At 45.5% G+C, this 62066-nt stretch overlaps 2 non-coding genes across 2 annotated transcripts; one reads left to right on the forward strand and one right to left on the reverse strand.

Moving 5' to 3' along the window:
- Positions 1 to 26397: 26397 nt before the first annotated feature.
- trnas-gcu (transfer RNA serine (anticodon GCU)) lies at positions 26398 to 26478 on the reverse strand. Its single transcript has one exon. It is a non-coding gene; the product is annotated as a tRNA-Ser (tRNA).
- Positions 26479 to 27184: 706 nt separating this feature from the next.
- Positions 27185 to 27276, forward strand: trnar-ucg (transfer RNA arginine (anticodon UCG)). Its single transcript is given in 2 exon segments — positions 27185 to 27221; positions 27241 to 27276. It is a non-coding gene; the product is annotated as a tRNA-Arg (tRNA).
- The last annotated feature ends 34790 nt before the right edge of the window (positions 27277 to 62066 follow it).

Genomic DNA, 62066 nt, shown 5'->3' on the forward strand with positions numbered 1-62066 from the left:
AACACTTGCTGGGTGTGGTGTGGTAATTCACTTGAAGACGATACCCCTTGTGACAAGTCACTTTCCATGATAATTCGTATGTGGATTTGGAATGATGACGGAGAAAATATACAGCAACCGTTGTCTCGTTTTACCGCCATGAAACCTGTGCAATTCGACATAATTGCCTTCTCTCAACATTTACCCTGGATTACAAATATCTCTCTCTCATCACCTATTCTGTGGTTGAACTGAACTTTCATTCTTTGCCATCTCAAGACGCCAACCCTCGTTTCTCCCGAAATCAATATTCTGGGAGTTATATTTACACACATATATACACATAACACATTTGTTTATCTTGTTTAAGTTACTATATTACAAGTAGATGCTAATAAAGATGGTTTTAACATTAAAAACAGACTCCAGATGTAGCCTATTGCTGGTGTTCGTTTCTAACGCGTTACAATTCATAACAAAATTTGGGCCTGCGTCTGGGATATGAACTGATTTGGGGGCGTAGTCATTAATGATCGATTTCATTGGGGAAATTCCTTTTGATTTATTTGTGTGTGGAAAATCAGCAGCAATGGATGTTGATAGATGTCAGGAAGCGCCAACCTCAGAGGCATTAGAGCACATCAGAAGGGTTGAGTTGTTATGTATTGCTAAAAGGTTAAAACTTGCTAAGGGGAAATCGACAATGAGGAGGGCACAGATGCGGAGTGTAATAGCCGAACATTATGTATCCGAGGGTGTGTTTAAAGTGGAGGAATTGGAGGCGTTTCCTGAAAGTTAACCTAGTGAGCTTGAGCTCCAGTACAAGTGAGAAAAATTAAATGCGGAGGCTGCGGAAAGGCAGAGGCAGTTCGAGCTGGAAAAGATAGAGAGATTGTAGCAAAGGGGTCGAGTGTTAGACTCTGGTGATAAGTTTAAGGCCAGTCGGGAAGTTAAATTGGTACCTCCATTTGACGAGGTAGAGGTTGATAAATACTTTCAGCATTTTGGGAAGGTTGCTCAGAGTTTAAAGTGGCCAACAGAGGGTTGGCTTATTCTCTTACAAAGTATAATTAAGGGGACGGCTCAGCAAGCCTATTCTGCTTTGACAGTTGATGAAGCAGCTGATGATGACATTGTGAAACAGGCTGTGCTCAAAGCTTACGAGTTTTTCCCAGAATCATACAGGCAAAAGTTTAGAAATTTGAGGAAGTCTGTGAACAAATCTTATATGGATCTTGCTTATGATAAGTTTATGTGTTTTGACCGCTGGTGCACATATAAAAATATAAATGATGATTTTAACAGCTTGCAAGAGTTGGTTTTAATTGAAGAATTCAGACGGTGCGTGCCTGATGACATAAAAAGATATTTAGATGAAAAGGATGCTGCCACTTTGCAGGAGTCTGCTGGATTAGCAGATGAGTTTGCTTTAACTCATAAGGTTAAGTTTATCCCGAATAAGAGCTTCCAAAAGAGTAGCAGGGATCACCAGTGTAATCCAGAAATTAAAGCTGGGACTAATGACAAGAGTAGGGATGAAGGGAAGCATTTGAAGGAGGAATATTCTGGTCTTGCTTGTTACTATTGTGAGAAAGCTGTTCATATGATGGCTAATTTTTGCCCCCTGGGGAAGAAAAAGGAAAAGGAGGCAGTCCCGAATGCCTGTGATCAGTCTGTTGAAGCACCAGTAAACCCACAGGGTTCTGAACATTCTGTTTGAGGCTCAGATAGGAAAAAGGAAAAGGAGGCAGTCCCGAATGCCTGTGTTCAGTCTGTTGAAGCACCAGTAAACCCACAGGGTTCTGAACATTCTGTTTGAGGCTCAGATAGGAAAAAGGAAAAGGAGGCAGTCCCGAATGCCTGTGATCAGTCTGTTGAAGCACCTGTAAACCCACAGGGTTCTGAACATTCTGTTTGAGGCTCAGATAGGAAAAAGGAAAAGGAGGCAGTCCCGAATGCCTGTGATCAGTCTGTTTAAGCACCTGTAAACCCACAGGGTTCTGAACATTCTGTTTGAGGCTCAGATAGGAAAAAGGAAAAGGAGGCAGTCCCGAATGCCTGTGATCAGTCTGTTGAAGCACCTGTAAACCCACCGGGTTCTGAACATTCTGTTTGAGGCTCAGATAGGAAAAAGGAAAAGGAGGCCGTCCCGAATGCCTGTGATCAGTCTGTTGAAGCACCAGTAAACCCACAGGGTCCTGAACATTCTGTTTGAGGCTCAGATAGGAAAAAGGAAAAGGAGGCAGTCCCGAATGCCTGTGTTTAGTCTGTTGAAGCACCAGTAAACCCACAGGGTTCTGAACATTCTGTTTGAGGCTCATATAAGGAAAAAGGAAAAGGAGGCAGTCCCAAATGCCTGTGTTCAGTCTGTTGAAGCACCAGTAAACCCACAGGGTTCTGAACATTCTGTTTGAGGCTCAGATAGGAAAAAGGAAAAGGAGGCAGTCCCGAATGCCTGTGATCAGTCTGTTGAAGCACCTGTAAACCCACAGGGTTCTGAACATTCTGTTTGAGGCTCAGATAATGAAAAAGGAAAAGGAGGCAGTCCCGAATGCCTGTGATCAGTCTGTTGAAGCACCTGTAAACCCACAGGGTTCTGAACATTCTGTTGAGGCTCAGATAAGGATTTGAGAGGTCTGACCCCATTAAGAAGATATTCGATCATTTTATGTCAGATGGGATTATATTATTAAAGGAAGGGTCAACCCCGGTACCACTGAAAATTGTTTGAGATAAAGGGGCTTCTCAGTCACTTATATGAGACAGCATTCCAAAGTTTGGTGATGAGACTGAAACAGGTGAGGTAAATCTTATTAAAGGCATTGGGGGAGGCGTGGTTTCTGTTCCATTGTAGAAGGTAACTTTACTGTCAGGGTTGGTTTCGGGACTTGTTAAAATCGGATTATGCTCCAGTTTAGCGGTGGAAGATGTTACTTTGCTGTTAGGGAATGACCTGGCAGATGTTAAAGTAGTTCCTGCAGTGTAGTTGACAACTAACCCAACCACTGACGACCACAGATGGATTTTAACATTTATCCTTCCTGCGCAGTAACTCGAAGTATGTTTTTTTTTAAAAAAATTTAAAACTTTTTTATTGTTTTCAAATAGTTACAGAATAAATGTGTATGAAAAAAAGTGTTACCCAGCCCCCCTCCCCTTAACCCCTCCCCCTAACATCCCTATTAACAAAATAAGAAAGAAAAAAAAAAGGGAATGCCTGGATGTTGGAAGATCCCCACATGCTCCACGGAGTTCTCATTTTTTTAATATATGTTAAAATTCTTTTTCTTTTTACTGGCCCATTAAGCCCATTAACATTAAAACTTAAAAAATTTAGTAGATTAGTCATTATTTTTTTATTATATTACTCCAATCTATAATAATACCTAATCTTTCCACTTTCGTGGTATCCTGGGAAATCTTTATAAAAATCTCCATGTTGCTATGTGTGTCCCCACCAATCATCCAGGCAAAAAGATAGAAAAAAAAATAAAATATAAAGAAAAAAAACCAAAATACCCCCTACTAATGTTGTGGAAAAAAAACACAACATTACCCCCCTCTGCTGTACGGGTCATGACAACCGCCATGATTACACACGTGAATCCCGCAGTAACCGATCCACAGCCTCCCAGCCCCCCCGCAACATAAAAAAGTATATGTATAAGAAGAGAAAAAAAATACTATTCTCATTTAGTATTTCTAAAATTTTGCTTTTCTCTTCTATAATATCCATAAATGTCCATCACTTCTGTTCCTTGGGTCTATCTTCATCTTTAATCCATTACGTTTGGAAGCCTCTATGTGTAATTAGCGAATAGATGGAAGTTCTTGTACAAACTCCTCCGCTTTTCGATAATCAGAAAAAAAAATTTCCCTCCTCCAAAAAAATTATCAGAGTTGCTGGATGACGCATTGTAAATTTATAACCCTTTTCCCGTAAGGCTTTTTTCACTGGGTTAAATTCATTCTTTCTCTTCAACAGGTTGTACCTTATATCCGGATAAAAAAGAACTGGTTTCCCTGCTATCATCAGTGGCCCGTTTCTATTTTTGGCACTTTGGGCAGCGGCCTTCCGGATCTTTTCTTTGTCTTGGTATCGTAAGCATTTTATCAAAATTGATCGTGGGTTTTGATCAGCTCGAGGTCTTGACCTTAAAGATCTATGCGCCCTTTCAATCTCAATTGGAGTTCCTCTTTCCATTTTCAATTTTTTAGGGATCCATTTTTGAAAAAAAATTATTGGATCTTCTCCTTCTATATCTTCTTTAAGTCCAACAATTTTAATATTATTTCGTCTACTGAGATTTTCAAGCTTATCAATTTTTTCCATAAATTGTTTTCTTTCTGATGTCCAAGCAGTATTTTCCTTTTCCATTTTGTCCATTCTTTCAACCATGTCCTCCGTTGTAGTTTCCAAGTCCGTAATTTTTTTTTTCCATTTTTTCCTGTCTCTTTGTCATTTTATCAAGCATAGTCTCCATATTGGTCATTTTTTCCCGAGTATTTTTTGATTATTTTTAATTACTTTTAACGTGTCTAATTTACGCATTATTTGCCTCAAAGTCTTTTCTGTATTTCTAGAAGGACTTTTATCTCCATCTTCAGCTGATCCTTCCGAGAGATTTGACTCTCCCTCCGATTCGCTTCACTTTCAGTTGCAGTGGTAGCTGGGCTTTGTAGTTCATGTTGCTCCCGTTTGCGCATGCTCCATCCTTCGCGTTTGCGCAGCTCACGATGGTCTTTTCCTGTGGCCAATGTTGCCACAGTCTCCTGTCCGTATCGCCGGTGATATAATGTACCTGAGACCGCGGTTCCTCGGTAGACGTGGGCCTAGTTCTTGTTCCAACTTGCGTAGTCTTCCCGGTATTAGTTTTCTTCATCTTCCTTCCTTGAGGCATAGCTTGACACAGTCCGTAGTCGTTTATAAGTAACTTTTAGAAAGTATTGACTAACTTTTCTTCATTTAAAAGTTAATTTATTAACTTTTTACGGGAGAGCTGGGTCCCTGCGTCTCGATCCTACGACATCACGTGATGTCCCCCGAAGTATGGTTAAAAAGTCTGCCGACGCAGACGGATCTGTGCAGCATGATTCTGATACCCATGATAGCCAAAATCGGGATGCAGGTTATGATGAATCTCACGGACTTTTCTGCCTTCATTTTTTCAACAGGATTCAGGTGGCAAGTTTGATGAGAAAGATTTATCCCTATGTAGGAAGGAGTTTATAGCAGAACAGAACCGAGACCGTGAGACTGAAGCTTTAAAAGAAACAGATCTCTCAGATGATGAGATTAAGAAAGTGCCAGTAGGGTATTATCTCAAGGATGGAGTGATAATGAGGAAGTGGAGGCCACCTGCTATACCAGAGAGTGAGGATTGGGCAATTGTTCACCAAGTTGTAGTTCCTAAAGTTTATAGGACTTAAATTTGAACTTTGGCCCACAGTATGCCCTTAGGTGGCCATTTTCGAGTGAATATAACTGTAAACAGGTTTATGAAATAATTTTACTGGCTTAATTTCAGGAAAGATGTGACCTTTTGCAAACCTGTCACACTTGTCATTTGTGGGTAAACCCCACCAGGTCACACCAGTGGCCCCACTGTAGTCTATACCTGCATTCGGTGAACCCTTTTCTAAAGTTTTAGTGGATTGTGTTGACCCATTGCCGAAGCCTAAACCTGGCCATCAGTAACTACAAAGTATTATGTATACTGCATCCAGATTCCCAGAGGCAATACCTCTCAGAAATATTAAAGCTAAAACTGTAGCGAAAGTTCTTACCAAGTTTTTTTTAATACATTTTCTGGATTGCCTGAAGAAATCCAGTCTGATCAAGAAAGTAATTTTACACCTGGATTATTTCAGTAGGTATTTTATGAACTAGGAGCTGAACAAATAACATCATCTGCGTACCATCTGGAATCACAAGGGCTGTAGAAAGTTTTCATTCTACACTCAAAACAATGATTAAGACATACAGTGTTGAAAATGGAAAAACTGCGATGAAGGAATATATATATATTTATTTTTGTTCTCAGTAAGAGAGTCAGTACAGGATCACTGTGCTTTTGTTCACTTGAACTACTTGGTTGTAGACTGAGGGGACCTTTGACTTTGTTAAAGGAACAGTGGATTGATGGGGATGTACATGTTAACTTGTTAGACTATGTTTTGAAGTTCAAAAACAAACTACACCAAGCGTGTAGTCCAGTGAGACAAAACGTAAAGATTTCTTAAAACAAAATGAAGTGTTGGTTTGATAAGCGGGCTTGCGAAAGAAAATACCAGGTGGGGGATATCTTATCTTATCTTATTTTATCTGCAATGTTGACGAATCCACTCCAGGTGAAACTCAATGGACCGTATAAAATAGGCTCTCAAATTAATATTGTGGATTATGTTATTAAAACACCTGACTGACGTAAACTAACACAGGTTGTACACATAAATATGATAAAGCCTTATTTTGACAAGCAGGCACCATCTGTGAGTGTTGTTGTCAAAACATATGAATCTGGTAACCCTCAGAATGAAACAATTGACTCGTCTGAGACTTTTCACAAGCCAGACGTGGTCCCAATTAGGCTAATGAACTCGGTTGTTCTGGAAAACATTGATAACAAGTTGGAACATCAGCAGCCAGAGCAACAACAACACCTGAAGGAATTACTTCTGAAGTCTAAAGATTTATTTCCTGATGTTCCCAAGGAAACCACGGTCGTAGTACATGATGTAGATATTGGTCAAGCTAAACCTATTAAACAACACCAATATCGTATGAAAGTAAAAAAAGTGTAAATTGGCTGAGCAAGAATTTGAAAATATGCTGGAAAATGGTATTATTAGTCCTTCAGCATCAGATTGGAGTCACCCCCCGTTATGATGCCCAGACCTGATGGCAGTATTAGATTTTGCACTGATTATAGGAAGGTAAATGCAGTAACAAAAACAGATGCCTATCCTATCCCTAGGGTGGATGATTGCATCGATAAAGTTGGAAAAGCTAATTTTCCAACAAAGATTGATCCATTCAAAGAGTATTGGTGTGTTCCATTGATGGACAGAGGTAGAGAAATGTCTGCGTTTGTGACACCTTCTGGGTTGTATGAATACAGTGTTTTGCCGTTTGGAATGAAAAATGGTCCAGGATCATTCCAGAGAACGTTTGATTCTGTAATTCGAGGGTTAGAACACACAGATGCCTATATTGATGACTTAGTCACAGGGAGTGACACTTGGGAAGAACATATCTCTGCAGTAGAGAAGCTGTTTGAGAGGCTTCCCCAGGCCAGCCTTACATTTAGCTAAGAGTGAATTTTGCCATGCCACTGTGACCTATCTTGGCTATGTTGTAGCTCAAGGCAAGTGGGCTTCTTTTCAGGCAAAAGTCCAGGCAATTTCTCAAGTTCCTATTCTGACTGGTAAGAAGGCTCTTAGAAGGTTTCTGGGAATGGTTGGATATTATCGTAAGTTCTGTAAGAACTTTGCTTATATCGCTCTTCCTCTGACTAATCTCCTGAAGAAGGGTGAAAAGTTTCTTCGTACCGAACCTCGTCAGTGGGCATTTAATCGATTGAAAGCCATTTTTATGTTGTTCATCTCTGCTCTGACTTTACAAAGCCGTTTTCTATAGCTGTGGATGCCAGTGATGAAGCTGACGGGGCAGTGTTATTACAGAAAGATGATGATGATGTTGAACATCCTGTAGCTTATTTTTCGAGAAAATTCAATGAGCATCAAAGAAACTATTCCACGTTAGCGGGCTCACTTTTGACATTTAAGAAAAACTTGGACAGATATATGGATGAGAGGGGCTTGGAGGGATAAGGCCCAGGTGCAGGTCCGTGGCACTAGCCAAGAAGGGCCAAAAGGCCTGTTTCTGTGCTGTAATGCCCTATGGTTATTAGAGAAAGAGTTGTTGTCACTCATCTTGGCCTTGCGGCATTTTGATGTCGATGTTTGTCCTGAGAAGAAACCTCTTGTAGTTTATACTGATCATAATCTGTTGGTGTTTTTGATTAAGGTAAAGGGCAAAACCAGATGATTGTTAAACTAGAGTCTGATTTTGCAAGAATAAGGTATTGAGATAACGCATATGAAAAGTAAGGGCAATATAATTGCGATTGTCTTTCCAGATGCTAAGCTTACAGTTTTAATAGTGAAGCAGAATCTGGTATTTATATACGATTCTGCAATGTGTTACATGATAACCATACACGCATTATTTTACATACTGTAGCTTGCAGTTAATCTTTTTCTCTTTTAGAGCAAAAATAATTTTTTTGGGGTAGGGGATGTGTTATGAATCCCTAGGTTTCGTTTGCTGTGGACTGTCACTTTAAGAGAGTGCCTGAGCCTGAGTGAGGTGGGGACTAACAATGACGTCAGCCGCTGACTTTCTCAGCTCATTTTTGATTTTTACAGAGAGCGAGAGAGAGCTCAGAAAGGCGGGACTCTCTGACTTGCAGCTTGTTTACATTACTCGCAGTCTGTTTCGTTTTAAGCGAGGACACAGACACTCACAGACAGAAGGACGCAAAGAAAGAGAACAAAAGGATTTGGACAAGGAAGCTAGTGGCCAAGGGTCACTGTTTGGAACTCTCCTGTGCCCACAAGGATGGTTTGATTATCGATCCAGTGCACATCGAATGTGTGTCTGTCACCCCGAATAATCCACAGGAGTGGATTTTGTTTGGGGAATCCTGTGGAGACCACTTACATGTTAACCCTTGCCTGGGTATGTGGTGTGGCGATTCACTTGAAGACGATATCCCTAAATGCAAACACGAAGAAATCTGAAGTTCAAACAACAACACACACAAAATGCTGGTGGAACACAGCAGGCCAGGCAGCATCTATAGGAAGAAACGTTTCGGGCCGAGACCCTTCGTCAGGACTAACCGAAAGTAAGATTATAAGAGATTTGAAAGTAGTGGGGGCAGAGGAAATGCTAAATGATAGGATAAGACCGGAGGGGGTGGGATGAAGATGAGAGCTGGAAAGGTGATTGGTGAAAGTGATACAGAGCTGGAGAAGAGAAAGGATCATTGGACGGGAAGCCTCGGGAGAAAGAAAGGGGGGGGGGGGGAGAGATGGAGAACAGGTAAACAACTAAATATGTCAGGGATGGGGTAAGAAGTGGAGGAGAGGCATTAACGGAAGTTAGACATTTTAATTACACGTCACATTCCCATTCTGATATGTCTATCTATGGCCTTCTCTATTGTCAAAATGAATCCAAACTCAGGTTGGAGGAACAACACCTTATATACCGGCTGGGTAGCCTCCAACCTGATGGCATGAACATTGACTTCTCTAACTTACTACAATTCTTATAGTAAGAATTATAAAGCTCAATTGTTTAATCACACATTGTGTATCATCTGTTATTTTGGGGTACAGTACTGATTTGTAACAGGGGACACATCACGCAGCATCCACCCAAATGAGATTTCTTAAGTTTGGCCGGGTGGGGAGGGACTATCACCTCCTATTTTAAGCTGCCAGCCGAAGCGAGAGTTACATAAGGTTAGATGAATAAGTGAATCGCTTCCCACATTCACAGTAGGTGAACAGCCTCTCCCCAGTGTAAAGTCAGTGATGCACATTTGGTTAATTTGGCTGAGAGAATCTCTTCCCAAAGTCCGAGCAGGTGATCAGACTCTACCCAGTGTGAATTCGCTGGTGTCTCTGTAGTTGAGATGACCGAGTGAATCCCGTCCCACAGTCTGAGCAGGTGAACGGCTGCTCCCCGGTGTGAACTCACTGGTGTGCCAGTAGGTAGGATGACCGAGTGAATCACTTCCCACCAGTCTCAGCAGGTGAACGGCCTCTCCCTGGTGTGAAATCTCTGATGTACCTTTTTTGGGATGAGCAAGTGAATCCCTTCCCACAGTCTGAGTAGGTGAATGGCCTCTCTCCAGTGTGAACTCTCTGATGTACCTTCAGTTGGGATGAGCAAGTGAATCCCTTCTCACATTCCGAGCATGTGAATGGCTGCTTCCCGGTGTGACCTGACGTGTACCAGTAGGTGCGATGACCGAGTGAATCCCTCCCCACAGTCTGAGCAGGAATGATGATCAAGTGAATCCCTTGTTCCACTTCTTATATATCTGGACAGAGACAACAAAACTGGTGTGTTGTGTTCACGATTCCCTCAAATCCCTTGTCATTTGTAATCTGTAAAGAGATTTACAAAATCCATCAATGGGTGTAGGACAACATTTCAGATGAGATCACTTGAGATGTCAAGGTGTGATCTGGTATCACACTGTTACAGTGAAGTTCGACACAAGTTGGAGAGAGAAATCATCATCTAACTGGGCACAGTGCTGGTATCTGAAATGACCATCAAACTCTCTGATGCTCTTCCTGTCTCTATAAGAATGGGGCATTTCTGCCGTCTCCAATCTGTGACCTGGCTCAGTTTGACTCTCTCCATTGGTATTATTCCCTGTTCCCACTGAGCTGCATGGGTTCCTGGACCCACAGTAACTGAAACACTCTCACACAAATAGCCGGCAGTGCATTCCATGCACCCACCACTCTCTGTGTAAAAAAAATTACCCCTGACATCCCCACAGTATCTATTTCAAATCACCTTAAACTATGCCCCCTCATTTACAAAATATAAAGGTATAGATAGGGTAAATATAATTGCAAGCAGCTTTTTCCACAGAGGTTGTGTGGGATGACAAGCAGAGGTCATGGGTAAGTGGGGAAGGTGAAAATTTAACGGGAACATTTGGAAAAGCTCTTTACTGAAATGGCTGTGAGAGTGTGGAATGAGATGCCAGCCCAAGTCGTGGATATGAGTTTGGTTTCACCATTTAAAAGAATTTTTATGGGAGCCTGGATGGCAGGGGTACGGAGGGTGATGGTCCCAGTGCAGGTATTTGCATTAGACAGCTTAAATGTTTTTGCTGCATCGACTAGATGGGCCAAATAGCCTTTTTCTGTACTGATCTTCTCCATGATTCTGTGACAGACAAGCTGGCCAAACTTGTTTGGAAGGGAAAAGGTATGAGTGACAACGGAGTGCAACAACTGGAGTTTCTGGGAGAATTCAGAAGCTGAGTGATCGATACATCCCAAAGAAGTGGAAGGATTGGAAAGGCAGCAAGACACAACTGTGGCTGACATGAGGACCAAAGCCAACATAAAAGCCAAAGTGAGGGTAAAGAAAAGAGAAGAAACTATTGGGAAGCTGGAAACCAACAGAAGACAACTAAAAAAAAAGTCAGATGAGCTCAGGACGTGGAATGATGATTAATGAGTCTTGGTAGCACCTCAAAGTCTGAGGCATTTAGAGGAACAAAATACCCGGGGCCTCAATATCTCCTGAAAGCCAGAATATATCTTTGTATTCTGCACTGCAACGCTCCGGGGAGAGAGCGAAGGGCATCTCAAAGCACAGATGAACTCATGGTTCTTCACTGGAACCAAGGAAGATGTCAGTTTGTGCCACTGGACACGGACTCCTGAGGAGTGGAACTGTCCCAATGCAAAAGGTTTTGTAGTTCAGAAACTCTCCCCCACATGTTTCATGGACAAATCTACTGTATCATGATGATATGAAAATTGGCCATGAAACACTTGAAAAGGAACAGAAAGGCCGAGGGCAAAGAATAATAATGTTCTTCTCTCTCTCTCTCTCTCTCTCTCTCTCTCTCTCTCTCTCTCTCTCTCTCTCTCTCTCTCTCTCTCTCTCTCTCTCTCTCTCTCTGTCTCTCTCTCTCTCCCTCTCTCTGTCAGTCTCTGTCTATCGCTCTGACTGTCTCTCTCTCTCTCCCCTTCTCTCTCTGTCAGTCTCTTTCTGTCTCTCGCTCTGACTGTCTCTCTCTCAGTCTCTCTCCTCTCTCTCCTCTCCCTCTCTCTGTCAGTCCCCCTCTCTCTCTCCTCCCCCCGTCTCTCTCGCTTCTCTCCCTCTCTCGCTCTCACTCTCTCTCACTTTAAGCCAAATACTGTGTACGAATTACTGTGTTCAGTTCTGGTCGCCTCACTATAGGAAGGATGTGGAAGCATTGGAAAGGGTACAGAGGAGATTTACCAGGATGATACCTGGCTTAGAGAGTATGGATTATGATCAGCGATTAAGGGAACTAGGGCTTTACTCTTTGGAGAGAAGGAGGATGAGGGGAGACATGAGAGAGGTGTACAAGATATTAAGACGAATAGACAGAGTGACAGCCGGCTCCTCTTCCCCAGGGCACCGCTGCTCAGTACAAGAGGACATAGTTTTAAGGTAAGGGGAGGGAAGTTCAAGGGGGATATTAGAGGAAGGTTTTTTTACTCAGAGAGTGGTTGGTGTGTGGAATGCACTGCCTGAGTTAGTGGTGGAGGCGGACACACTAGTGAAGTTTAAGAGACTACTAGATAAGTATATGGAGGAATTTAAGTTGGGGGTTATATGTGAGGTAGTGTTGGAGGGTCAGCACAACATTGTGGGCCGAAAGGCCTGTAATGTGCTGTACTATTCTATGTTCTATGTACTCATGCCACCCTGCTGTTCAATCACAATATTCAAAAGTAAGCTTTTGAAACATATATCGCTTTTCTTTAAATGAGCTTAATGATAGAATCTGCACGTTTTATTCTAACCTTATCTTCGAATTTTACTCTCAGTTTTTTGCGAAATCGAGTGAATATTTTATAAATAAATTATGAACATATAGAACTTCATACATCGATATTATTTGACACATCCCCACACCTGCTAGTCAGCTGCTACGCCAAAAGGGTTAACTGCATGTGTCATTTCATTAAATGCCGATATCGTCATTTCCACGGAGGGTTTCAGCGTCACAAGGGAGTTTCCCTCTCCTATTAATAAGCATCTGAATCACTGAGCTCTCACTGAACAGCCGCTCCGGCACTCACAGTGACTCGCCGATCCACACAGCGGGACAGAGAGAGCACGCTGCAGAAGGAAGGTTTGCTGGTTCCGGAATGGATCAGAGTCCGGGAACAGCAGCGTGGAGTGTGGCAGAAATTCCGAAGAATGCCTTCTGGGCTGCTCAGTTTGTCTTTGCGAATTATGAATGGATGACCTTGGATCTTCGAATCGCACACGCATTAAAAGTCATTCAAGTGATTTACTTCCCCGTCCTCGCTGTCATTGCTCTTCCTGGTAAGTCTCTCTCCAAAGCTTAACTATGCAACAATATTTATCTGTTTTCTAATGTTTATCGCCCATTTGAAATCATTGCTGCTGTCGCCCACTCCGTATAAGACATTTTGGTAATTCTGCAGCGATGCTGTTCACTGTAACACTCGGTTTTGCGCAGGTCAGTGATGTAACCGGTAAATTCTGTCCAGACGCTGCACACATCACGTCATGACCGTGGCTTTGATATAAATATAATTTAAATCCGCAATATTCTCGCAGCCAACCACCCTGTCGACTGAGCGCCAGACAAAAAATCTACACACTAGCCACAAATCGGATAAATTCTTAACAGAAAACGCTTCCTGATGTGTGTCACTTGATTATTATATATTTTTTTCTGCTCCTCGCAGTGAATCTGGTGACCGTTTTAATCCTGTCCAGAGGAAAGTGCGGTCTCTCCAGAGTTGTCACTCGCTACCTGGTTGCCATGGCAGCGGCGGATCTTATGGTCGTTATCCTGGACCTGATATTCAGCAAGATTCCGAATACTTACGCGCCAATGAAACTTCTCATCTGGGCTTGGGATACACCAGTGTGTAAAATCCACGCCGTCCTGCTTTACGCCACCACCGATTGTTCGATCTGGTTCACCGTCACTTTCACCTTTGATCGGTTTGTGGCCATTTGTTGCCAGAAGCTGAAAACAAAATATTGCACCGGGAAAACTGCGTCTGTGATTCTGGGAACAGTGACAGTGATCAGCTGCTTAAGGAACATTTACTGGTATTTTCGGCTCTCGGGGTATTATGCAATGCTGATCGCTCCATTTATTTGTATGATAACTGCATATTATTTGCCTTTATCTGTCGCAATGCCAATAGACTTATTTCATTACCTTCTCACCCCTGTAATCCCATTCCTATTGGTTCTCCTGACGAATGCATTAACCGTCCGGCATGTTTTAGTCACCAGCAGAGGGCGCAGGAGACTCCGGTGTGCTGACAAGGGACAGGGGTGCCGGGGACCCGGAGATGGAGAGCCGCAGGAAATCCCTCGTTTTACTGCTGATCATCTCTGGTAATTTCGTCCTGCTGTGGGGACCGTTCACTGTGTATTCTTTGTGGAACCGACTGTCTGCTTCCTCTGTGGCGAATCTTCCTCCTGATTCTCTGCGAGAACTGGGCTCGATGCTGCAGCTTCTGAGCTGCTGCACAAACACGGCTCTTTACGCCGTCACCCAGACCAAGTTCAGGGAGCAACTGAAGGACGCGATAAAATATCCCCTGGCTCTCATTGCTGGAAGGATGTCATGAATTAATGATGCTTCCCTGCCTGGCCCAACTAATTCACCACTCATTGCAGGCAAACTCTGCACCAAAGGGGACCCGTGTAAATACGAGTTCGTCTCATTCCGCACTCGCTTTACTATCGCGTATGATTCCTCACTCCAGCTCAACTGACGACCCTTTGAATCGTTTTTTTTCTGCATTCACCAGTGTATATTCCCCTCTCTTCCCGAGTGGAACGTCCTACGTTTGTCAGTGTAGATCAGCGCCGCCCTGGTGACCCACAGTTCTGTCTTGCAAGTCCCACCGTCCACCTGGTTCGGATGCACTGCCCCACTCCAGCGTGCGATTCTGTGTTCCCGAAACCTCTCCTGTTTAGCGGTCCAGTTCCCCCAGTTCGCAGTTCGAGACTGGAGATCGTGTCCCGGGTATCGCTGACCGAGATCAAGGATTCCGGAAACTTCTTGCAATCTCAGTGTTAACGGAAGCTTGAAAAGTCGATGCTAGTTTTGTGGAAATGCGAATGTCAGTCCACAATGTGGGGTGCAATTGCTGTAGTTTTTTATAAAGCCTCAGTTTGGTCGAGGGGGGAAGGCGAGGACAGACACGTCGCCGGATTCCAATGTGAAAGAAACACGGGGGAAATACAGCGCACATACTTTGGTGTTTTACCTAGAGGGATCGAGAGACTGAAAACTCTGGAACTGTGTGTTCCTTCAGACTTAGCGCAGACCTAATGCCATTGGCGTGTGTTCCAAACTCACCGGACTTTCCCAAATCCATCAAAGTCATTCAGAGTCATTGGAGCAGCCGGTAAAACGGGCTGAGAAGTGGTCGATGTAATTTCATTTTGGGAACTGCGAGCTGTTGCATTAGGAGGATTCACACGTTGAATGTTGGGGCAGCGATGAGTGCAGTGGAACAGGGGGATCTGAGAATGGAGATCCATAATCTCCTCGAAAGCGGCATCAAAGTTCGACAGGGCTGTAAAGAGGGTATTTGGTACATTGACCTTCATAAGTTATGGTATTGGGTATCGGTGATGAGATGTTATGTTGAAGTTTTATGACGTCGGTGAGGCCGAATTAGGAGTATTGTATGCAGATCTGGTCACCTTTCTGAAGGAGCGATATCAATAAGATTGAATGAGTTCAGAGAGATTTTAGGAGACTGTTGCGGGGTGTTGAGGTATAAGGATAGCTTGAACAGGTTATCGCTTTATTCACTGAATCAGAGGAGAAAAGCGAGTGATCTGACCTGTCACTTCAACGTGGAGTAAACAGAGCGATCACGACTGCTGGTGGCGCATCACTGACGCTCTGGTATTGTCACTGTGTATTCAGACCGGTCACTGACCACAGGGACAAGGCTTCTCCCTCAATATCGGCAATCGTGTTAGAAATGTTTCTATCAGGTCCATGAATATCCGCACAGATCATCTCATTGCTCATTCAGAACTTCCTTCACTAAACTAACACTGCCGTTACATTTCCTGTCCCAACTCGGGCACAGCAGTGACGTTCATATTTAAACTCGTCAATAATAATACCCCATAATCATCGACCACGGACTGTGACTGAATATCCAAGCACAATATTACATTTAATTCTAAATACCCAACCCTTATTCTGCATATTAAATTGTGAATTTTCCATCAAGAGCCGAAGTGTACAATCACGGGATGAATCAATCACAGTTGTGCATTTGCGAAAAATCAAATATAGACAAGTTATTAAACGATCTCCAATTAAAACACAAATCCCTATGTTATTCCAATCTGAGGATACGATAGAAATCACCGGTTCAAAGTGAGTCTATCATCAAAATCCGTATATGTTACCATATCCTATCTCAAGATCTTTTTCTTTTCTGGATGTTACAGGAGGGTGTAGAAGAAAAGTAAACTATTTTCCCCCAACTGCTACACATAAGCAGATAGCCGCTGCCAAACAACTGAGAAGGTGCGTTTTAAAGATTTGTGAATGTGAGTCTGTATGCAGCAGGGAATCAAATCGAGGCAGATCTGCAGACGGAGAAGGACGTGAATCATTCCTATTGGCTCAGCACAAACTCTCCACTCGGCATACTGACCGCGTGTCTGTGACGTCCTGGAGAGACACCGCCAGGACTGAAGGGGTCAGCAGACCCTGAACACAAACTGAATGGAGTGCCAATATGTTAGAGTAATCAAAGCCGTAATTTGGACCTTCAAAAAAGACACCAGTTCAATAAACAGAACCCTGTGTTTTTATAGACACCTCAGCGCTGCTGTGGGGAATAATGGGGACACGATTTTTTTCTTTCATCCCGCCCCTACCCCACCTTATTAGCTTTATCTTTCGCCTTCTATCTTTTATAACCTCCAGCTTCATATTCTAGCTCGATCCCCCATCTTTCCCAGTGTGATTAGACCATTATATACAGGAGCAGGAGTAGTCCACTCGGCCGATCGAGTCTTCTCTCCCATTCTATCATGGCTCATTTATAACTACTCTTCACCCCATTCTCCCGCCTTCTCCCCGTGACGTGGCATCCAGACTAACCAGGAACCAACCAATCCACGCTTTAGTATACTCAGTGTTTTGGCGTCTACAGCCGTCGATGACAATGAATTACACAGGTTCAACACCATCTGGCTGAGCGAATTCCTTCTCATCTCTGCTCTAAATGGTCGTCCTTCTGTACTGACGCTGTGCCCTCTGGTCCTGTTTCCACAGTTACTCCATCTAGTCCTTTGGGTATTCGATAGATTTCCATAAATCCACCCTCCTTGTTCTGAACTCAGGAGAGTACAGGTTCAGAACCTTCAAACTCTCCTCCTACGCTCAGCCGTGCATTCCCGGAATCATTCTCGTGAACCTCCTCTGGACCGTTCCCAATAGCAGCACTACCTTTCTTACTGAGGTGTCCCAGACCGATCACAATTCTCCGTGCCGGCTGATGAACGCGGAGAAATACCCGCAGAAACGGTTATCTACATTCTTTAAACCATAGAGCGACCAGTTGGTTTCTGCAGTAGAATTAAGTCAAACGCCATGTTTCCTCCATAAGCTATCCACCTGCCGATATGTGGAATCACGGTTAACAACTGAGCTCTCAGAAATGCGCATGCGTTTAGTGGTGATATAGTTCACTCGCCGTCTACCCTGTAGAGATGAAATGTGCCCGTCATCAGATATGTAATATGTAAGGATCAGTTCAGCTCTTCACCCGGATGGACGCTCTGTAGAACGTGGGAACTGTTGGGGACGGGTCACTCGTGTCCCGCCGGTTCTTTCTTTTTTTGTTAATTTTCATTCTCTCCGTTCGGTCTCATTCTTCTATCTGATTATGTTCCCGGTGTTTTACTCCGGGCTGGTCCAGTCAGAGTGGATCAGCTCCCTTTTCTCCATCCTCCTCGCTGTTTCTCATTTTCCTATTTAGTGATGTTCCCGGTGTTTTACTCCGGGCTGGTCCAGACAGAGTGGATCAGCTCCCTTTTCTCCATCCTCCTCGCTGTTTCTCATTTTTCCTATTTAGTGATGTTCACGGTGTTTTACTCCGGGCTGGTCCAATCAGAGTGGATCAGCTCCCTTTTCTCCATCCTCCTCGCTGTTTCTCATTCTCCTATTTAGTGATGTTCACGGTGTTTTACTCCGGGCTGGTCCAGTCAGAGTGGATCAGCTCCCTTTTCTCCATCCTCCCCGCTGTTTCTCATTCTCCTATTTAGTGATGTTCACGGTGTTTTACTCCGGGCTGGTCCAATCAGAGTGGATCAGCTCCCTTTTCTCCATCCTCCTCGCTGTTTCTCATTCTCCTATTTAGTGATGTTCACGGTGTTTTACTCCGGGCTGGTCCAGTCAGAGTGGATCAGCTCCCTTTTCTCCATCCTCCCCGCTGTTTCTCATTCTCCTATTTAGTGATGTTCACGGTGTTTTACTCCGGGCTGGTCCAGTCAGAGTGGATCAGCTCCCTTTTCTCCATCCTCCTCGCTGTTTCTCATTTTCCTATTTAGTGATGTTCACGGTGTTTTACTCCGGGCTGGTCCAGTCAGAGTGGATCAGCTCCCTTTTCTCCATCCTCCTCGCTGTTTCTCATTTTCCTATTTAGTGATGATCACGGTGTTTTGCTTCCGATTTCACTCCCGATCCCCTCGATTCCTCCGGAAACTTCCCCGCTTATGTCTCCTCCCTCTCCGGTATACAAAATTAGATTGGTGTGTTGCAGCATGAGGAATCATTATTGGACCTTCACACAGCGGAGTCGTGTGTTTTGTTTTCTTTCTCAACAATCTCTCCATCTCCTGACTGCTCCCTCTTTGTTCTTTCATATCTCTGTCTTTATCTCTGTTCACCTCCCAAGGCTCCGTTACAATTTGCTTCTTTACTTCTCCCTCTGCTCTCTGTTTCTCTCCGACCACACGTCCGGTCCCCTCCTGAGCAAAGTACATCTCATTGTAGCATTTCGGAACATATATTCACACTGATCATAAATGTACGTAGCACTTTAAAGAGCTTACAAAGCCACCGGAAAAAAAACGTCTGATCTTTTTCCGTCTCCCCCCCCCCCCCCTCTCTCTCTCTCTCTCTCTCTCTCTCTGCAACTAACTGGACATTATCTTGCAATATAATCGATTTTTGAAAAGAAAAAGGAAATATGATACTGGAAATCCGAATTAAAACAGAAATTGTAGAAAACACTCAGCTGATAATGTGGGTTCTTTTTAAAATAATAATTGATATTTGAGATCTCTAGTTACTGTTCACCAGAAGGAGAAACACCACAGTACCTCGTGTCTGTGGATTCGAACACGGTATCTTCTTCCATTCATCATCTGATGGGTCTTCCACCCGATCGGAGTTTCACTACAAGGAGAAACACCACAGTACCTCGTGTCTGTGGATTCGAACACGGTATCTTCTTCCATTCATCATCTGATGGGTCTTCCACCCGATCGGAGTTTTACAACACCATTGAAGTAGGAGTTGGGACGACGGGTAACTTCCGAGCGCGAAGCGATTCATACCACCACTTTGTCCATTCTCTGCATCAGTCTCTGTCCTCCTGCACCCGCCCTCCTTAAAACAACACTTGCCGCTCCTCCACCTGTCTACGCATAGTCCGCAGTCTTCGCTACAGGGCCATCAATTTCATCATCGTTAAAAAAGCGGTCCTAACACACCCTTGTGGAACACTCCTAGTCACCGGTAGGCAACCCGAAACCCATCCCTTCACTGTTGTCAACCAGCCAATGCTCGACGTATGCTACTGCCTTTCATGTAATCCACTGGGCAGATTGGTGTGCAGAATCTTGTCAAAGACCTTCTGAAAATCGAAGTGCACAACATCCACCGATTCTCATTTGTCCATCCTGCTTGTTACTTCCTCAAATAATTCCAGCGAGTTTGCCAGGTTCCCTTAAGGAAAACTATTTTGTCACGTGCCTTCGATTATTCTGAAGCCGCTTCCTTAACAATCTACTCCAAAATTTTCCTAACCACTTAGGTCTAATTATAGAGCTAACTACCCTACAATTTCCTTTCTGAAGCTTCCCTCCCTGCCTGAAGACTGAAGTGTCATTTGGTATTCTCAGTCCTCTGCAACTATGCCAGAGTATATTAATATTTGAAAGATGATTACTAAAGCACCCACAATGCCGTTAGTCGCCACTTTTAAAACTCTGGGGAGTCTTCCCGTCATTTCAAGGTGACCGATCTACCTTCAGACTGATTAGTTTCTCAAGCAGCTTTTCCTTAGTCAAAGCAACCGCCCTCACTTCTGCCCCGGACACCCTCGAACTCTCAGCACACTGTCAGGGTCTTCGACAGTAAAGACTGGTGCAAGGTACTTGTTCAGTTCGTCCGCCATTCCCTTGAATCCAGTTATTATCTCTACAGCGCTATTTCCCAGCAATGTTTACACTCCCATGTTTTTTTCTATATATATAACCGAAAAAACTGGATGATTGTTGATATTATTGGCGTGATACCCTTCATATTTAATCACTCCATCCCTCTCCTCTTATGACCATCTCCAAAGTAATCCCACCACCATGCATATCTTCAATTCACGTCCCCCCCCCCCCCCTCCCCAGCCACTTCCTGTTTTCGGCGGGGATCGCTCCCCACGCGACTCCTTTGTCCATTCATCCCTCCCCACAGATCGCTCTCCTGGAGCTTATGCTTACCAGCGGAGCAAGTACTACACCTGCCCCTACACCTCCTCCCTCAGGGCCTTAAACAGTCCTTCCAGGTGAGGTGGGATGTACCTCACAGAAACTTCGCGCATTGTAACTGTTCATCCATGCTCTTGTGCTAATTATAATAATAAATTCAACTTCAGCTTTGTCCCTTATATCGATATTTAAAACATCGCCCATGTACCGACCGAAGCGCCTCTTCAATGATCCCAGTGAAGCTGCCTCAACCACGTTCCCTGGCCTCATTCCTGATGCTCAGCGCCTTCTAAATCTTTGCCCACTCAGCCTGAACCTGCGCCACTCATTTTGGACACACCCACGCAACAGAAAAGTCTGTCAGCGACCGCCTTATATGTAACTGTAAACATTCCAATAGCTTTCATTCCCATTCATCTACGTTCAAAGGAGTAAACACTCAGCCTGGCCAAATTCATCCCATAATTCTGTCCCTCTAGACCAAGTAACATCCTTATAAAACCCTTCTACAATACGACCAGTCTAATCATTTTATTCCAACAACAGAGTGAGCAAAACTCTCTTGTTTCAGTTACTGAGGAAGATTGTGAGAAAAAGAGAGGCCTGATGATGATGGGCCATTGTACGGGTGGAAATTGTCGTGGGTGAGAGCACATCACACACTGGGTTCAACATTACAGTATGGGGTTTGATCCTGCGTATGTATGCCCGCGCTCCCTCAATATCTATTATATTCCTGTATGCACATCCCAGAGTCCAACATGGGCACTCTGCTGATGTGGGGGAGTTTGTCCTGTGCACGGTCATTTTCCACAGGGAATGTTGCCATTATATTCCTAGGAACTCAGCTGGTATCTGCAGCTGTCGTGGGCCTTCTTTACACCTGGAGATAGTTCCTCAAAATTCAGCTCAATACTTATTCAAAGGGTGGCTGCATAATTCCATAAGGAGAGATGGGAAGAGATAATATGACGGCCACTTGAAAGGGGCGTGGGTAAAGGAGCTGGTGCAGATCACAAACATAGGCTGGTTCTGCTTTGCTTGAATGGGCTGTACTTGCGTGATTACATTAATTCAAATTGATTATAAATTCCTTCCCCAGGACGCAGCCCATTGCCACAGTTGATCCACTTAAGATCTTTCTTCATGCATTTTGAATTTCTTGCTGCCTATTGTACAGTGTAGCTTTCACAGGTCATTTCCCAATCAGAATCAGATATATTGTCACTGACCTGTCTGTGGTGAAAGTATTTGCGGCTGCAGTACTTACCGATGTGGTGTTTGTTACAGGAAGTTGTCAGACTGAGAAAGATGGTGTCAGCATGGGAAAGACAGAGACAACATCTGGTGACAAGTCACAAGAACACTGAGCATCATCGAGACATGAGACACTCCAGATACGGAAACCTGGATCAAACATAACTTCTGATGCAATATGTCAGCATGTCAGGCAACTACTGTGTGCGGGGGAATGGACGGTGAATATTTTGTGTCCAGCCTCTTCCCCAAGCCTTTGAACAACCAATATAAATGAGACTGAGGTGAAAGAGTGACGATGGGCTGGGGAAGACGTGAATTCCCTCTTGGATATTGCTGCTGCCCAGCCCTGTTCAATTTATCATCCTGAAGGTAAATCCCCCAACCCTTCCCTCCAAGTCCCTGTGTTCCGAGTTTATCACCCGGGATCTCTCTTTCACTTTAGACAGGAACATAATAAAACAGGTGCAGCAGTCGGCGATTCAGCCCCTCAAGACAGTCCTAACAGTCGATTACTATCCATGGATCTTTACCATCTCTCAACTTCTCTCCTGTACCAGGCCCCCATTGTTCTAAATTCCCAGTCTTTGAAAATGTATCCCCTTCCTTATTAAGTACAGCCAGTGATCCAATCTCAGCGAACCTCTAAGGGAGAGAATTCAGATATTCACTCCTTTTCCACGAGAGGAAATTGCGATATACCTCAGTTGTCAATCGGCCTCATTATGTCCGCTTGTTGAAAGCTCTATTTGCAAGTGGATACATATCCCTTGGGTGGGTTAAGTGGAGATTACAACGGAATCCTCGTGTTCACAGATAGTTAACTCGGATATTCCAGTTTCCTCCAACATCCCAAATATATGTGTGATTTCGGTTTGTTTTATGTGTCGCTTTAAATGCAGGTGAGCGGTAGACTGTGCATGAGAACAAATGGGAATGTAAGGGGAATATGAAGGGCTGGGCATATTTAGTTTTAAAATAGACTTTGATGGCTGGAAAGGAGTTAATAGGTTGAAGAGCCTATTTTCGTGCTGTGTGTTTCTTTACCTCCCTCTCAACATCTAACCGGCTGTGTCCTCTCAGGTTCTGTCTGGTTCAAAAAGGTCACCCCTCACTCTGTAATCTTTAGCTTTTCGTGATAAGAGCACACCTTTGATCCAGGAATTCGCTGAGGTGATATGTTCTGGGCAGTCAACGTGAACGTATTCTCCCTTAAATAGGGAATTTAGAACCGTATATAGTAGTCGAGGGTGTGTCTGTGTTAATACTCTGCACAGTTGTATTTCTAAACTCCAGCCCTGTTGTAATAAATATCACAGTGTTATTTGCTGCGTTAACAGTTTTGATGCACCATCCTACTAACTTTTCTATATCTCACACGCAAGGACATCTCAATCCCTTTGAATTTCACTTCCGTGCAATATTCTCCACTTGATGCTTCTTCCCTCACATTTTCAATCACTGACCTGCATGTGCAGAATTTTCATTTACTCTTTCTATCTATCAGTACGCAAGTCCAAATTTCCGCATTGCAACCGGCCGTCTCACCTTCTTTCAGGTTATCAGCAAACTCTCTTAAGTCATGCTTACAAGTGGAAATACAGACGATGTCCGTGTCGGGTACTGACTAACCGAAGTGACGAAACCCGAGCGCGAGGCCGTGTCGAAGTAACAGAGAGCGAGAAATGACCCAAGGTTTTGTCCATTTAAGAAACTGGACAGATCGAAGTGGTCCGTTGTCGGAGTCCGCAGGCGAGGGACTGTTCGGCTCTGCTCGCTTCTCCGCGGGGTTTGCTCGTTTCTGTGCTGGCCTGAGGCTGTGGCCTGCAACTGGTGGATTCTTGTCCGGCAGCAGTGATGCCTGACTTTGTGACCTTTAGTTGTGAATACTGTTTTCGTGCTTTTATTTTTGAACGATCTCTCTCTCTCTCTCTCTCTCTCTCTCTCTCTCTCTCTCTCTCTCTCTCTCTCTCTCTCTCTCTCTCTCTCTCTCTCTCTCTCATCTCTCTCTCTCTCTCTCTCTCTCTCTCTCATCTCTCTCTCTCTCTCTCTCTCTCCCCTCTCTCTCTCTCTCTCTCTCTACCCTCTCATCTCTCTCTATCTCTCTCTCTCCTCTCTCTCTCTCTCTCTCTCTCTCTCTCTCTCTCTCTCTCTCTCTCTCTCTCTCCCTCTCTCTCACTCTCCTCTCTCTACCTCTCTCTCTCTCTCTCTCTCTCTCTCTCTCTCTCTCTCTCTCTCTCTCTCTCTCTCTCGCTCTCCACACTGGGTGTTTGACTGTCCTCTTTTGTTTTAATGAGTTTCATTAGGTTTTTTTTCCGCCTGTACGGAGACGAATTCCAAGGCTGTATAAAGTCTGCCCACTCTGATAATAAATTAAAGGACAGACGCAGAGAGATCGAAAAAGCGAAAATATTCGCCATCGCATGTTTTGTCGACATTTACGCCAACCCTCTTGCCCCCAAGATACTGTGGAGGCACTTGTAGTGGTCCTTCGAGAATCACAATATTTTCGAATAGTATCGGAAGCGTATTTCACTCTTTAAGAAGGGAAGGAAGCAAAAGGGAGAACATCAGCCTGACCTCAGTGTTTGGGGCGATGTTGCAGTTCTTTATTAACGATGAAGTTTTGCGGCACTTCGAGGCACACAATAAAATAGGCCAATCTCAGCACGATTTCTCAAGGAGCAATCTAGCCTGACAAATTGTTTGGAATTCATTGAGAAAATAACAGGCAGAATAAACAAAGGAAAGACACTAAATTTTGCTTACTGGAAATTCAGTACACGTTGACAAAGCGCAGCGCACACGTCTGATAAACAAAAGATAAACGCCCCTCATAATACAGCAGAGATACAGCCATAGATAGACGAATGGCTGTCTGGGTGGAGGCAAACAGTGAGAATAAAGAGGACTTGGCTATCGGTTACTAGTCGGTATTAGGGCTGCACCTTTTCACAGTATATGTCCAGTAATCGGGATGACGTAATTGGTGGTTTTGCGGCAAACTCTGAGGAAAATCCAAATATCGGTTGAAAGGTCGGTGGTCTTGGGAAAGCAGAAAGTGTGCGGAAGACCTTGGGCAGATGACGAGACGGGCAATGAAGTGACAGATGGGCTATACCGCAGGGAATTGTATGGAAATGCACTGAGCGCGAAGTAATCAAGGCGAAGACTACTTTCTAATCGGGACAAATCAGCAAAGAAGAGATGTGACATGAGTTCGGAGACCCAGTGCGGATTCTCTAAAGTTTCATTGCCAGTTTGAGACAGCAGTGAGGAAGGTAAATGCAATGTCGGCATTTATTTCAGAGAAATAGAAATAAAAAACAAATGTGTAATGCTGAACCTTTGTTAGGTTTCGGTGAGACCGCAGTTGGAATATGGTGAACAGTTGGGTCCCTTATCTAAACCGGATGTGCCGGCAAAGGTCGGAGTCCAGAGGGCGGTCACGTGATTGATGCCAGGAAGGGAAGAGTTATATATGAAGATTATTTTAGGACGCTGGGCCTTGGTCGCTGGAATGGTGGAAGAATGAGACCGGGATCTCATTGAAATCAATCGAATATTATCAGGCTGAATTAGAATGACATGGAGAGGATTTTCATGTAGTGCTAGACGCGATGGCCAGCAGGCACAAACTCAAATAAGGCATCCAATTAGAAAAGGGACAAGCAAATTCTGTAGCCAGAAAGTTATGGATTTGTGGAATTTATTGCCACGGAAAGCCGTGAAGGGCAAGTAATTGGGTATATTTAAAGTGGAGGTTGAAGAAGTGGATAGGTAGTAAGGAGTCAGCTGTGTCGAGGAGAAGGCAGGGGAATGGAGTTGAGAGGAGTGATATGTATGACCAGAAGACCATAAGACATAGGAGCAGAATTAGGCCATCTGGTCCATCGAGTCTGCTCCGCCATTCAATCGTGGCTGATCCTTTTTTTTCTCTATTCTCATGAACTCCAGTTCCCAGCCCTCTCCCCGTAACCTTTGGTGTTATGTCACAATTAAAAACTTATCAATCTCTGCCTTAAATACACCCAACGACCTGGCCTCCACAACTGGATGTGGCAATAAACTTCACAAATTCACTACCCTTTGTCTAACGAGATTTCTCTCCAACTCTGTTTTGAAAGGGCACCCCCTCTATCCTGACGCTGTGCCCTCCTGTCCTAGATTCTCCCACCATGGGAATCCCCCTTTCCACATCTACTCTGTCTTGTCCTTCCAATATTCGAATAGTTTCAATGAGATTCCCCTCTCATCCTTCTAAATTCCGGCGAGTACAGTCCCAGAGACATCAATCATCCTTGTGAAAGTCCTCTAGACTCTCTCCAATGCTAGCGCATATTTTTTAAACTGAGGGACCCAAAACTGTTCACAATACTCAAGGTGAGGCCTCAGCCGTGATGGAATGGCGGAGATCGGTGAGCCGAATAGCCCAATTTTGCTCCTATATCTTGTGGTATCGCGGCCAAATTGGTGAGAAATAATGATGAATATTGCTTTTCATGATTCGCGTAACAAAACCGTCTGGTGTCACTGTGACAAAAATCTGGATGTTTTAAAGTGACAGTGTTAAAGGTGGTCCCCCCCCCCCCCGATAAATATCGGGACGACGAGGATGGGATTCGAACCCACGCGTGCAGAGCACAATGATTAGCAGTCCATCGCCTTAACCTCTCAGCCACCTCGTCTGCTTAAGGTCCACACATTTATGTTCAGATTCTCTGCCGAATTGCTTTGCTCGCCGTACTTTCCAGAATTCATGGAAGTGGATAAGGACAGTTTAGAGAAATATGTGCCAACCACAGGAAACATGGAAATACATTTTCAATAGCTTTGTTATCATATTGTTCGATTTAATGTAAACAGATATTACAGGAATTTGCCATCTGGTTCAAGAATGACGATATTCCGTGTATTGGGCAAATGCAATACCCGATAACTACCGCATTAGAACGCGCTGAAGGCAACGTCCGCATCTGCGCAGCCGCAGATCCGACACCCTAACGCTGAACCGACACAAACACATGGCCGCCCGGTTCTGAATACCAAACCAACCGGCTGAAATAACTGAAAATAAATCGGGTCCCTGTCAATAATGTATTGAATGTGGTGGACCATTGTTACTGATTCCATCCCAGAGCATATCGCCGCTGCAAAAGACAGTGGGGTGTGCCTTTGACAATTCCTTTCTGTGTGACAGAAATGGAATATTGAACAACCCAAAGCAGGAATGTATGGAGAGATATTGACAAAGCAATGGTCGAATGTTCACCTGGGATGAAATCACTGCAGGCGAGTACTTTTAGCTCGGTCAAGAAATCATTTTACAGGTGGAAACTCTTTGCAGCAGTCAGCATGTTCCCCATTTCCCCCTTGGCCTTTCTAACAGAATACGGCCGTGTGGCCTAATGGATAAGGTGTCTGACTTCGGTGCTTGACTGGTGGAAGTCATCAGAAGATTGCAGGTTCGAGTCCTGCCACGGTCCCTTTTTGACAAACTGTTCACTCCCTGCAGCATGATTGTCCGCGTGGGGATTAATCGGAGTACTCCACCCTCGGGGAAAACGTAATGCCTCGTCTTCGTTGTACGCAACATATAATATTATGTGTCTAGTCTGTGTAGTATTTCTGCAGACACTTTCATAAACAATTTGCTGGAGCTTCTCAGACCTTCAGGAGGAGCTGCTGCTGGAAGGTGAAGTTTATTTCACATTCAGCTCCGTCTCCGATCAGATCTTATCGGCAAGAATTCACCACACAGCACTGAGGGTGATTTCTTCTGGTTCCAACCCCTCCTCCTCTCGGACACAGCACGCTGGTTATCTGCCTGCTGTGGTATGTCTTCATCACTAATTCCCGAGCAAACATCAACCGCCTCAACATCAGGAATCTTCACCGCTTCTCGAACCTTACCCCCACTGAATTTACCTGCCCTCTAATCTCTCAGCACCGTCCCAAAGTTACCATCCAACCTGCTGACAAAGTGCTGTTGTTGTAGAGTGACGGACTGACCTCCACCTGGCTGAGACTAGGCGGTACTTTCACACACAATCATCGATGCCTACGCCTCGAAGAATCCCGACTCCGGATCATCAGAGACTGCATCCGGCACGATCACTGACATCATCAACTCCGGAGAACCTCCATTCACAGTGGATAACCTGTGTTTCCATTGTCCCTGAACTGTCCGTTTCTACCTCCTACTCGATTCATAAGCCTAAATGTCCGCTTAGGCACATTGTCCTCTGCCAGTTCCTGCCCCACTATCCTGTGTTCTTACAGCTCCAGTCCAACTATGCTCCATAATTCAGCCCCTTCCCACCTACATTCGCGAAGCTTCCTGTGCTCTCGATCAACTCACAAACTGTCGATTCCCTGGCCCCGACCGTCGCATTTTTCTCCATGATTTCCAGTCCCTCATCAAGAGGGCCTTAAAACTCTCCACATTTCTAAAGGAAACAACCACCAGCTTCCCTCTATCATCACCACCCTCCGTCTGGCAGAACCGGTCCTCACCTCAACAGTTTCTCCTTCGGCTCCTCCCGCTTACTCCAAATTAAATGGGTAGCCATGGACACCCCGCATGTGTCCCATATATGTCTCCATTTTCGTTGCCTAAGTAAATCAATCTACCAAACCAATGTACCAAACCTTCCCCGGTAACTCACCCCAGCGCTCCCAGCGCTATTACTGCCGCTTCCTGCATTCACACTGAGCTCGACAATGTCAACCACTTCGCCTCCAGCTTCCACCCCGCCCTTGAACGTCCCACTCAATGCAAGCAAAGCAAAGGGAGAAGAAACCAGAGGTCCACGAGCCAGTCCTCATCGGAGGATCAGTGAGGGTGAGCAACTTTAAATCCCCGGGTGTTCCTATTTCACATGATTCGCCCTGGACCCATCACAAGTGGCAAATGCGAAGTAAGCTCGGCGGCGCCTCTGGTTTCGTCGGAGTTGCGGAGATCGGCAGGACATCTGGAACCTTGACACATTTCTGTAAATGTGATACCGAGTGTATCGACTGGCTGCCTCATGGCTCGGTATGGGAACATCAATGTCAATGAACGTAAGCTCCTACAGAATGTGGTGGGTTCGACCCAGTACATGTCTGGTAAAGCTCTCCACCATTGAGCACATCTATCTCTTTAGGGACTTTGCCATTGCTTACATGGTGGGTGGTGGGCGCTGATGATTTTTGCTGAAACGTTGGGGGGGGGGGCTATTGATACCTTTGTTGTTGCTTGTGCAGCTTTATTATTCCCCTCAACCCCCATTTTCCCGCCTTCTGCCTGTGACCTTTGACGCCCTGACTGATCAGAAACTTTTGCTATATAAAAAACCCAATTGTTCTGCCTTTACAGCCGTCCATAGCAATGAGTTCCCGAGATGGCAGAATTTTATCCTCATCTTTCTTCTAAAGGGGCGCCCTTGTATTCTGAGGCAGTGCCGTCTGGTCCTAGACTCCCTCCACTATGTGAATTATTCCCACCACATCCATACTCTCGCAGTCTTTCAATAATCTATAGCTGTCAATAATATGCACCCACATTTAATCAAACGCTTCTCACACGTAATCCCTTTAATTTCGGGATCATACCGTCCCCATTGCATCATCAATGGGGACAGGAGAGGTTCCGGAGGATTGGAGGGTTGCCAGATGTTCTTCCCTTATTCAAGAAAGGGAGTAGAAATAGCCCAGGAAATTGTAGACCAGTGAGGCTTACTTCAGTAGTTGGTAAGCTGATGGAAAAGATCCTGAGAGGCAGTATTTATTAACCTTTTGAAAGGCATAATATGATTAGGAATAGTCAGCATGGCTTTGTGAAAGGCAGGTCGTGCTTTACAAGTCTGATTGATTTTTTTGAGGATGTGACTGAACACATTGATGAAGGTAGAGCAGTAGATGTAGTGTATATGGATTTCAGCAAGGCATTTGATAAGGTACACCGTGCACGGCTTATTGAGAAAGTAAGGAGACATGGGATCCAAAGGGGCATTGTTTTGTGGATCCAGAACAGGCTTGCCCACTGAAGGAAAAGAGTGGTTGTAGACGGGTCATATTCTGCATGGAGGCCGGTGACCAGTGGAGTGCCTCAGGGATCTGTTCTAGGACCCCAAGTCTTTGTGATTTTTATAAATGACCTGGATGAGGAAGTGGAGGGATGGGTTAGTAAATTTGATGATGACACAAAGGTGGGGTGTGCTGTGGATAGTGTGGGTAGGGGGCTGTCAGAGGTTACAATGGGACATTGATAGGATGCAAAACTGGGCTGAGAAGTGGCAAATGGAGTTCAACCCAGAGAAGCGTGAGGGGATATTGCCGGAAGGGCGCTCTGTGACGTTCAGCCGGTAAGGAGCTCCATTCCGGATCTGCTGTCCGTGCTACTCCCATAGCGTTCGTCTCTCCCGAGGCTGCCCATAGGGATCTGTACACGAGCACCAGGACGCGTCCACGCACCGGTGGTCCTGCGAGCTACGTGTGCAGGAGCCAGACGTCCTCCCTGCCCCTTTGTAGTTCAGCCTGCGTCCAAAAGTAATTCAGTTTGCCTGTGTCGCCAGCGAGTAGACACTACATGAGGCTTTCTGTCGGAGAGGCTGTGCGCTGGCAGGGAGAGAATTACACGTTCAGCTCTCCTTTTCTCCTCGCCGAAAGTGAGAGCCACAAACACTACCCACAATATTATCACACTAGACGCATCACAACAAACATATTGACGCCTATATGTGACCGTCGTGAATGTCACCCCTCGGCGTCCTATGCTGCAAGGAGAAATCTCTCAGCTTACACAAACTAATAATCGAGTGTTCAAAGAAATATTCTCACGAAACGTTCCCGGTATGTTTCCAGTCTCATGGCATCCTTCCTGTGCCTTTTCTACGTGTGTAACCGGTTTCAGCGAATGTGCATCCTTCGGCTTGGTTCATCTAATTCTGCAAAATTCCCAGAGTCCTGCCATTTACTATGCAAGAATTGCCCTGCCTTAACTTTACAAAGTGCTATATTTTGTCAAATTAAATTCCACCTGCCAATCCTTGAACAGTTTCTAAGTTGGTCTATCCGCTTCATTGTCCAAGACACCACCGATACTGATGTCATTTAGAAATTTAGGAACCACCTGATTACCTCAAATTAGCCTCTGCCTGTTTAAATGCTGTCAGATCCCAACACCCGCATCCCCTCCTGTAACTCTTCCACCAACGCTGTTAGACTCAATGGCCTGCATTTTATACATCGTTGTTCCATTTGCTGTACAGATCAAAGACAGATCGTATTTAACCATGATGTGCGAGGTGATGCATTTTGTAGGCAAAAGTAAGAGAGGGATGTCTACATTATTGATACGGCTTTAGGAATTTTGAGATTTGTTTATAAATCCAAAGATCCACGATGGCACTGGCGATGCACGCGACGTAATGCCAACAGCTCGCAAAATATCTCGATGTATTTCTGCTGAAACACTGTGGCTGCAATGTGAAACCCCTAATTTCCCTTTAAGAAACTTACTGTTGAGCTGTCTAAATTAATCGGCAGTTTAACGAGCTGCTGAAGGACCAGATGGACTTGACTCTCGGGAATGGTGCGGCACCTTTCAGCGATCAACGAAGGTCAGCCATTACCATTGCCGGAAAAGAGGTCGGTTCGGAAGACTTCAAGCCAGACTAAATCGCCGGGCTATGAAGCATCCTTTACCGGGCATCTTCTTAGCCAAAGGCCAATGACTTGAAAACAAGATGCATTACGTCAGCGCAACATTGCAGTTTCGGAAGGAAATGAGGTATTGCTGTCTTCTCTGTTTCATGGAGACATGGCTCAGTTCGGTGGAACAACCGGAAGGATTCTCAGTCCACCGTTCGGAGAAGATAAGAAGGTATTGTGGTGCTGGGGGTGGGGGGCGGTGGAACGGCGGTGTTGTTTCATGACTAACTCTTCATGCTCTCCGTACATAGCGGTCTTGCCGCACCCTTGTTCCCCCAATCACAACATCCAATGATTGAGTTCTGTCGGTGCTGCTTACCGAGAGGTTCTCCTCATTGATCCGGACGGCACTTCACATACCGCCAGAGGAGATGTTAAGCAAGCATACCATGTACTGAGTGCCGCGACCAGCAAACAAGGAACTGCCTACCCTGAGGACTTTCAAATCATTGCGCGGGTTTCTATCAGGCTTATTTAAAGAAATCTAGGCTGATTTGTCATCAGCACGTCATCCACAGTACCAGGGGCTCCGGCACTCTCGACCACTGTTGGAGCACGATCAGGAAAGCCTACCATTCCACCCCCATACCATATTTCGGGCATTCTGAACGTCTGATTTTCTTTCTCCTACCTCCATCCCGGCGGAGGGTGAGGAACAAGACACCAGATGTATCGGCAACAATGTCGCGGGAATCGGAGAGCCGACTTCTGAATTGCTTCGAGGCGATAGACAGAGACAAAAATGACCCAGGACTCAGAAGATAATCTGAATGTCACAATCTTTATAAAGACACTGGAGAACCAATGTTACCCACTGATTCATTCAGAGTCCAGACTGTTCCTTAACCTGAAGCACTGGGTGAACAAGAGATCTGCAAAGTGCTGTGCAGTAGATTCGTGGCAATATTTATCACATTTATTCATTATGTAGTGTTCTCGCACAGGTGTAAAATAACTCGGAACTAAACACCAAGTATAAACCAGTCAATGAGGCGGTCCCAGTAAGATTAACCGTTTACTGTACACTCTTCCATATTAACGTATGGTGAAAACTGTTGATAAAACAATACAAAATATATACAGTATTTGTTTCCTTCTTGACATCACATTTACATCATTAATACTTGCAAAAGTAAAACTACAACAACTATATTACATTAAAGAGCAACATACAGTCAGAATCTACCTACGCCATCGACTGACTTTAAATACATCAACACAAGCTATCCGCAACTCTTTAAATAACAAAAAACATAAACTTTATCGACCGTTATTACTTTTAACAGAATCAGCATTAACATTTTTAATTCAACATATCGATTATCTTATTAACTTACGGCTTTGCTTCTCTGATGTTTCTAGTGCGTAGAAAAAAAAAAACTTTTCTCGCGCTGATCCTGCACACATAAGCCCCCTCCTTCCCGTTTCTCCAAACCGATATTTTCCCACAAGACGCGGCGAAACCGGGTGTGACGTCATCGCATACCGCGATATATCACAGACAACGAATTTACTTTAAACAACCTTAACTTTAACTAGAAAACGATTACAAACGAATTATTAAAGCGAAAATATGATAAACTAAACAAATGCCTTAAAGGCAAGACACTCCCCGCTTGGCCTTCATAAGGTCACTATGAACATAATACAAAACTTCAGTCTCTAAATCAGTCCTTAGGTAGACGTAGAATGACTTCTGCAACTGGCCTTTGGTAAGTTATCACATCACCTTGGTCAGAAGTTTTCCACTCAACCTTCCTGACATGTCCATCCCTACTAGGGAATGTGGCAGTGATTCTGGCCATTGGCCAGCAGTTGCGGGCGATTTGCTTTTCCCTGAGCAGGACTAAATCTCCAACTTGAAGATTCCTGCAGGGTTCTGTCCACTTTTGTCTGTGTTGCAACAAAGGTGGATATTCATGTCTCCAACTAGACCAGAAACGATTTGCAAGAACCTGAACCTGTCTCCATTGCTTTGTGTACAAATCCTTATCAGAGAAGTCCCCAGGTGGAGGGGGAGCTCCTGCCTTCTGCGTAAGGAGCATTGATGGCGAGAGTATGAAGGGGTTTTCCGGGTCAGAATACACAGGTAGGAGTGGTCGTGCATTTATAATGGCTGTGACCTCTGCCATTGGTGTGCACAGTACCTCGTGGGTCAGTCGGGTGCGTTGCTGCAGAAACTTTGAATCAAGAATTCTGCTGGCGATACCAATCATCCGCTCCCATGCGCCTCCCATGTGAGAGGCGTGTGGTGTGTTAAACTCCCAGTTGCATCACTGCTGACTGAGGTACTTTAGCACCGTTTTGTCCATCCCCAGCTCCTTAGACGCTCCAACAAAGTTCGTGCCGCAATCAGACCTTAACTGTTTTGCAGGGCCTCATAGCGCAAAGAAGCGCCTGAGAGCATTAATGCAGCTGGATGTATCCAAAGATTCGACGACCTCAATGTGTACCGCTCTTGAACTCATGCAGCTGAACATGATGGCTCACCGCTTGCTCTCTGCTTGTCCTCCTCTGGTGCGTCTAGTAGTGATAGACTAGGGACCAAATACATCGAGTCCCACATATGTAAAAGGAGGGCAGGCTTCAAGGCGTTCTGGTGGGAGGTCCGCTATACGTTGAGCTTCCAACTTGCCTCGCAGTTTCCTGCAGGTTACACATTTGTGGAGATTACAACAGGACAGTGACAGGACGCAAAGCAGAGCTGAGAAGTTAAAGATGGAGTTCAACCCAGAACGTTACAGAGTAACTCACTTTGGAGGGATGAATTTGAAGGCAGAGGTGATACTTTCTCCAGTCAACCGAGGGCCGGACGTTAGTACGAGTTCCACAATGGAAACAGAGTGATGAGACTCTCTCCAATAAGCCGAGGCCCGTTCATCGGTACGAGAACAACAATCGGCACGAAGCGGTGCACTGCAGGAGCAGAAGGAAGTGTGATTGACAGGTGAGCTTGAACACATCCGCTGTTCTGCACATACTCATAGTGATTGTCGAAAGACAGTAAATCAGGAGGAAAAAAATACAACTTCGTGGCAAATAATAGCACAGCCTGGGAACCTGCGGATAGTTCAGAGATTTTACTTGCTACTTTGTTTCAGACAGAGAATGGATGGAGAAATAGCGGTGGAATTGTCGCAGGTTTGCGAATATATTCAAAGTTACATGGACTGTATCACACGTCACGGGTGCGGGGTGGTCAAGTCATTCACTGGCAGAGGTCCGGTTCCTGCCAAACGGCCCATGTGTGCGCTGGAAAACATTGTTCTTCAAACTATCCACAGCCCTCGCTAAAATCCCGAAGACAGGCTCCCTTTTTGATCATAGATCTCTGGAATATCGCTGTGGATCTTTTAAATAGTTTCGAAGAAGATAAGTGCAGTGCATGTCATTGTAACACGTCAGCTGTCACTGTGATTTCCAACACTCACCCCCGGAATGACTGGAACGAACGAAAGAAAATAATGAACGAATGTTCCCCTTTAATAATGAAGTATTCACGATTTCACCCGCCAGAACAAACTCCTTCCCTCAATTTCAGAAGCGAATGTGCTCCGTCAAATGTTACAAAATAAATCTATTTCAAGATGAATGCCTACTTTAAGAATAACGCTGGTATAAAAATATCCAATTTAAATAGCTGAAGCAAGGTATCATGGAAAAAAACATGGAAAATTCACATCATTTTTTGAAAAGTGAAAATATTGCAGTATCCCTTGGTGAGTCAGATTCATGACACAGGTACAGAGTGATTAAAATTGTTTACGTAATTGTTAGTGCAGTTCGTTATCACTAATGTCCCTGGCGTAATAGCCACGCAAATTGCCTCAGTGGAATTGCTTTAACCTGAATAAAAGTCTAGGAAACCGATTACCAGTCCATCTGAGCAGCTGAAACGCTCTGTACAACTGAACGCTGCTTCTGACAGAATATGGGATATCCGGCAATTTACTACATCGCAGCCATTTTCTATCCCACAATTGTAGCGGTTGGTGTCCCCGGTAAGATGCCGGAGCTGGTCACTTTATTTATGGTGCGGTCGTTTCTCTGCTGCGGTATCCGCACTGTTACTAAGCACAGATGTTACCGTCGGCTGAAAAATGTTTCCGGAATGGAGGATTCAGGCATCTAATAGTTTTATTTTCATTGTCCATACGTTGACCGCAGTGTTTTCTTCAACTTTTGTCAATTAAGTTGGTGCCGATATTGTCACTGTTTCATAATTTCACCTCGCTAGGCTTTCTGAAGTGATGCTGGTCTCTACTTTTCTAGGTCCGGGTCTCTATCAGTGCAGTCAGTTCTATCTTATACAGACGTGGCAGCTGATTTAAATGACGGACCAGTGTATTTTCCACACGTAGGTCTGTTCTGTAAGTCAGTAAATGAGAACTCTTGCTTTATATCTCCTTGATTCCATGTTGTAACCGCTACAAATAATCCCGTCTGTTCTTTCACCTCTATTAATGGAAATGGTGTTGTTTACAGGAGCGATCGACTGCTCACCGGTACGTGAGTCCTGGAACTCGGGTGCCTCGCTCTAAACTGTGGGAAGGTCGCCAATCCACTGACACTCACTTCCGTCATTGTCCTCCAGCCGGAGTGCAGCGACCGAGACCGGACACACTGGATTTCCGCTTTCGACTTCCAAACAGACCATACACTGCATAGCATCGGTAGAATGGAGGCTTTCAGGGAGCTGACCATATTTCTATTTTGTTTCCAAATTTCTTGCAGTTAATTTAACGGCGATTGTGATCCTATCTCGGGGAAAATGCGGACTCTCCAAATGCATCACCCGTTACCTGGTTGGAATGGCAACAGCGGATCTGATGGAGGTTATCGTTTCTGCTTTAGTGGAACAGACCAACAATATCTATATTTATTGGAGATCCCTGCTCATCACTCCTGTATGCGCTCTGACACTTGTATTTGCGGCTGTGACGCGGGACTGTTCTGTTTGGTTCACGGTCAGTTTTACCTTCGATCGCTTTATCGCAATATGTTGCCGAAAGCTGCGGGAGCGATACTGCACCGAGAGAACAGCAACGGGGGTTATGATGACGGTGGTTATAGTGAGCTGCGGGAAATGTGTTCCGTTTTACTTTGCCCTTCAACCTTACGTCATTATTGACAACACGCCGTGGCGGTGCACCACCACATATGAATACGCTACTTCGCCCGTGTGGAGAGGATATACATTACTGCAGAGCATTTTAACACCATTGATACCAATCGGATTAATCCTGGCGTTTAACGGGTTAACCGTAAGACATATCGTTGTGGCAAATAGAGTCCGCAGAAGGCTTCGGCATAGCAGCGACAATCAGAAAGATGCCGAGGTGGGAAAACGCAGAAAATCGATGATTTTGCTGTTTTCTATATCAGCTAATTTCATATTATTTTGGATTCCCCATGTAGCCCGTTCTCTAAAATGGCAAGCGCAAAACTACTTTTACGAGGACAGATATTTGAGTTCCCCGGTATACATCCTACAGCAATTTGGGTTCATGATGCAAGTACTCAGCATGTGCACCAATACTTGTATCTACACACTGACACAGAGGAAATTCAGAGAAGAGCTGAGGAGTGGAATGAAGTATGTGTTTACATTAAATGGCCATCTGTGTAGATAAAGCCCGCGTCTAATGACAATTCAGCGGAGTTTTCAAATAAAGCCGTTTTACAATTAACAGGTTTGGCAAAAAAAGTCGTGAAATCAAACTTTCATATGCCTGGTCTTCCGGGAATTGCAGAATCGGCGGAAGGTTGCTGACTTCATACAGTTCAGGTAGGTAGCAATACAAACGCTCAATGCTGCTGGCGTGATTGTTACGTTGGTTGAAGTTTGTTCCAAACTATCACAGACACTCGACTGTCACAAGGGCTGGGATGGCTGCAGGAATTCCGTGTTTTAGATGTTTCAAATTGGACAGGGTCGGGTAACAGAGTGTAAAGGGCGTGAGATGGGATACCAGGGATAGTATTGCAGATGCAGAAAGGGAGGACAACGTGGAGCTTTCGTTTGGGAATAGACTGGGAGACGAACACAGAAACATTATAACCCCATTTGGAGTATTCTATACAGCCGTCCCTGCAACGGGAACAGTGAGGAACCGATCGGGAAGCGGGACTTGGACATTTGCCATTTTATTGGCATGGGGAACTGAAACTTCCACAATATTCTTTGGCATCTCCCCAGGGTAAAAGGTTTAATTATGTCATAATTTCTCAGTTGTGTCCAGGAAGGATTCATGTCACTATGTCGACAGGCGCACTATCGAACAGTGCGTACTGGATCTAATATTAGAAAAGGAAACGGGTCAGGTGATAGATCTCTTCGGTGGGCCAGCATTTCAGAACAATATGACAGAAATCCCCTCTTTTTACCTTGTCCAGGGATAGGACCAGAGAGTATGGAATGTGTTCAATTGAGGGTCTGGGAATTATGGTGCTACTTGGCAGGAGTTTAGGAACGTACATTGGGAAATGATGCACTCGGGGTATTGCGCAACAGATATGTGGAGATTGTTTAGGGAGCACTTACACGGGGTTCAGTATAGGCTTGTCTCAGTGACGCAGGGAAAGGATGACAATGTAAAGTAACCCTGGGAGACAAGAAATTTGGAACAACACGTCAAGAGGAAGAAAGAACGATACTTACAGAACAGGAAGAAAGGATCAGGTAAACCTATAGCAAGTCACAGTGCAGACAAGAAGGAATTTAAGAATGGACTTAAAAAGAGTGATAGGGGGATCTGAGAAATCCTTGACGAGTTGCACTGTGAAGAACAGGAGGAGACTGGGGAGAGTGTGTGCAGGTCAGAGGTAAAAGTGGAAAACTAGTGCCTGGAGTCCAAGGAGGCGGTGAAGATCCTCACTGAATACATTGATCAATGTGAACACAGCGTCAAAAGGCAGATGTGCTCGAACATGCCGACGCTGAAAAGAGGATGCGCTGGAAACCTGGAAAGCATTATGACAGATGATCCCACGGTGCCAGAAGGGATATAATCTTTGTAATAGATGATTCCCCGATGCCGGAAGGGATTTAGTCTTTGTAATAGATGATTCCCCGATACCGGAAGAGATATAGTCTTTGTAATAGATGATTCCCCGATACCGGAAGAGACATAGTCCAGGTAATTTTGGAAGACGAGTTCAGATATTACTGAGCTTTTGGACAGGATATTTGTGTATTCGCTGGCCACAGAAGTAGAACTGGATGATTGGAGGGTAGAAAATGTTATTCATTTGTTGACAAAAGATAATAGGGATAGTTTTTTCGAATTATAGACCAGGGAGTCTTCCAACTGTAGTGGGCAAACTACTGGAGAGGATTATTGAAGAAGGAACTTATGAGTATTTGGAGAAACGTAGTCTGCTACGGAGAGACAACATAACATGTTGTCCTTTATGGGTCAGATTGAATTATTTGAAAAAGTGAAACTAAAACAAACAGAAGAATCAGGACAGTCGATGTGGGTGCATTAATCTTGTTCGGGCATTTGATCAGTTCCCCATAGTAGACTCATTCAGAAAGTCAGGAGGCATGGGATTTGGAGAAACCTGTTTGCGTTGATTCAGAATTGGAAGGCAAATGATGTAGTAGACAGAATGAATTTTGGCTGGGAGACAAAGGGCAGCCGTGTTCCACATGGAGAGCCGAAACTTCGGTACACTTTACAACTCTATTGCGAGTCTGCAGTTACAGTGCTCCAAGAAATAGGGCTGAGGGAAATAACCGATTTAATCTGATCACACAGCAACACCTGGATAATTAATGGAATTAGGACTGACGATGTAAACAAATCGCTGAGTGATTGACTGCACCAGCGCGTTTTCTAAACTGACCTGTTATTTACATATTACAGGGCAAATGATACAATGATTTCGAAAAATTCTTTTCGAATGGAACTCTACAACTTAAAACCAGCATTTCAAAGTGTTCAGCAGCAGCACCTGCTGCTTATTAAAAGAACCAGCCTTCCAAAATGCCAATTCCAATTTCCCAAATTAAGTACACACCAATTTATCCAAATGCCAATTTACCTGTGAATCGTAGTTCTATCGTAACGGGAGTAGATACGCTCAGATTTCGATTCATTTAACCCTGAATCCACATGGCCGGTGTGGAATCCGTGTCTCCCACTGAAATCAATAATAAATGAAACATTCAAAACTGCACAAACTGAAAACGCAGCGAAGGTAAGGCAAATGCTTGTCTTCCTTTCAAAACCATCGCAGGCAATTGGAGAATATACATTCTCTATACACGTCATAATGTTGTATACCTCTATCAAATCCCCTCAGTCTTCTACCTGCTCGGGAATAAAGTGCTAACTTATGTAAACTTTCCTTATAATTCAAAACATTCAGTCCCGGCAATAGCCGTGCAATATTTTTTTCTGCATTCTTTCAATCTTATTTGCATGTTTCCTGCAGGTAGTTGAGTCCAACCGCACACAATATTCCAAATTGGGCTCCAATAAAGCCTTAAACCACAGCAACGTAACGTCCCAACTCCTGTACTCAGTACTTTGGTCTAGGAAGACCAATGTGCGAAAAGCTGTTTCTACGACCCTGTCTAACTGTGCAACAAATTTCATTGAATTATGGACCTGCATTCCGAGATTCGTTTATTCGATCGTACTCCTCAGTGCCCTATTTCTCATTGTGTCAGACCAACCCTGGCTGGTCCTTCCAAAGTGCAAACTCCAACACTTGTTTGCGTTAACTCCGATCCTCTATTTTTCAGCCATTTTTCCAGCTGGGCCGGATCCCGCTTCATGCTCCGGTACTCTTCCTCGCTGTGAACTACACCCATTATGTTGTTGTCATCGGCAAATCTGCTGATCCAGTTACCGACATTATTATCCAGATCATTGATATAGATGACAAACAACAACAGGCACAGCAACGATCCCTGGGACACTACACTCATCACATGTCCCCAGTCAGAGAGACAACCATCCATTACCACACTCTGCCTCCCCCAACATAGCCAATGGCGAATCCAATTTACTACCTCATCGTGAAAGCCAAGCGACTGAACCTTCTCGAACATCCTCCCCTACGGAACTTCGAGAAATTCCTGGCTGAAGTCCCTGTTAGACGGCATCAACTACCTTGCCTTCCACACCATTCCTGGTAACTACCTCGTAAAGCTCTGTGAGATTGGTTAGACATGACCTCCTACGCACTGGCCCATAATGACTATCGTTAATATTCCTGTTTATCCAGATACTTCTTGTCATACCCCATGACCAGGGTAGTCTCAACGCCTCATTTCGTAGTTCTTGACGAGTCCTTTCCAAGCAAAACTATCGATATCATGCTGCGGTCGGCACTCACATTTATGGCCTCTTGTTTTTAAGTTCTCCTGCACAATTACCAGACGTATTGAGAGTAATCTGGAAAAGGAAGGCGTCGTAGCTTTAAATAATTAATCGACTGGACTTAAATAGTAAGATATGGTACACTAGATAGAGCATAGAGCATAGAATATTACAGCACAGTACAGCCCATCGTCTCACGAGGTTCTGACAGACTTTCATCTAATTTAAGTTCCAACTAACACATCTCCCTTCATCTGAATCAGAATCAGAACCGGATTTAATATCATCGGGGTATGTGGTGAAATTTGCTAACTTTGCTGTAGCAGTGCAATGAAACAGAGTATAAATAAATTTAGAGATAAAAAAAGACATGAGCTGCAGGTGGCGGAGGGGAAGTGTCTGTTCCTGAATCGCTGAGCCTGAGCTTTCCGGCTTCTGTATCTCCATCCCGATGGTAACACTGTGCAGAGGGCGTGTCCTGTTGGTGGGCAACTTTACTGATGGACGCCACTGTGACAAGAATCATCCCCAGTAATAATGATCAGTGAGGAACAGAGAATCTGCATTTGCCAACAAGTAACTTTTATTATTTCAACTAAACAAGCACGTTGGTTCACACGCCATCATCACTCCAGGACACTCAATGAACAGTCAATGAAGAGAAAAGTTATGGCTAATCCATCTTACTACCTCATCGTGAAAGCCAGTCCCGACTGAAACATCTCGAGCATCCTCCCATACGTAACCTTGCAAATTCCTTGCTGAAGTCCCTGCAGACGGCATTGCTGCCTTGCCTTCAACACCATTCCTGGTAGCTACCTCGTAAAGCTCTGTGAGATTGGTTAGACATGACCTCCTACGCACTGGCCCATTCTGACTATCGCTAATATTACTGTTTGTCCAGATACTTCCCTTCATACCCCATGACCAGCGTAGTCTGAACACCGAGGATAATTCATCATTACGTAATACTTGACGAGTCCCTTCCGAGCAAAACTATTGATATCATCCTGAGGCCGGCACTGGTATTTATGGCTTATTGTTGTTAAATGATCCTGCAATATTATCAGACGCGCTGAGAATAGTCTGGAAAGGAAGGCGTCGTAGCTTTAAATAATTAATCGACTGGACTTAAATAGTGAGATGCGGTACACTAGATAGAGCATAGAACATAGAATATCACAGCACAGTAGAGCCTTTCGTCACACGAGGTTCTGACAGACTTTCATCTAATTCAAACTGACAAATCCCCGCTGCAACTGAATCAGAATTAGAACCAGATTTAATATCATAGGCGTAAGTCGTGATATTCGTTACTTTACGGTAGCAGTACAATTAAATACAAGATAATTAAATATAGAGAAAAAACAAACCTGAGTTGCAGGTGGCGGAGGTGAAGAGGCTGTTCCTGAATCGCTGAGCGTGAGCTTTCCGGCTTCTGTATCTCCATCCCGGTGGTAACACTGTGTAGATGGCGGGACCTGTTGGTGGGGCAACTTTAATGATGGACACCACTGTTAGAAGAATCACCCCTTGTAATAATGATCAGTGAGGTATACAGAATCTGTATTTACCAGAAAGTAAATTTTATTATTTTAACTATAAAACACGAAGGTTCAGAGACCATCTTCACGACACTCCATGAATTGTCAATGAAGAGAAAAGTTATTACCCGGAAAAGGAGTCGACACTGGCCAGAGAGTCGGGCGGGGGGGAACGGGTGGTTACTCGGGAGAATGAAACGGGGACAGAGACTGGTGAGGTAGCGTGAGAAAGATGAGGGTAGAGAAAGGTCAGGGAAGTCGAGAGATCTGGTGTGGAGAGAGATCGGAATCGGGTGTTTGGTGTCGGCAGAAAGCGGGAGGGAGAGAAACGGGAACGGAGAGTGGACTATGCAGAGACCGGGGGTCGAGAGCGCGACTGGATGAGAAACAGAATGGCGGAGGAAACGTCCGGAGCGAGGGTGAGAGGTTGGGGTAGGTAGAGAGAGAGGCTGGGAAAGAGAGGTCGGGGTTGGGGAGAGACGGGATAGAGAGAATGTGAGAGACGGGTGGGAGGAGAAAGAGATTGGGGAATGTAGAGAGACGACGGCGAGAGTCTGAGAAGGGAAGGGCGAGAGGCTGCGAGAGACGCGGCCGAGATTCTAGGAGAGGAGAAACGGCAGAGGGAGAGGGAAACGGAGGGATAAAGAGTAGGGGTGAGGTAGAGGGAGAATTGTATGACAGAGATAGGGTAGAGATGGAGTAGAGACTTGGGAGAGAGACCGGTGGGGTAGTGAGCGACCGAGGGGTCAGAGAAAGGCCATGGGGAGGGAGGCCGGGGAAGCCGAGAGATCTGTGGTGAGGAGACGTATTCGGGAAAGGGAGAGAGATCGATGTGAATAAGGATATTGGAAGAGAACTCGGAAGTCGAGACCCGAGACGGGGTGGGGGGATGTGGGTTGGGGGACTGTAGGAGTGACGGCGGGTAGGGAGAATAACTCATGTGACGGAGAGGTGGGAGGGAGAGACCGGGTCGGGGTGAAAAGCGATAGAGAGAGAGGTAGGTTTAGGTACTGGTGGCCGGAGGGGTTGGAGAGACGGGTGGATAGAGAGAGACGTGAGTAAATGACTTTAGGACGGAAATAGACACTGGGATTGAGAGAGAGAGAGAGAGGGAGAGAGAGAGAGAGAGAGAGAGAGAGAGAGAGAGAGAGAGAGAGAGAGAGAGAGAGAGAGAGAGAGAGAGAGAGAGAGGAGAGAGAGAGAGAGAGAGACTGGGATGAGGTAGGGAAGTATGAGTCAGAGAACACTGTCCATAAATGCACTAGGGGATTAGAGGACTTCCCTCCTACAGGGCATTCTGGCATTACAGCGCTTCCATTCTATAGTCCCTCTGAAACAAGCAACCCGTGCCATCTCGCTGACCTCCCCCACCCCGCCTGCCTGACCCCACTTCTTCCCACACTTTTTCTGCGATCTCCCTTTCCTCAACCGGTCTTCACCCTCCTTCCCCATCTCTGTGACCATACCCGTTGGCTCATGTTACTAACGCGCAAAGTGGAATGATGAAACACTTATAATCAGTCATGTTACTAATGGGACACTCTGCGCAATTTATAGTGTGGGGGCCGAACCGAACCCACCCAAGACGAAAAACACGGACACTGGAAAGCCCGCGCGAAGCGAGTGCCTCATACGTGCAAGAGTTCCAGTCGATACACCCCGCGCTATCAAACATCGCATGCGCACCTGTCACATTGTCGCAATTGATCTGACAGAGCCGTTTACATCCTACCACTGCACTTCTCGCCATCTCCATGACACCTTCTCTTCCCTCCGAACTGACCCTCGCTCCCTTTCTCCACAGGGATCACTGTCCCTTCATCCGAGTCCTGCGCTTCTCGGAAAGCACTGTCTCCCTGCCTATCGGCGGGAGGCGAAGTTTCTTCCGGAGGATCAAGCCGGGGACAAAGCCAGCAACCTGTCTAGTCTGGAGTCGCAGATGGTGCTCAATGCACCCTGGAGACGGCGCGGAATGGAGCTCGGGGAGAGTCCCTTGACGAGGATCTGGCCTGTATCGAGGTCGATCATAACCCGCAGCACCCCAGCCCCTTCCGTTTCCATCTACCTCTCTTGGATATGGAGACCCGCCGGTGCCTAACCTCACTCCCGGCCCAAAACACCCTAGACTCCTGAGTGGCCTTTCTGAGCTACCACAGGCTTCTGGTTCAGGCGCGGAGGGAGCTGGAGGAGGGGGAGCGTCACAGGACTGTGTACAGAGAGTCTTCGCAACCCTTTCGGGCCCAAGGGGTAGCGGATGCTGCCCGACCTGCTTGTTTCTACGTGTTAATTTGACCACAGCATATGCAGTGTACTTTGTGTTTTATATTTGGGTATTCATCTCGGCATCAGCTTCTCGGAAGGTGGCGGAGGCTTTTACCGGAGAGTGTGCGACCATCCAGACGAACGGAGGGTTAAGAGCAGGCTCCTGTTTCCTCTGTCCCAGTGGGCTCAACGAAAGTGTGGAGTGAGAGAGCGGTAATGCGGCATCGGGCCGTCAGGGGGAGCTCCTCGATGGAAATAAAGGAGTTCGTTGTGTTATCGTAAGTTAGCTCGGTAGGTCACTTTAACTCTTTATGGAATAAGACAAGCAGAGGACTTGTGTAAAATATAATAATATTAATATTTTATTGTGATTCACTGTGTTCCAGCCGCCTCCATTCATAAACAGGGAACACGGACTAATCCTGTAGCCCTGCGTCAGTCCTCAGAGTAATCCCACAAACACGTGTCAAACCCAAAGTATTCCTAATGCACCATGATTGCCCCACAGACTCGTGTCAGTCTCCAAACTAACACTACTACCCGGATCATTACCCACGACTTGTGTCAGTCCCCAAATTAATCACACTATCCCGCTGTCCGCACAGCCCAAGTCAGTCCCCGAACTAATCACACTCTCCCGCTCTCTTCCCACAACCCTTGTCTGTCCCCGAACTAATCACACTCTCCCGCTCTCTTCCCACAGCCCTTGTCTGTCCCCGAACTAATCACACTCTCCCGCTCTCTTCCCACAGCCCTTGTCTGTCCCCGAACTAATCACACTCTCCCGCTCTCTTCCCACAGCCCTTGTCTGTCCCCGAACTAATCACACTCTCCCGCTCTCTTCCCACAGCCCGTCAGTCTCCGAAATAATCAGACTGTCACACAATCTATTCACAGCCCGTATCCCCAAACTAATCTGTCCCACTCTATTCCCACAGTCGTGTGTCAGTCCCTGAACTAATCACACTCTCCCGCTCTCTCCCCACAGCCCAGGTCAGTCTCCGAACTAATCACGCTCTCCCGCTCTCTTTCCACAGCCCGTCAGTCTCCGAACTAATCAGACTGTCACACACTCTATTCACAGCCCGTATCCCCAAACTAATCTGTCCCACTCTATTCCCACAGTCGTGTGTCAGTCCCTGAACTAATCACACTCTCCCGCTCTCTCCCCACAGCCCAGGTCAGTCTCCGAACTAATCACACTCTCCCGCTCTCTTTCCACAGCCCGTCAGTCTCCGAACTAATCAGACTGTCACACACTCTATTCACAGCCCGTATCCCCAAACTAATCTGTCCCACTCTATTCCCACAGTCGTGTGTCAGTCCCTGAACTAATCACACTCTCCCGCTCTCTCCCCACAGCCCAGGTCAGTCTCCGAGCTAATCACACTGTCCCACTTTCTCCCCACAGTCCGAGTCAGTCCCTAGACGAATGCCACTGCCCCACTCTCTCCCTACAGACTGTTTCAATCCGCAGATTCATCCGACGACCCCGTTCTCTTCCCACAGGCCCACGTCAGTCCCCAGACAGTCCCTCTCTCTCCACCCATCCCCGTCCTTGTCAGTATCTAAACTAATCACGCTGTCCCACGACCTCCCTTCAGCCCGTGTCAGACCTCGAATCATACCGTCCCACTAACTCCCCACAGCTCTGTTTGTATTCCTAAAGGAATTAGTTGTGGGAAGTGGAATTATGATGCTATAAGTCTGGAAACGGAGTTTAAATCGGGTCGGATGTGCTCTGGGAAATGCACAACGGAAAGATGGCGGAATGTTAGGCAGCACTTGCCTGGGGTTCCGAATAGGTTTGTCCCATCGAGGCAGGGAAAGGTTGGGAAACTGAAGAAACAATGGGTGACAAGAGAAGAGGATCATCTCGTCAAGAGAAAACATAGCTGATTTAAGGCCTCGTCGCGGAAAGAACATGATCACCGATGTCATAGCAAACAACGGAATATCAGCTGGAACCTTGTTAGTGCAAGTGGTTTCGATGGGGTATCCAGGTGTTGTTTTTAAATCAATATTTACATTTTCCAACAAGAGGAGAAGTTGTACTGGATCTGGCGTTGGGTAATGAACCTGGCAGCTGACCGACATTCCAGACCAAACAGTTACCACAACCCCTTAAATTTGACCATAACTGCTGAGAAGGACAAGCATGGACCTTGTGAAGGAGTATTAAAGTGGAGCAGGAACTAGGGGGAGTTAATTGGAAACGCCCTACGGTAACTTGTACTAAAACGTACATATCCAGGAAACCAATTCCCTCCTTTTTGGATGCACCTGATGTGGTGAAATGGTTTCGTTATTGAACACATGTACCTCGCCAGTGATTTTTAAACATCTGTGTGAAGCCCCTCTAGCTCCTCCGCTTCAAGGAGAGAATGACACATTCTCCGCTGATATCTGAAATGATCCGGAGGGAGGTGACAGACAGGTGGGGAAAAGAGCAATAGGCCAGATTAGGGGAATGAAGAAAAGGGGAAGGGGAAGGAGAAAACACCGGAAGACATACATATCCATGTTCATGGCATAAGGTTGAAGTTTAGCTGGGCAGAACATAAGGTGTTTTTACTGCAAACTGAGAGGGGCATCAGCATGGTGTCAGAAGAGCTGGCCATGAACCGACATGTCGGCCCGGGCATGGATTTAGGAAATTAAATGATTTGCCACTGGGAAATTCAGCTTTTCGTTGATGGAACTGTTGTGGTTGGCGAAAAATTAATTAATTTGATGAAAGGTCTGGGCCAGAAACGTCGACTGTTTATGCATTTCCACAGACGGTCCCTGGGCTGTTGAGTTCCTCCAACATTTTACGTGTGTTGTGTTATAGCAACATATTTTAAAAAATATATTTCCATAGCAAGATCCTTGAACGAGACAATTCCCAGAGTGAAACAAAGTAGACCAGTGACAGCATATCATTGGTGTGTGATGAGTCTGTGGAGTCTCGGAATGGACAAGATCAACAATAACAATCGTGAAACCGAGAGTGTTTCACAACAACATTCACTGACTTCTCCAAGATCATTTCTTCATCTTTGAAATTTTGCAATTTCGTGTCAACCTCTCCATACCTCATCACAACTGGGATTTTAATTGAATGGCATCATCTTTATTTTTACCCCAGCTGTTGGAAGACACGTCAGCCTTGTGCAGTTTTGAATATTCAGTGTGCTGGAGCGAGTATAAATGAATGACCGTGGAGATTCATCAGCTCAGAGTTTCTTCAGCAAGATCGCGGGCAGCTGGAAGACAGGCTGAATCTCACAGAGAATGCTTGAAACATTTTTCCGTGTGAGAAAGATATATTACATGATCATTGCCGTTATCGGTGTCCCTGGTAAGAACATCGGCGAACTAACAGTTTGTGTGCGCGGACTGTAGACTTGTTCAGTGTCCGACAGCGTTGTGATGCCGGTGTATCAGTGAGTGCGGTGCAGACATTGTGACAAAACACTGTGTTCGTTCAGAAGTTCCCTTGCGGATTAATCCGTGACCTCGTCAGAAAATAAACCGGCAGTTGAAACAGATGCAGAGTGGAATATCTCGGAGATGGATTTTTTTTTTATTCATATCGCACAGTTTTGATTTATCAAGGCAAATACGCTGACAAGTTAAACTCCGGTAATCCAGTGCGCTTGGCACCTTTACGGGTCACTTGGTGTTATTCCGTAACAATTGTGAAACATGATTTAAATTCAAATTCATATGTATTGCGCCGTGTTTATAGAAATTGCTGCAAGTTTGATGGTAACCCAGGAAGCGGAACCCCGCTGATATTCAGGGGAGAGCGGTAGACATCACCATTGAGTTAGACTCCGACCCATCGGGAGTTTCCAAAATTCAAATGAGGATCTGTGTGCGTTTTAGTGGGCCAGGTTTTGTTTCTCCGCGCTATTATCCGTGAGGTGAAGTGTCCGTTAGAGTTTAGACGGGATAAGATACAGGTGAGACTCCGCTCTGGAACAATGACCATCAAAGCATTTAGAAAGGTGTTGCAGTAATTTGGAGCAACCCCTAAACGAGGCGGATGTTTTGAAGTACAGGTGCCTACATTGTCTTTCCTTTGGAAATTGGATGGTGCATTCACGATGGTTCAAAATACCTGAAACGTTCAGCGAATATGTCAAAATCTTTAAAAGCAACAATTGGAAATTTCTGATCGTATACATCTAAATACTGTGAATGAATCCCGCCAAGAGTAGTTGCAGAATTCAAAAGAAGCGAACGAAGCGGCCGCTGAGGGCGGGTGACATATGGGTCAGGAGGCGGTCAAGACATGCGAACGGGAGAAATAAATTTGCTTTGAACGTTTTACGTGGACAGAGGTGGGGAAGACTGTGACTTCGCTCTATGGGAAAAACGCAAGAAGGTAGGGGATTGGATCGCGGCAATCACCATCGCTGGGAAGATTGCCGAGGCATCCGATCTTTACACAGCAGTGGAAAACCAAATGGCAGGAGATTGATATTGATTTCATCAAAGCTCCTCGGTGATCACTTAACAATGGCTCATTCCAATTACTGAATCCGCTCCCAGTACAGAGCGTCGTTACCGTTCGCCCAACATACACGCGGGTAAGGCATCTGAGGCTCTCGCTTTCCACCTTTTAAACCTCCAGAAATGAGTTGTCTGCAAAGTTTCTTTGTTCTCTGTTTCCAACTTATCTCTGCCCTGAAACGCAGGGAGCGGGGATACAGTAATTAACTCATTCTTTTTGTTCTTCTCCCAGTGAATTTAGTGGCGATTGTGATCCTGTCCCGGGGACAGTGCGGCCTCTCCACCTGCACCACTCGCTACCTGGTGGCCATGGCAACGGCGGATCTACTAACTATCCTTTTTGATGCCTTATTGTGGCGGGTCAGTTATTACTACTTCCCCGGGACTTTCCTGGACATCACCCCTGTATGCAGTGCGATCGCTGCACTGGGACTGGCAGCCACAGACTGTTCTGTCTGGTTCACGGTCACTTTTACGTTTGATCGGTTTGTCGCCATCTGTTGCCAGAAGCGGAAAGCAAAGTATTGCACCGGGAAAATTGCGTCTGTGGTTCTAGCAGCAACCGGCGTTCTGTTCTCTTTTAAAAATGTGCCCTACTTCTTTATATTTCATCCTGCGAAAGTGATTGACAATATACCCTGGGATTGTATTACAAAGTCGGACTACCATATGGATCCCAGCTGGGTGGGATATAGCTGGCTTTCTACCGTTCTCACGCCATTACTCCCGTTTGTGTTAATATTACTGTTCAACGCTCTGACAGTCAGACACATTTTAGTGACGAGTCGCGTCCGTAAGGGGCTGAGAGGACAGAACAAGGCGGAGAACCGCAGTGACCCGGAGATGGAGAGCAGGAGGAGGTCCGTGATCTTACTTCTCACCATCTCCGGAAGCTTCATCATCCTGTGGTCGGCGAGTGTTGCCGAATTCCTTTATTACACCATTGCCGGGTTGGATCAAAATAACTACAACGATTCGGAATACATACTTGAACACTCTGGAGAAATGCTGGTGATATTAAGTTGCTGCACAAACACGTTCATTTATGGAATAACTCAGTCTAAGTTCAGAGAGCAGTTCATCAGCGCAGTGAAATATCCGCTCACGTTTGTTATTTAAATAATTAATAAACAAAATATTTAAGTTCTTATCGGAGGCTGTCATTGTGTTTTCCATCTTGACAACACAGAACTGGCGGTCAGCGGACAACGTGACAGCGGCGAGAATGAAACTGGTTTAGATCCCGAGAGAGACACGGCAGCGGAATAGACCCTTCGGCACCCGCAGCCCGCGACCTCCAACTCCAACCAATTGTTAACCTCAACCTATCAATTAGTTTTATTGTTCCCATAACTCTCCCTTCGTCACGGCCACAGACCTTTCGATAAAGAATCCCGTTCTCCAGCGTGAATGCTTATCAGTCAAGTGACTTCTTGGTTGCTTCTCGGTAACGGAGAGGAAGCGGCGCACCTTGCGGAAATGTTGCTGTCACGAGGAAATCGGGCTAAATTCACGCAAAGCGCCCCGGAATCAGATCAGGTCAGTTCCATACTTGAAATGAGTAGTCAGCGCCGCGAAGAGATTCATCCAACATCCGCACGTCCTTCAACACGCCATCTACCTGTACAGAGGCCCTGACTTCCTCTGGGAGTGTATCTGTGTCCAGTGAATTGGCATCAACTTTGCGATGCTTACCTACACTGGGAATGTCTCAGAAAAGGTCCAATTACCATTTACAGAAAATCTATTTCACACGGTAGCTTGAACGACATTGTGAGGAAGGTGCCGTTCATTTGTATTTCCCTGTCTGTTTCTTTGGGGGGGGGGGGGGGATGGGGGGAACAGCGCATCTTAATGACCGCAAAAATGTTGGAAAACGCCGATGGGACTTTATTAAGGTTTGGGGCTAAGGCCCAATAGTCAATTTAGACAATCAAGTGGCATTAGATGCAGGGGCAGAATTCAGCCATTCGTACCATCAAGTTTTTCCGCGATGCTATTTTGTGTGGTCTGTTCACAACCCCAGTTTCCTCTCTTCTCCCAGAAAGCGTTAGCATTCTCAACAGTCAAGAATATCTTTTTTTTTTTCTTAGCTAAAAGGATAACTTGGCCTTCACACCATTTGAAAGCCAGCATTGCATTTGCATCCATTACGACCGATTTAACCTGCAAGATGCCATTGGGGAATCCCGGGCAAGAAATCTGAAGTCCATATGCGTCTCTTACTTCTGAATTTTACTTCTGAAAAGGAAACTTTTCTGCACATTAATCATTAATTCCAAAGTACACACCCACACTTTCACAGACTGCATTCCTGCTGTCACTTTCATGCCCATACTGTCAATCTGACCCCTCTGTCGGCGACACTACTTGTCTCTGCAGGTAAATCCGGGACAGCTGAATCCCATCTATTAGCTGACTCTCCACTATTCAGAAGCTCTGTTCAGTAGTTTCCTGCCTTACCTCTGCCTCCTTTATAGGACGACACTACATTAGCTGTCTTCCGGCCTTTCGATACATTAGCTTTGATATGGATCCAAGATGTAGATGTCTGAAGCCAAAAGCTCAATTTGTGTTTCATCAGAACCTTCTTCCAGCAGACTTCAGAGACTCCTATATGCCTTCTCCCATCATTTAGCCAAGATATCATGTGAGTTTGCTTTTTAACATTGACTTTTCTTTGCCACTCTCCCATAACAATGCGACAGGTGAAGTACCCGGGCAATAGTTATTGAATCAGCAGTCTCCCCCATCTCAGCCACTGAAGCTTGTTATTCCTCTAGAGTTGTCATAGGTCTCTATGGTGGCCTCCCTCACTTGTCCTCTTGCAGTTTTTGAGGACGGCGTGCTCTGAACTGATTTACAGCTCTGCCATATTCTGTCCATTCCTTGATCATTAACTTAACTGTTCCCCAAGTGATATTCTGTGACTCGGCAAGTAATTTTCTTGAATCCATCTCCTGACTTGTACCTTTTAATAACCTTTCCGTGGAATTGATTGGAGTGTCCTTTTGTCTTCATGGTGTGCTTTTTGCCAGGATACTGACTCAGCAGCAGCTGGACCTCCTAAAAGCAAATGCATTTTTACTAACATCGATTGAAACATCTCGACTGCACACTTTGGTCTCTATTGAACTACTTATGTGACTCCTTGGCTGCACCATAAGCCCTGAAGACATAGGAGTACAATTAGGCCATTAAGCCCATCGAGTCTGCTTCGCCATTCCATCATGGCTGATCCTGGATCCCAATCGGCCTCATACACCTGACCTCTCGCCTTATCTGGTGATTGCCAGTCCGATCAGGTAACGATCAACTCCCGGTTTAAACATGAATACGGACTTGACCTCGTTCGCATTCTGTGGAAGAGAATTCCACAGATTTACTACTCTCTGGCTAAAAAAAATCTCCACAGCAGTGATATTCAGGTGAGTCATATTAAAGGCGGTAAATCCGTATGCAATCAATTGTTTTGTTTTATACTTATAATTTAAAGAACGTTTGTCGGGAAATTTGCAGAGATTTGCTTTTACTTTGACACGAAGGAGTCTTTTTTTTTATGTCGATCAGTGTCAAAGAAGCCAAATTAAATCCACCGATATTCACTGTTGTCAAACGATAGAACGTTAAAACTTTAGAGGGGGTGAAAACTTGTTATCGGCACTGCTGCTAGACTGCCAGAGCCTGTTGCACCGTACCGTATTTGCCAATGTGGAGACAGAGAGCGAGTGTGTAAATCTTCCCTTTCCAGTACCTCCCTCTTCTCTTCCAGTCCTGATGCAGGGTCTCGGCCTGACCGCCGACTGCATATTTCCATCCATAGATGCTGTCTGACTTGCTGAGTTCACCCAGCTCATTGTGTGCATCGCACGAGATTTCCAGCATCGGCAGTATCTCTTGTGTCGTTGTAAACCTGTCGGGATCAAAGGATATTGGGAATGTGGATGGTGAAGCTCCACGGGAGGGGAGTAGGGCAGGTAGCACCTGCAGCTCAAGACATCGACTCCTAGCAACTATTAAACTCATCCTAATTTTCATTTTTATTTTTTCACAATATTTCCGCTCTCGTCACCGCCGTACCACCGTCGGGAATTAAAGAGTGTGTCAGGATTTGGGGACATTCAAGACCAAACCGGCGGTAATGCAAATCATTCGTCACTTTCGTCTTCTTGCATCGGAATGAAATGAAAACGGAAAAACAAAACAGTCAGCACGAACTTACTGTAAACGCTAAACGAGTCCTTCGCATGAGATAGACCTATTATGGAGAAATGTTTAATACCATGGAACGCGTACATTCGGTTCATAATTGTGTAGATTTGTATGGAGAAAACCCTATGCCTACTCCCTGATTTCTTCCTGATCACTGTAGTGGTGTTTATTATTGTAGCTTTCCGGAGATTTACTTAAAGACGACCATGTTAGCCTCACTGTTTAATGCTGTTGTCTAATAACTGTAGGACGAAAGCAGTTGTAGACATGAGTATTGGGACAATGTGCAGCCTGTTCATGTAACAGAGCCTTGCAATTTCCTCTTTCAACATGTCTCTGCTGTGTTTTCGCTTACGGAATTCAGAACGTTGTGGATGTCTGGATCGGATCTGTTAAGTAAGTTGATCATACTTGTTTATCCTGTAAATTATATATTATTATAAATTAATATACTGAAAATGCGGGAGGAACTCAGCAGGCCAGGCAGCATTTTGGAAATAAAAGAGTACAGTCGACGTTTCGGGCCGGAACCCTTCGGCGGGACTGGAGAGAAAAGAAAGACTGAGAAATAGTTTTAAACGGTGGGTAGTGGAGAGAGAAGCGGCAGGTGACAGTTGAAACTTGGAGAAGGAGTGGTAACGTACAGAACTGGGAAATTGATTCGTGAAAGAGACAGGTGGCCATGGACGAAAGAAAAATGGGGGAGCAGCACCAACGCGAGGCGATGGGCGGGCAAGGAGATAAGGCGAGAGGGGGAAACGGGCATTGGAAATGGGGAAGGGGGGGCTGGGGTTATTACCGACATTTCAAGAAATCGATGTTCCTACCACCAGATCGAAGGCTACCCAAAATGAATATAAGGTGTTGTTCCTCCAACTAAGTGTGGACACATCACGACAGTTGAGGAACCTATGGATGGACATATCGGAATGGGAATGGGAAGTGGAATTAAAATGGGTGGCCACTGGGAGATCCCTCTACCGACTCCCACGAGGCCAATCAGTCGCTTTGAAGTCCAGTCCTCCCATGTACAAAGTACGGTATATATATATATATATAGAGTTATGAAGGTCCAGCGCCTCATACCCGGCGGCTGAAAAGCAACCGGACGCGCAGCTTGAGGCCCGTGTCCATTGAGTGCCGCTAAGTAATCAGCAGGCGGCCAGGACAGAGATTGTCTTCTGCCGAGTGAAGCCCTGGGAAGGTCGCTCCTGCTCTGTTCTGGACTCCGTGCCACACAGCTCCCGGTGAAGCGTGAAGGCTACGTACCCTCACTCTGGGCGATGGTACAGAGCGTCGGCTCAGGTTTAGACCTCGTTACGACCGAGAATTCGTCCCCCTCCATCCACCCGCTGATCGCATCCAATAAAGCAACGAATCAAGCTTGCAGCATACCCGATTAACGACACTCAAAGCGGTTTTGCGATCACAAGGAAATCGGCCGTGACGGTGACTCGCTGTTTAACTGTGAGCCTCCATCGACTCAGGCAGCAGTTTACGCTGGTCCTTCAGTATCTCCGACTGCGAGCAACTCGCTGGTGGTGCACACCTACAACACTTGGCGTTCTTAACGTACAGCAGGACATTGCCACCATTAAACCTACGCTTAAGAACAACTTCGGCAACTCTTGCTGACCCCGGAGAAGCGGCTGCGACCACTCGCGCCGACAACTTGACCCACCCCGGCACCAGCAACTGGCAGGAAAAGATAGACCGGGTCTTAAAGAGAACCTTTTTGGGGGAAAGAGAGAAAACTTGTGTGATGAGAGAAAACTGAGGGTAAGAGTAAACCTGGGAGTGGCGGAGAAACGGGGGCAGAAGTGAGAGACTGCCAGAACTTAGAGACAGACGGAAGAAAGATGGAAGGAAGAGAAACGGGGGGGGGGGGGGGGAAGAGAAACAGGTTAGGCGTGAGGGAGAGAGAAACGGGGACGGAGAGGAGAGAAGAGAGAGACGGGGAAGAGAGTGACGGAGGGCAAAAGAGAAGGGAAAGAGATGGGGAGAAAATCCGGGCAGATAATCGACGAAAATATACGGGATACAGAGGGTTCGCAGGAGAGACGGAGAAAGGGTTGAACGATAGAGACACGGTGAGAAGAGATTCTGAGTAAGAGACACGCAGTCATGGGGAGAGAGAGAGAGAGAGAGAGAGAGAGAGAGAGAGAGAGAGAGAGAGAGAGAGAGAGAGAGAGAGAGAGAGAGAGAGAGAGAGAGAGAGAGGGAGAGAGAGAGAGAGAGAGAGAGAGAGAGAGAGAGAGAGAGAGAGAAGAGAGAGAGAGAGAGAGAGAGAGAGAGAGAGAGAGAGAGACGGGCGAGAAAGATGTGGAAGAGTGGGTCAAGGGAGAAAGGGAAAATAACATGGAGAGACAGTGGGAGGCGAGTGAGACTGGAGGAAGACCTTTCAGGGACAAACAGAGGTGATCAGGATACTGGGGAGAGAGGAGAGAGGGAGACAGAAGAACGAGACTGGGAGAGATGCCAGAGCTGGAGAGCGAGTAGCGGGAGAGAGACTGGGAGGATAGATTATGAGAGAGCCTGGTAGGGGCTGGGGAGAAACTATGGTTTAGAGGGAGACGGCAGACCAAGAGTCGGGGTGAGAGAAAAGGAGACAGGGAACTGAAAGAGAGAGACTGGGATGAAGAAGCATGCGGCTTTCTGAGTCAGTGAAAAGGCTTATGCTCGTTAAGGATTTACAGGGCTTTCCGATCTGCAAGTCATTATGGGATTGCATTCCACCATTGTGTCGTCCCTGTGAAACATCCACTCCTTTTCCATCGGGCTGACCCTTCCCTCGCCGTCACCTTGAATCCACACCTTCCAACACGTATCGCGATCTCCCTCCCCCAATCCGTCTTCGCCGGCTTCACCCTCCCTTCCTGGCTCCACAATCTCCACCTCCGTGACGCTTTGTCTCTCCGATCTGACCCTCATTCCCTCTCTCTCTCCTACACTCCGCAGAGATAGCCCTACCTGCCTTGTGCGGCGCCCCTTACAGTTCTTGGACGGCACGGCCCCTGAGTGATCTATGCAGTCCGTGAACACGACCGGCCTTCCCTCCCGTCAGCTGGTTGGAGCCGCAGCTGGAGCTCAGTGCAGGCTGGAGGCGTGTCCGAGAGGCATCTTCCCCTCTCTGAGCGAGAAGCACCCGGCTCCCCAATCCCCTCCCTTCTACCTCCCCTTCGAAAGGGAAACCACGAGGTGCATAGCTTCCTCCTGCGACCCAAGTCGCCCCCAACCAGCTGCCTAGCATTTTAGGCCTGCCGCATGCTTCTGTCTCAAGTGCAAACGGAAGTAACTTAGAGGGACCTTCCCGGGATTATGTACAGAGCAGCCTCGCTTCCCTTTCGTGCCCTGTACCGGCCGGGTCGTGGGTAAACATTCACCTCAACCACTACAGAAGCTTTTGTGCTGCGTTAAGGAAAACTCTAAGGCAGTCTAGATGTATGTGAAGAAGCGGATGACTAGCGTGAGAGCAGGACCAGTCAGGGATAGAAGATGAAACGTGCGCCTGGAGGCGGGAGAGGAATGGCAGTTCCTTAATGAAGACATTACTTCAGTATTCACCAGTGAAAGGGATCTTGACGTTTGTGAGGACAGCGTCGTACGGGTTGATCTCCGGTATGGCTAGGTTAAGGGAGAGGATGTACTGCAACCTTAAAAAAAAACACTTGGATAGATAAGTCTTGCACGGTCGCGCTAAACTGCGATAAGCGGGAGGAAGAGATTGCTGCGCCCTTTTGCGATGATCTTTGCGTTATCACTGGTCGCAGAGTCGGCATCGGGGGATTGGAACGGGAAAGGGATTAGTGATAACCCTGTAAATTACAGCCCAGCGAGTCCTACTTCAATGATGGGCAAACTATTGGAGAAGATTCTTAGAAACAGGATTTACGATAATCTGGAGAGGCATAACCTGGTTAGGGAGGATCAGTACGGATTTGTGAGGGACAGGTCATGCTTCACGGGCCTGGCTGAATTCTCTGAGGTGGTGACAAAGCATGTTGATAAAGACAGAGAAGTTGATATGGTGTAACTGGACTTTAACAAGGCACTTAGTACGATTTACCACAGTAGGACCGTTCAGAACGTTAAAAGACTTGATATCCAGGAAGGTTGGCTGATGGATTCACAACGGAAGCCCACAGAAGGTAGAGAATTGTTGTGGATGGAGCGTTTTCTCCCTGGATGCTTGTGATCAGTGGCGTCCTGCAGAGATCGAAATTTTAGAGTGAATTGCACGTCACGGGTATGGGGGTGGTCAGAGTCATTCATTAGCAGAGGTCAGATTCCTGCAAAAACGTGTGCGCTGGAAAACATTGTTCTTCAAACTGTCCACAGCCCTCGCTAATTTCCCGAGGACACGCTCCCTTTTTGATCAAAGGTCTCTGGAATATCGCTGTGGATCTTTTAAAGTGTTTGGAGGAGTATGTGCAGTGCATTTTATTGTAACACATGTCAGCTGTCACTGTGATTTCCATCACTCATACTGGTAGAATTGTAGCTGGTTTGAAAATATCTTTAAAGTTAAACAGACTGCATCGCACGTCACGGGTATGGGGTAGTCAAGTCATTCACTGGAAGAGGTCAGATTCCTGCCAAACACCCAATGCTTGCGCTGGAAAACACTGTTCTTCAAACTGTCCACAGCCCTCGCTAATTTCCCGAGGACACGTTCCCTTTTTGATCACAGGCCTCTGGAATATCGCTGTGGATCTTCTAAATTGTTTGCAATTTTATGCAAATTGGAATATGTGCAGTGTAATTTATTTTAACCCATGTCAGCTGTGATTTCCATCATTCAAACCTCCCGGAATGACTGGAACGAACGAAGGAAAAATCGAAAGAATGTTCCCCTTTAATAAAGAAGTGTTCTCCATTCCCCCCCCCCCCCAAAAAAAAACTCCCTCCTTCAATTTCAGAACTGAATGTGCTCGGTCAAATGTTACAAAATAAATTCACATCAAGATGAATGTCTACCTTCAAAGCAACACAGATATAAAAAAATAACCTATTTAATTTGCTGAAGCCAGGTTATTATGGAAAATAACATGGAAAATTCACATCATATTTTGTTTTAAAGTAAATAGATTGCAATATCCCTTGAGGAATCAAATTAATGACACGGGGACAGTGAGTAAAAATAGGTTAACTTAAGTGTTTGTGCATTTGGTTGTCACTAATGTCCCTGACATGATAACCACGCTAATTGCCTCAGTGGAATTGCTCTCACCTCAATAAAAGTCTGCTAAACCGATCACCAGTCCATCTGAGCAGCTGAAACGCTCCGCACAACTGAACGCTGCTTCTGACGGAATATGGGATATCCAGCGATTTACTACATCGCGGCCATTTACTATCCCACACTTGTAGCGGTTGGTGTCCTCGGTAAGATGCCGGAGCTGGTCACTTTATGTATGGTGCCGTCTTTACTCAGCTGCGGTATCCGCATTGTTACTGAGCACAGATGCTACCGTCGGCTGAAACGTGCTCCCGGAATGGAGGATTCAGGCATCTCATTGTTTTATTTTTATTTTCGCACTTTGATCGAAATGATTTTTTTTTTGTCAATTATGTTCGTGCCGATATTGACATTGTTTCATAATTTCACCTCGCTAGGCTTTCTGAAGTGATGCTGGTCTCTGCTTTTCCAGGGCCGAGTCTCTATCAGTGCAGCCACATCGACCTTATAACAACGTGGCAGCTTTTTTAAATGACGGTCCAGTCTATTTTCAACACGTGGGTCTGTTCTTACATAAGTCAGTAAATGAGAAATTGTGTTTTGTATCTTTTGATTCCACTTTGTCACCGTTGCAAACTCTTCAGTTCTTTCACCTCTAATAATGGACATGATGTTGTTTACAGGAGCGATCGACTGCTCACCGGTACGTGAGTCGTGGAACTCGGATGCCACGCTCTAAACTGTGGGAAGGTCGCCAATGCACTGACACTCACATCCGTCATTGTCCTCCAGCCGGAGTGCAGCGACCGAGACAGCACACACTGGATTCCCGCTTTCCACTTCCAAACAGACCATATCCATGGAGGCTGTTGACCATATATCTATTCTGCTTTACAATTTCTTAGGTTAATTTACCGGCGATTGTGAGGTTAATTTACCGTTACCTGGCTGGAATGGCCTCAACGGATCTGATGGTGGTTGTCGTTGTTGCTTTAGTGGAATATCTACATTTATTCAAATTATTTATCCATTTTTCCCCAATTTATTGCAGTTAATTTAATGGCGATTGTGATCCTTTCTCGGGGAAAATGCGGACTGTCCAAATGCATCACACGTTACCTGGCTGGAATGGCAACAGCGGATCTGATGGTGGTTATCGTTTTTGCTTTAGTGGAACAGACCAACAATATCTACATTTATTCTAGATACCTGCTCATCACACCTGTATGCGCTCTGACACTTGTATTTGCGGCTGTGACGCGGAACTGTTCTGTTTGGTTCACGGTCAGTTTTACCTTCAATCACTTCATCGCAATATGTTGCCGAAAGCTGCGGGAGAGATACTGCACAGAGAGAACAGCAACGGTGGTTATCGTGACCGTGGTTATAGTGAGCTTCGGGAGAAGTGTCCCGTTTTACTTTGCCATTGAACCTTACGTCATCATTGACCACACGCCGTGGCGGTGCACCGCCACATATGAATACGCCACTTCACCCGTGTGGAGAGGATACCAAATACTGATCAATATTTTAACACCATTGCTACCAATCGCATTAATCCTGGTGTTTAACGGGTTAACCGTAAGACATATCATTGCGGCAAATAGAGTCCGCAGGAGGCTTCGGCACAACAGCGACAATCAGAAAGATGCCGAGGTGGAAAAACGCAGAAAATCGATGATTTTGTTGTTTTCTATATCTGCTAATTTCATATTACTTTGGTTGCCCAATGTAGCCCATTCCCTGAAATGGCAAGTGCAAAATTATTTTTACGAGAACAGATATTTGAGTTCCCCGGTATACATCCTACAACAATTTGGGTACATTTTGCAAATGCTCAGCATATGCACCAATACTTGCATCTATACATTGACACAGAGGAAATTCAGAGAAGAGCTGAGGAATGGAATGAAGTATGTGTTTACATTAAATGGCCACCTGTGTAGATAATGCCCGTGTCTAATGGCAATTCATCGGAGTTTTCAAATAAAGCCGTTTTACAATGAACAGGTTTGACAAATATGTCATTAATTCAAACAATCATATCCCTGGTCAGCCGGAATTTGCAGAATTGGCAGAAGATTGCTTGCTTCATACAGTTCAGGTAGGTAGCAATACAAACGCTCAATGCTGCTGGCGTGAGTGTTACACTGATTGAAATATGTTCCAAACGATCACAGACACTCGACTGTCACAAGGGCAGGGATGGCTGTACGACCTTCCGGGTTTTAGATGTTTCAAAATAGATAGGGTCGGGTAACAGAGTGTAAAGGGAGTGCGACGGGAAACCAGGGATAGTATCGCAGCTGCAGAAAGGGAGGACAACGTGGAGCGTTCGTTTGTTAATAGACTGGGAGACGAACACAGAAACGTGATCACCCCATTTGTAGTATTCTGTACAGCCGCCTCTCAGACAAAAAAAGCAAACCGCAACGGGAACAGTGAGGAACCGATCGGGAAGCGGGACTTTGTAATTTTCATGTTATTCACATGGGTAACTGAAGCTTCCATAATATTCTTCGGCACCTCCCCAGGGTAAAAGATTTAGGCATGGCATAATTTCTCAGTTGTGTCTAGGAAGGATTCGTGTCACTATCAGAAGAAAGGCGGGCTAGCGAACAACTCATACCCGATCTTATATTGGAAAGAGAAACGGGTCTGGTGACAGATCTCTGCACGGTTCAGCATTTCAGAACGACAGGGCAGAACTCCCCGACATTTACCTTGCACAAGTATAGGACCGGGGATCATGGAATGTATTTAACTGGGGGTCTGCGATGTGTGGTGCTACCTGACAGGAACATGGGAAATCATACACTCAGGGAAATACGCGATAGATATAACCATAAAACCATATAACAATTACTGCACGGAAACAGGCCATCTCGGCCCCTCTAGTCTGTGCCGACGCTTACACTCACCTAGTCCCACCTACCTGCACTCAGCCCATAACCCTCCATTCCTTTGCTGTCCATATACCTATCCAATTTTACTTTAAATGAAAATACGGAACTTGCCTCTACCACTTCTTCTGGAAGCTGATGCCAAACAGCTACCACTCCCTGAGTAAAGAAATTCCCCCTAGTATTACCATTAAACTTTTGCCCCCTAACTCTCAATTTATCTCCTCCTTTCTGAATCTCCCCTACTGTCAATGGAAAAAGCCTATCCACGTCAACTCGATCTATCCCCCTTATTATTTTAAATACCTCTATAAAGTCCCCCCTCAAACGTCTACGCTCCAAAGAATAAAGACCTAACTTGTTCAATCTTTCCCTGTAACTAAGGTGCTGAAACCCAGCTAAAAATTCTAGTAAATCTTCTCTGTACTCTCTCTAATTTGCTGATATTTTTCCTATAATTCGGTGACCAGAACTGTGCAGAATATGTGGAGATTGTTTAGGGAGCACTGTCATGGGGTTCAGTAAGGGCTTGTCTCATTGTCGCAGGGCAATGATAATAGCATAAGGTAACCCTGGGTGACAATAAAGTTGTAACAACTCGTCAAGAGGAAGAAAGAAAGGTACTTAAGGTTTAGAGAGAAA

The sequence above is a fragment of the Hemitrygon akajei genome, unplaced genomic scaffold (genome assembly GCF_048418815.1).
Source record: "Hemitrygon akajei unplaced genomic scaffold, sHemAka1.3 Scf000099, whole genome shotgun sequence".
In the NCBI taxonomy this organism is placed as follows: Eukaryota; Metazoa; Chordata; class Chondrichthyes; order Myliobatiformes; family Dasyatidae; genus Hemitrygon; species Hemitrygon akajei.